Source organism: Castanea sativa, chromosome 6 (genome assembly GCF_040712315.1).
Source record: "Castanea sativa cultivar Marrone di Chiusa Pesio chromosome 6, ASM4071231v1".
In the NCBI taxonomy this organism is placed as follows: domain Eukaryota; kingdom Viridiplantae; phylum Streptophyta; class Magnoliopsida; order Fagales; family Fagaceae; genus Castanea; species Castanea sativa.
Genome location: NC_134018.1, coordinates 56,511,686 through 56,583,774, shown reverse-complemented (window position 1 = coordinate 56,583,774; position 72,089 = coordinate 56,511,686). Strand labels below are relative to the sequence as shown.

At 32.9% G+C, this 72,089-nt stretch overlaps 3 protein-coding genes and 3 pseudogenes across 3 annotated transcripts in view; 1 reads left to right on the top strand and 5 right to left on the bottom strand.

Annotated features, from left to right (window-relative positions):
• The window catches only part of LOC142638654 (FT-interacting protein 3-like), a 5,502-nt gene extending 1,050 nt beyond the window's left edge, over window positions 1-4,452 (bottom strand). The window contains exons 1-2 of the mRNA XM_075812704.1: window positions 4,117-4,452; window positions 1-2,337 (exon numbers count right to left, since the gene is read on the bottom strand). The exon at window positions 1-2,337 is cut by the window's left edge and continues 1,050 nt beyond it. Of these exons, the coding sequence (XP_075668819.1) occupies window positions 1-2,264 (2,264 nt within the window). The 5' untranslated portion in view covers window positions 2,265-2,337; window positions 4,117-4,452. The remainder of the gene's footprint in view (window positions 2,338-4,116) is intronic.
• Window positions 4,453-17,293: 12,841 nt separating this feature from the next.
• On the top strand, window positions 17,294-19,758 carry LOC142641195 (actin-depolymerizing factor 7-like; annotated as a pseudogene).
• A 2,563-nt stretch (window positions 19,759-22,321) lies between these two features.
• LOC142638048 (putative ribosome biogenesis protein RLP24) lies at window positions 22,322-25,179 on the bottom strand. Its single transcript, XM_075812040.1, has 5 exons — window positions 25,052-25,179; window positions 23,853-23,965; window positions 23,150-23,263; window positions 22,873-23,009; window positions 22,322-22,782 (listed from the first exon to the last, which is right to left on the bottom strand). The coding sequence occupies exons 2-5, from the start codon at window positions 23,931-23,933 to the stop codon at window positions 22,611-22,613; spliced, it is 504 nt and encodes a 167-aa protein (XP_075668155.1). The 5' UTR covers window positions 23,934-23,965; window positions 25,052-25,179; the 3' UTR covers window positions 22,322-22,610.
• A 3,463-nt stretch (window positions 25,180-28,642) lies between these two features.
• On the bottom strand, window positions 28,643-36,818 carry LOC142640529 (uncharacterized). The gene is made up of 6 exons (XM_075814661.1): window positions 36,652-36,818; window positions 33,121-33,677; window positions 32,341-32,533; window positions 30,602-30,666; window positions 30,247-30,460; window positions 28,643-29,172 (listed from the first exon to the last, which is right to left on the bottom strand). Exons 1-6 carry the CDS (start codon window positions 36,805-36,807, stop codon window positions 28,903-28,905), a joined length of 1,455 nt encoding a protein of 484 aa, XP_075670776.1. The 5' UTR covers window positions 36,808-36,818; the 3' UTR covers window positions 28,643-28,902.
• Window positions 36,819-37,459: 641 nt separating this feature from the next.
• Window positions 37,460-39,141, bottom strand: LOC142640236 (uncharacterized; annotated as a pseudogene).
• Window positions 39,142-48,328: 9,187 nt separating this feature from the next.
• Window positions 48,329-60,120, bottom strand: LOC142641347 (uncharacterized; annotated as a pseudogene).
• Between the last annotated feature and the right edge of the window lie 11,969 nt (window positions 60,121-72,089).

Genomic DNA, 72,089 nt, shown 5'->3' with positions numbered 1-72,089 from the left:
TAATGCATCTTTGGGAGAACAGGTCGAGTGTATATAAACATCATGTTCATCAGTGATGTGCACGAGAACCGTATTGCTAGATGTATTTCACCCATTTTTTTGACACCAGAGGGGTGAAGGACTAGCAATGGATACGAGTGAGTGTAGACTCGGCCAGTCTCAAGAGTAGAAATTCGAATTCGAACTTTGCCAATTTTCATATCTTTATTACCATTTGAACCACCAATCAGGCTGTTATCAAAAACTCCCACACTGAGAACCGTGGCTGGATCATGGACTTCCCAAGTGTACTGCTCATTGTACTTTGGGCTCAAGCTGTTGACTATTGTTCGAGTCCTGACCCACTTGTTCCCATACTTTGCTACACAATAAGTGTCTGATGTGCCCTTACCATCCCTTGTTTTCATAGGATGGAGCCCAACAGCATTCAGTATGCCAAGTTCCAAAACACCTATTGACTGCTTCCAAAGGGGCTTTGCTGAAGGTCGGAGGTCACTACTGTAGTGAGTAGGCTCATCCAGCACATGATACCCTCCATCAAGACAGACACTGACATGGAGTCTACTAAAGAACTTGTCTTTCTCTTTCTTTCCATGTTCTCCATCCATTGCTGCTGATATGGACTTCTCAATATTGACCCATCGGCTTTTGATCATTCGATTATCAGCACGCCTCTCGACATTGTTCAAAGGTATAACAACCTTCCCAATGGTCTCATCTTTGTTGGAACCTACACGATCGTCAATTGAAAGGATCAGATGATCTTCAAATGGTTCAGCAGCAACAAGCATGAATTCCTCATTCCAGATTGCATTCGAACCCCTAGCTTGAACCGCTTTTGTCTTCAATGACTGACCACCAATTTGTACCCTAACATATGCATCTGGAAAACGAGACTTTTCAGATACAACCAAGTCTTGTGCCTCAATTACATTTACACGAACATACCACAATCTTGGTGAATGGTAAACTTTAGAGCGGGTATGTGAGGAGAAGGCTGAAGAGCCATCAGGGGAAGTAATTGTATCTGAGTGCCAAGCATCAGGAAAAGCCTCATCAGCTTGTGTGCCATACCAGACAGCAAGCATCAGCTCCCCCGCTTTCTTCTTCTCCCCACTCTTATCTTCAAGTCTATACCATTCTGGAGCCAAAGGACTATCAGGTGGAACCCGTGTAGGAACTTCATTGAGATCAAACCTCAAACGCCCAACAAAATCATCTTTTATCATATCCTTGTCCTTCACTACAACATCCAGGCTAGACGACTGTATATTGTCCTTAGCAAAGGCAAACACCTCATTCCACTCAGGATTTTGTTTTTTCTCAAAGTGCTTTGTAATTCCTTTGAAGTTCCCAAGTTTTACTTCAACAAAAGGGTCGAGGCTCCCTGTCACATCCTTAGAAGGAAGATCACGAGCTTTCACAACACGTACAAAAAGGTAACGTATTGGTTCAACAAGATCATATGTGCTGGATGGCCTATTTGAACGTATTACTCGCCCCCCAACAACCCGACCCCCTCCAAGGTGAGGACTTGTCTCTTTAAGTGAATAATCGTCAGGTTGTGATGATGGACCCGAGTACATGCGAACAACTTTTGAAGCCTGCTGTTCAGATTTCATGGCTTGCACCCCATAGTCGAAACTTGGCTGGGTTGACATGGGGGGAATGTTAAGCTGCTGTGGCTGTGCAGGATTCGGATTAGGAAGGTGATGGAATGTGCGTCTTGACTCGGCTTTTTCATTGGAGAATGGATTTGGAACAAAACTAGGAACTTGTTCGTTAGGGCCTTGACCTTGGATTGGACGTGATCCCAAATTCCGAGAGGCTTCCATTGCAGGAAGTGGATTTGAAGATCGTATAGAAGGGTCATCAGTTACAAAGACTTTCAGACCAAGCTCTCCTTTTACACGTGACAAAAAGCTTTTTTTTTCCAGAGGGTAGTGCAAAACAACAGCATCAGAATATGGCACAAATGATGTCCCTGTGAGACGAACCCTTCCAAGAAAAGATCTGCTGTTGTTGGCCTTATTATGGCTATAAACATAAGCATCAAGGGTGAGGTTAGATAGGTTATTTGGATCAGAGACATTGAAGTAAAAGCTTTCATTCCAAACAGGATTCAGGTCGTTTTCTTTAGTAGTGGTACGAAATTTTTGTCCATCAAAGTGGAGCTCCACATAAGTATCAGATAAGCCTTGCCCATCCTTGGCTATAAGGTCATGCGCACCCACAACCTCAATCCCTAGTTTGAGATTACTCATGGGTTTTTCAATTAGAATTGACAAGAGACTGATAAATAAAATATTGCAGAATTTAGCAGGGGAGATGGAGAACCTGAAAAGGAAGGAGCAAACAGTTCAATATTGGTCAAAATAACCAATAAAAACAGCCAGGAGAAGAAGAAGAACCAAACAATTCACACAAATGGATTTGAATACTAAACAGTAGAACATGTTAAAATTTAAATATCAACCACACTAACAAAAGAGAAATTTGTTTTACCTAGTATACCTATCATAAATTGAGATTCAAGATGACAGTGATCCAATTCAATATCTTCGACAAGAAAAGTAAAGGGTACAGGTTGAAGAGATTTAAGTTAACCATGAAAACCATAGAATCTAAATGCAACTCAACTTAATGTAGTACATTTCCAACTATCTAGAGTCGTTACATTAATCCTGTTTGCCATTTTGCTCAACCAGGGTGCACATTTCCTGTTAATCCACAACCTATAGGTCTTCTAATACTGTCTCAGGTTCGTCATTGATTACCCCTAAACTAATGGGAAGTAAGAACTTAATTACTTAATCAAATCTAAAACCCCTGCTCACAGTGTGAGCCGCCCATACTCAACCTCAATGAGTAGGGCTAGCACCTGGAATTTTTTAACTTCGAATAGGAGGTAATAGAGTGACGATGCCATGATAAATTTCCATTTTTACCAAATTACTAGGCTGATGGGAAGCAGTAAATTTAAACATCCAATACTCTAACACCTTGTATCCATACAGTGTCATTTACTGATTCCCCAATTATCTAACCAGGAGACAGTGCATCAGGCATAAAGTGAAGGCAATAAATTTCATGACTCCTTAGCAAAGTTAATAAAATTCAAGACTACCTTGACCCCTTTTTTTGATGGAGCAAAAAAACATTTTAAGACTACTTATTAAAGGCATTAACTTCCACACATCATTATTATAAATTTAAAAATTATGCAGCAGAATATGGGGTTCGAACATAGAATGTTTTCTCTTACAATTGTTTCTTTTTATTTTCCTCATACTTTTCAGTAACCAAAAGTATCATATATTACCATGGAACTCCTAAGAAACATAAGAACAAAACAAAAACTGGTAAAAAAAAGGGGGTAATTTGAAAGATAATAATAATAAATCCATAGGTTCCTTTAAAAACATAAAGAGAGCAAAAAAATTATGTATCTTTCTCTTCAACAAAGTCCACAAAGAGCTTCAATATTCTCTAGCTTTCTAATAGAACCCACGGATTACAATAGAACAAATTTTCAAAAATGAACATAAAAAGGAATAAGCATCAAAAACCCCTTAACTTTTTCTTTAATTATTTTTAGATTCCAACTACAATAAAAAAAGGAAGACAGGATATACTGAGTCTTCAAAAAAGATCTCATTTTTCATCGGAACAGAACAGAATAGATTTTTTCCGATTCTCTCTCGTGAATCCGATCCTCCAAAAAAAATTTAAGAAATTAGTGAATACGCAGAAGGCAGAGAACCCAAAATCAATTTTCCGGGAAAAACTTTTTGCTGAAACAAACAGATGAACAGACAACTAGTCTAATCCATCCGGTTATTCAAAAATTCCAGGGAATACTAAAAACCCAGAAGCAAAAAGCTACCTTTTAAGGAAAACTTTATACCCAAAAACAAAATTTCTTAACTTTTCACAAATGGGTCAAAGAAACCATTTAGCTCAAAAGTCCAAACACAGCATATTACATATACCATAAAACAAGAACTATAAGCACACATAAATGCATACAAAATCATTTACAGCTGATTATATTCAAACCCCATGTGTAAAACAACGCTAACGACCATACCCAGAAAGAAGAAAAGGTAAACGCACCTTAATTAGAGCTACAGAGTTTCACCCAGAAGAGGAAGAGATAAGCTCAGAGAAGTTGACGTTAAGCTAAGCTGAGCATCAAAGACTCGAAGAGCCTTATCTGTATCAAAGAAAAGAAACAGAAATGGGAGCCCAGCAACTTTCTGAGATGGTTCGAAACGAAAAGAGAGAGAAAGAGAGAGAGAGAGAGTCGTCGAAAACGAGTAAAATGGTTCAAAACGAAAGAGATAAAGAGAGAATATTGATAATATGAACATAAAGGTCTACTTTGTGAATTGTGTGTGTGTATGTGTGATATTTGTCATTTTGTCTTTGTTCATTTGTACTTTTGTTTTTAGGCAGATTAAATGCACAAAACATATGGATATGTATTTCTAGGTAATGGTGAATGTACAGTGTGTACTGCTGTGCATGGACTCGCTGCACTAGTCAAACACGTGTTCGTGAGTCTCTCCACCAATAAAATTGTAAAGTTATAACTTCCTTGCTAAGGCTTAAATTCAGAGTCAATACCTTGTTCGGTTTTGCTAGATGCACCATTGACCAATAACACCATGGCACTTTCGCACATCGTGTGTTTAAAAGTGTGTAATACATTATTGGGAAAAAAAAATTAACACTGGTTACATATAAGAAAGCACAAACTACATTATTGGGTTCGTAAACTTTAGGCCATAAGTTTTTTTTATCTCCAAAAGCTTAAAGTGATCATTATCAATAATATTTGACAAAATTGGCCAAATTCCTTGTTACTACTTAATTACAATTGTCATTTACATGTTTTAAGTAGTAAGGGTTGGCAATAACCTATTTTTCTTCTTCATTTTTTTGATAATTCAATACTATAATGAGGTAAAGAAGAATTTGAACCTTGATCCTCATAATAAATAATTACAAGCTATACCATTCAAGGCTCTTAATGACAGTAATCGTTAGAACGAAAAATGTCTTAGTTTTGCATATGTTTATTAAATCCAAAAATATCTCCTTAGTTTTGAAATATTATATTTATCTAAGTTATATAATTCATTTTCTAGGACAAAATTACTTTACCTCCATTAACATGGGGTGGAGTACTATATCAAGTAAAAAAAATGATAATGTTATCACTAGAACTCAAAGAATTACACGTGATACGTAATTTTTACAATTATAAGAATATTTCACACTAAATGGGGCTACAAAATATCAAAGATTAAAAACCCAAAATGAAGAATTAAAAACCCAAAACTCAAAGAATTACACGTGATACGTAATGTTATCACTAGAACTCTAGGTTGTATTGTTGCTTGATCTTTGCCAAAAACTCACGAGAGGTACAAGTTATCATGTTGCTATTTTTAGTAATTCAATAATTATAATAGTGCCATATAAAAAAAAAATTATAATAGTGCTAAAACCTGAACAGATCTATTGAAAATATTAGATGCATCTTTTTTTTTTAATTGAAAAACAAGATATATGAGTTGAATTACAAAACTCCTGATATTATTGTAAATTAATTTTGTGCATAAATAGTAATAAATATCATAATAAATGCATGAAGGTCATCCTCACTCCGCAGTTCATATATATAATCTCTAAAAATATATATTTTTTTATTTTTTATGAACATTTATTTATTTATTTTGCTGATACACTCAGTTTATATATACAAATTATAAACACAAGCAATAAATGCACCTTCATTTATCTATTAAAAAAATAGTGGATTGGTGCTACTCACTCTACACTATGGCTGTTTAAAATAACACCTTAAGCGCCTCTGTGTGGCCTGATTTATTTAATATCGTATGTTTGGGATAACTAAAAAGTACAAACATCCTATTAGAGAACATTGTACTTGCAGTTGCCAACAAGCCAAGGCAAACCGAGTTAGATTTATAGGCCAAAACTCAAAAGTGAGAAGTAATTAAATTCTAAACCATTCGTAAGGTTGTCTTAATTTTTTTTCTTCTCTTTTTTTCTTAATGGAAAATACTAAATTTATTGTTAATTCTAATAAAAAAATTTATAAATTAACATAATAATAAATATGATTAATAGTCAACAAAATAGTGCAAATAAATTTTTAAATAACTGACCCATCAATTTTCAAAGGCTTGTGTATTTAATTTTATAATATTCCTAATTTCATTTTTCTAGAAACGAACTAATATAAGTTTAAGAGGGGCTATGGCCTCCTGTGAAATTTTAAATTTATTTAATATATATAAGATTTGAAAGCTTAGGTCCAAAAATTTATACTTGATCCCCTCAAAACTGAAACTGATCCAAAGAACCCAAAAATTATAATGATAAATTGTCTCATATTTGAAGCTTACCCCCTCCCAAAATAAAAAAGCAAAAATTTTCTTTTACTGACAAAATAAAAACAAACTCCTTATTTATTAGCACCCAAATTAAAAAGTCTCTTCCTATAACAAAAAAAAAAAAAAAAAAAAAGGTCTCTAAGCTAGTTACCACCCTGAGGACTTCCACCCTAATAACTCAACACGTAGGTTGGTATCCACGACTGTGAACTTTAAGAAATTATCAAAGTATTTGTGAATTGAGCTAATGGCTAGTAAAAACCATAAAATCAATCGTCTACAAACTTATTTATAGAGTGTTTGTACTTGTGTTACTTTTGAAGCTTAATGGAACTAAAATAAGCATTTTCAATTAGTAGTGTTCTTTGATTATTGTGGTCAGAGTTTTGAGATTTTTTCCCTCTACATTTATCTAGTTGGTTTATAAAATCTGGCTATCACATTGAGGGAGGGACAAAATCAAAAATGTATTTCAAACAAATCGTTTAATTTTGTACATTGAAAAAAATTTATAAATGATTTTTGATGATTTTTGGGACTTAAAGTTTCATTCGTCAAAAAATAAAATTTCATGTTGGTAAATCATAAAAGATTCAATTAAAAAGTATCGCGTCTGTTTATATTTCATTAATACATAGTAGAGTATAACTAATTATATTTTTCAAATAGTAATTTTGTTTTGAAATTTATTATTTTCTTCTTATTGAATGATCAAAATTTTGTAATCCATACTTTTGACCTTTCCTTCTTATTCTAAGAATTGGAAAGAAATTAAATGAATGTAATCCAACAGTGAGCGAGTGTTGGACATTCGTGTACCACTGCAAGTAAAATTATCAATACTGGCGTGCGATACCAATACCTGTTCAAAATCCAACAGAGAAGAATAGTTTTGTTTATTAGCAAAAGAACACATATTTCTGAGTCGTTGGAAAGTCAAAATCAACTCTCTGCCTACTGTTTTTATTTATTTATTTATTTTTTATTCTTTTTGGCATGTGGCTACTTCCTACTGGGTAGCAGCCCAGTTCACAGAATCATCAAAACCAAAAGAAAGCAAAGCCAAACAACATGGCCCCACTCATGCTAGGATGGAGATGCTGACCATAAATTTTCCAGTCTTGATGAAATGATTTGGGGTATTTTACAAAATTTATCATTGATCTTTTTGAATGAGAAAACATATAATTTTTATATACTAAACCTATTTACACAAATAAATTTTAGCCTTACACCAAGCTTTTTTACTATATGTTTAAAGTAATTTTTTATTTTTACCAAAAAAGAAAGTAATTTTTTTATTGTTAATTTCATTTATATTATTGAATTATATTTTAAATTTTTTATTAATCTGTGCATGGTATGTGTATAATGCTAGTCTATACAATATCTCAATAATTAAGAAACTTTTATATATATATAGAGAGAGAGAGAGGGAGATTCAATCTATAACGTTTGCTTCTAATAATTTTATTTTTTATCATCAAATCAAGACACCAATTAATTTTTTGTGTAGACTAAAATTAAATCTCGAATTTTTTATTCAACCATTAATATTTCAAGAGGCACATTCTTTACACCTCAACAAATATTTCAAGAAGTTAAGGATTAACAAACATGACAACAAGTTTCATTAGGCTCTCCTGTTATCTTTTTGGCAGTATCTAACCATAAAATACTAAACTAATATATAAAATAAAATTTGAAACTGATTTTTTTCCTTCAATTTTGAAACTTTTTACAATCTTTAGACAATTAATTTAATAACAAAACCTTACATGATCGGGTCCGTTTGGATAGAGCTTATTGCTGAAAACTGAAAACTGAAAACACTGTAGCAAAGTAATTTTTAAATATGTAAATAGTGCTGTGGGACCCATTTTTAATATTTTTTTTTTCTGAATAAAGTGCTTGTGAGTCCCATGAACAGTGCAGCTACAGTGTGTGAACAGTGAAATTGGTCTCCCGCACAGTGAAATAACGTGCATGAACAGTACAGGTTACTGTTCATGCGCGTTGGAAAAAAAAAAAAAAAAAAAAGCTACAAAACGCATAATCTCAAAACGTGGCCACAATAAGCTGAATCCAAACTCAGCTGATGTATAACACTTACGTCACAAACGCAGCGTGTTAGATATAAACTATAATATTAAATAAAAAATATAATAAATAATTAAAGGTTAATGTTAATGAATGTGTATAAGATATTTGTTAATAATCTATTTAAAAAAAGTTTTTATGAGAAATTAAAATAAGTAATTAATGTTTGGATCACATTAACAGGTGTCATTAGAGTAATTATTAATAAACTATTTTTAAAAACTTTTAAGAGCCACGTTAAAGTATGCATTTAGGATAATTGTTAATAAATTATAATAGAAAAGTTTCGACATTATTTTTATAGGAAATATATGAAAGTTGTCAATAATATTTATTATTATATCATTCTCCCAATAAAATGTTTTTAAAAATAGTTCCTAAACCAATGCCCTTAAGGCATTGGTTAACATTTCTCAAGTTTTAATAATATTTTGAGAATTACATTTTACCATCTTAAACTATGACATAGATTACACTTTACAGGCAAAATTTGCTAAATAGTAGTTTTTTAGAAAAAAATTTGGTACATAGCATGTGTTTTGAAACTATTTTGTAAGTTGGACTGTTTTTGGAACTCGAGTTTGGGCTGAAACTCGAGTTTGCCAAACTCTTCAGCCCAAACTCGAGTTCCAAGCACTATGCAGCAATATTGAATGGAATTCGAATTCTAAAAACAGTCTAACTTACAAAATAGTTTCGTCGGTCTGTTGGTTTCCTAAAATTTTTCTAAAATCATGCTATCTGGCAAATTTTGCCACACTTTACACACCCTAAACTTTTCAAATGCACATTTTACACCCTAAACTTTGACCATTTTTACACTTTGCATCTTGAACTTAAATTTATCATTAACTTGGATGAAAAAGTATGACATCATGTGAAAAAACCAAATTGCTACTCTTCTTAATCCTTTAAAAACAAAGAAGAAACTACCCTTTACCACTTAAATTATACTTTTGATTACATTTTGCACCCTAAACTTTGATTTTCATCTAAGTTAACAGCAAACTTAACATCGGGTACAAAGTGTAACAAAAGTCATAATTTAGGGTGCAAAATGTGTATTTGAAAAGTTTATGATGCAATATATAATTTGGGGTATAATTTAGATTGGTAAAGTGTCATTTCTTTTAATACTAAATAGAAAAAGTTGTCAAAACATTTTTTTTTTTTAATTTTCTCATAAAAACTTTCCTAAATTGGTAAATTAACAAAAACCTTTTGGGCATTCGTTAACTTTTCCCTTAATGTTTTGATAATTTTTTCTATTTCTCATAAATGTGATGTCAAATTTTTTTTAAAATAGTTCATTAACAATTGCTGTAAGAGTACTCATTAACATGACCCATAATTAAAATTAAATAACAGAAATATTTTAAATTCTTAAAAGCCTAAGCTCACTGTTATTTTATATTTGTTGGCACTCGTGAAAGACCACTAAGAGCATTAGTATTGGTGGTGCTAAAATTTTTTTTTTTTTAATTTTTATCACCACCAAATGCAAAAGTAAGGCTCCATTGGTGGAGTTATAGCAAAAAATTTTGGCTTCTTCGTTATAGTATACAACCAAAGATGGCTGTGCACTGTAGCTCATAGAAAAAAAAAATTTATTTCTGCATTCACACTACTTTAATTATTTTACGGATTTTTTTTTTAATTGTAGTTGATATATTATTTTATTACGTTGAAAGCTAAAATAAAACCACTAATATTGAATGTTTTGTAAAGTAAAATGATAAAATAGATAATATAACTTTTTATGGTGTTAAATAGCTAAAATTATAGCTCCACCAATTAGATGCTTTCATAAAACTAAAGAAATTTTTAGCAAGCTCACTGTTATTTTATATATAATTATATATAATATGACAATGACATGAGCTCAATAAAAATTTGGGTAGTGTTAACTGTTAAGAAATTATTTTAAATTAGATATTTTTTTATATCAAATTTTTGATCAGCTTTATAGTGTTGAACGAATAAAATAAATTTTTTTAAATTTTACCTATCATTTCAGTAATATTTTCAACCCATTTTGATATCAATTTATGTCAATTTGTTATTAACCGGACTTGGATAAGAATAAGGATAAAAGGATGCGGAGTGTAATGAGAAGTAAGCGATTTTTCAATGTCCTCTCTATATGGCTCGACTGACAACGTAGCGTAGGATAGGAAAACTGAGATTAGTGATTCTCAGTAGTCATTGTTAATTTGTTATTATAATATTATCATTATCCTTTTGAGTATCCATCAACGCCTCCATCAACGAGAAAGAGAACCCAGAAAAGGATATTCCCATCTGTAGGGGTCCCTTGGCACGTACAACGTAAGTTTTGAGCCATTTATAATTTATAGATAAGGTGGTTTATAGATAAAGTGGTGCAACAAATGCCACAACTCGTCCAGTAGTAAATTGTGGTCGGTAAAGGAGTGATGGTGCGTTTATATAAAGACACCCTTTCACCAATTATAACTCATCATATAGGTAAGTTGTGGCATTTATTGTGTCAATTTATGTGACAGAAGACTTGTTCTAATTAATATGTCCCTTTCTCCGGTACATTTTCACAGGACCAATCTTGACAACCTTTTCCTATATCCCCACCACACCCACTTTTTCTTGTTTTTTCTTTTTGATAATGCCGTTGTTAGTTAGTTCAAAAATTGAGTTAGAGGTTGAGTTCAGTTAGCTTACTGTTTACTTTTAAAAAAAAAATAGTGATATTTATCTTATATTAGTTGTGTGTATCTAGTGTCCGCTATTTATAACGTCAATCTACAATTACAAAGGTTAGACACTTTTGTAGTTATACTTTAGTTATGTAATGTATTATAGACCCGATTTAAAACACTATTATTATTTTCTTGTTTGTTTTAATAAGTATTACTGTTTATTGAAAAAAAAAAAATAGGGATGTTTATCTCACATTAATTGTGTGTGTCTAGTATTCACCACTTATAACTGCAGTTTACAACTACAAAAATTAGACCATTTTGTAGTTGTACTCTAGTTATGTAATGTATTATAAACCCGGTTTAAAACACTATTATTATTTTTCTGTGTGTTCTACTTAGTAAAAAATTATTATTATTATTATAATTTATAATATGTATAAAAAAATTAGGATGAACAACCCTCGTAATAAGTGGCTTAATTTTATGTTTACAGTTTGGGAAAAAGACTTTATAAAAAAAATAAATAAACAATGGGAAAACGAGTATAGAAGTTTTTTAACAACATTACACACATTTTTACACACATTTTCACCCACACCTATATAAAAAACACCCAAATAAAATAACTCAAACTACTCTACCAAACACCCCCTATATGTTTTTGTCGTACGTTCTGACCACAAGTATTAGACCGATCTTGGTGTGATAGGGGAGGAAGAAATTAAGCAAATAATTGAAGTTTGAAAGAATCAATATTGTATGGAAAATTAGAAATCATATTTGCTGGAAATCCCTAACCATGTCGGATTACAATTCATTTCTAGCTTAAACACCCGCAAGATTTTTAGGAATTCAAGTGCTAAGAAGTATGTGTGCATGGTACTTGAGATTAGATATTAAAAATCTTGTCTTTTTGGTTATGTTGGCTTAAATTTTGAAATAAAATAATTTAACTTTATGGAACAATACTCAGTTTATTTAGCTAAAAAAAAAAGTTTAGTTCCAATTGGAGCTATTTTCCTCTCACCACTTAGCAATTGAAGAGACTAGGGCTGTCCACGGGTCGGTTTTGGACCCAACCCGGATTGGACCTGCCGGCGTCGGGTGGAGGGTGGTGGAACCCGAAATCAACCGTTGGAAAAATCGGTCGAGTCAGTTTCGGGTGAGGGTGAGGGTGAGGGTCGGTTGCCGGAATACAAAGAGGCATCGAAATCTTAAAAAAAAGGTTGCCAGAAACTGGAAAACTTGCTGCATTTTTTGCCGAAAACTGCATATTCTTCGCTGAAATTTGCATTTTTTCGCTAAAAATTGCTGGAATTTGGCCAGATCTGGCTTGTTTTTGCAGGATTTGGCCGAATTTTTTTATAGCTTCGGTTGGGTTCGAGTTACTTGGGTTTTAAAGATGCAAACCCGCCACTCGACCCACCAATGTCAGTTTTTGAGAATGGAAACCTGCCGCTGACCGACTGAACCTTTGGTTCGAGCTTGAATCGGGTCGGTGTCGGGTGGTTTGGCTGGGTTGTCGGGCTCCGGTCGGGTCTAGACAGCCCTAAAAGAGACTGCTCATTTGTAGTTTTAGTCACGTAACTTTTTTAATGAGTTTTATAAATTGTCACAAAATAGGATAAATGGTGTGTTTTAAATCAGTTTGATACTAAACTTTTTGTCCCAAGAAAATCTACCATATTTTCGTTGCATGCTTTCTCTTCCTCACATGAGGGTGGACCCTACAAGCCCTTACATGAGGGTGGACCTCACACATGTGGGGTCCATCCAGGGGCGGAGCTGTGTTGAAGGTGGCCCCCCCAAAATTTTGAAAAATTTTAAATTATATATATAATTATTTTAGTATTTTCAAAGTTTAGTCTATAAAAATAAGAGTTGGCTCTCCCAAATATTTGAATTAGTCCAATGATGCTCTTTAAAAAAAAAAAATTGGTCTAATAGTTATAGAGAAATAACTTTATTTTTCGCAATTCTATTTTTTTTTATTGTAAAATGCACTCTTACATCTGTTAAATATTTGATAAAATTTGTCATCAAACATATTTGAATTTATCTTTTTTAACCCGTTATGCGACGATTAATAAGTCATCGACTCATTAAAAAAATCTTGTCACTAAAACTACACATGAAATGTGTCTTTAGTTGACACATAATAAGTTAGAGCAAAATAGCTTTAAATATGTTTGGAGCCTAACTTATTTTAATGTCTTTAGTTGCATGTTTTTGAAATTTTCATTAGTTCAATTGAAAGATTTTTTACTTTAATATAAAATTTGATAATTTGTATTTAAAATGAAACTTTTTAAGAATTTCACTATGAAAATGGAAAAAATGAATTTTATTTTATAAAGATCGTCATCAAACATAATTTTGATTGAAAATACTAATTTTTTTTTTTTTGTTGGGTCAGTGTATATATGTAACTTATCAAATAAAAAAGTGTGTATATGTGTGTATATATAATAAAAAACGTGTGTGTATATATATATATATATATATATATGTATATGAGGGTTGTTTTGATAAATATATTAGTGCCACAACTTAGCCCCCAAACAAAAATTCCTAGCTCCGTCCTGGATCTATCCTCATTTGAAGGAGAGGAAACATACAACAGAAACACAGTATACTCTCTCCTTTCCGTCCTTTGTCCCAAACATGATAGTAAAATTTTTAAATGAGTTATTCCCACAACCTTATGATAAAAAATTACGTAACAATTTCCTCATCTTTAAATAACATGAAAGCCAAGGATTATTGCACACGAAATGGCCAAAAAGTCGACCTACAAACTTTAAGACAAAAGAAATCGATTAAGCCCTAGTAGCACAATGTTTTTAACGTGCAAATGACGTTTTTTTTTTTTTTTTTTTCCCGAGATCCAACTTTCGCACGCTTCTACAATCTACAGTTATGCCCAGAAAAAGTCATGCCCTCAATCGATTAGAATCTCGTAGGGTGAGATATTCTTTTCACTAACAAACGTGTTTCCCAACAAAAGCTAATTGAATAGTTTAATCTAATGAACCTAATTTTTAATTAATTGTACAGTTTTTTTAGGGGGCGACAAACGAAAGAGAAGACTTTAAAACATGGACCAATGTATGTTAATAAAGTGTATATATACCATACAACGTGACCTACTTTATTATGGGGTCCTTTTCGGTTTCCTAATCTTGGAGGCATTAATCATGTTCATAGAATCTTGGCCCACATTGTGAGTGGCTCTCATGGAGAGTATGCTTTTTTTCCTATCAGTATTTTTCATAGAAATTGGTACCATTAAATGGTATTATCAATTTATTTATCATTAATGACCAAAAAAAATTGTTGGATTATTATTTTTTTTTAGAAAACAGTAATACTTATTAAAATACACAAACACGAAAGTAATATATAGATTTTTATAATCAGTTTTATAATACATTACATAACTAAAGTACCACTACAAAATTAAAATTATTTATTATGTAACTTTTACATTACTTAGTAACATTTTATTTTCAATTCAAAGATAGTGTCGCTACCCGTCCATGGTGGATGGGTTTTTGCTAGTTCAAAACAATGTATTTTTAACAAATAATTATTTTAAAAAAATATTTTTTCTCAAAAATCTCCCCTTTTAGCCCATTTCATAAACTTTTCAACTGAAAAATGTAATGTTGATCTCAATTTACAAGTTTTTTGAACTTTTAAAACAATACATAAAACATGATTTTTTAATCGAATCCTAAATAAAACTTGATTAAAGCGAAATTTAACATGCATTTTAAGAATATAAAAAACGTGTAATATAACAGTGAAATTTTAAGAAGATTATTCCTATAAAAAGATTTTGTGTGACACAATATTGAGTGAGATTTGTGTTAAATATTAGAAACATATATATATATATATATTTAAAATATTGATAGCAACTGCAAAATTCTTTTCCAGTGAAGAAAGAAAGAGGTGGAAATTTGTAGATTAGATATTCAAAAATTGGAGAATGAGGATAGTGAGTATAAAGAAATCAAATATGTTTATTTTAGGTAAATAGTGAGAAAGGAGAGGTGGAGTTTGAATCACAAACATGAAAATTGGAGAGAATATTATTACTATTAGACTATCATTTAGACCTCAAAAAATCATATAGTTGATGAAACATTTTTGCAGTGCTTTTGGTTTACAACAAAAAAAATAAGAAAAATAAGTGAAAGATGGGTCACTTCACTTGGAGGAGAAAAGTGAGGAAAGAAAGGGGAAAAAAATGATGAGTCTTAATGTTTTCTTTTTCCTCTTCTTTTAAAGGTTGAACGATAGCTTTTTTTACCATCATGAACGAAAACATCATATCGAAAACGTTTACAAAGTTGGTAAATGAAATTGATAAAATTAAAATTTTAGATATTAAATTAAAAAAGTTTCCTAAATTTAACAGGGTCAACCTGAAATCTCTAAAATATTGGGTAAAGAATATCTCCACCTATTACAAATATAGAATGTGAGGTGACAACAGCCTGGTTAGGAGGGTCTACAACCAAAGATGAATTTTTAGTTGCAGATGCCTTGTCATGTTCGGTGGAACATCACTGTCCCTTAGGTTCCAAATTTTGAACTTTGTGTATCCTTTTCTTGATTCATCATTACAAATTCCCAACTTTTAACTATTTATCAGCAACTTCTCTCAGTCTTCAGGCTCACGAGAAGGTATTAGGTGCCATTACTCCCTAAGCCCCTAATCCAACCCAGTTGGACCAAGGGTAACTCTATAAGAGTAGGAATTTTATACATGTCCTTGATAGATTTAAGTAGGACAAGCTAAGTCAAGATACTAAATTAGATATTCAAACATGGTTTATTTTCTTGTCGGTAAACTCAAGTTTGTTTACGAATTATTTGATTAAATTTTTTTTTTTTTATGTATACTATACATGATTTGAGTTAACTAGAGAAAGTGATTTAAAAAAAATAAAATTATAAAAATTAGATTCACCAAATTTGTATTATTAAAAAATATATATATTTTAGTATAAAATGGACTATTTACATTAGCTCTAAATTACAAATAATAATTTGATATCTTTTAAACTTATTTGCATAATTCAATATAAAAAAGTCTATATAAGCATATCTTTATTCATGCATGGTATAATATATAATATTATATATACTTTAATCGAGTCTCAAACACACGAATATTATAATGTTTGAACTTCTCTCAGTTTCAGTTTGACTCATTTACTAAATAAACGAATATAAATAAATTTGTTATTGAGTCGAATCCTAGTTATTCAATACAACTCAGTTTATTTATGACCCTAGACGAGAGAGGGAGCATGAATTGTTGATAAGTTTAAAAAAACAAATTAACTACTGTTCTTTATTCGCTGGATATAAAGATATTAATTAGAAACTCAAAAACAACTTGCCTATTACAATAGCCTCCAAACAAACAGGGCATCATCAGGGCCCATTTTGCTAATTCATGTGGAGCAGAGCAATTTTTGCTGTTCTACGCACCCAACTAAACAGACCAGAGAAACCAGATTTTTTTTTATTTTTTTTATTTTTTTATAATAAATTAAGTACTGCTTGTGTAACATGAGCTATGGCTTTATTTATTTTATTTCTCAAATAAAGTTAGGATTAGAGGGTCTCAAGCACAAAAAGGCATCATCTTTACCCATTTAATTGAATTCTATATTATGCAATCAAATCTCCGTGTATGGCCCATAATTTCCATGCCTAAACAGCTTATTAAAATAAGTCAAAATGGCAGATTAGGATGAAAGCTATGACTCAGATAACACAAATTTATAACCTCCAAAGATGCTTTACAACCCCTGATTAGATGTGTATAGCAAAGGTTTGATTAGCTGGATCTGGTCATATCATGTCTAAAAATGAAAAAAAAAAAAGGAGTGATTGAGAGTGGGGTTTATATATGATTATCCTACTCATAGGCCTTTGGTAACTATTTGAGCTTCAGGCCCAAAATCAAAACAAACGCTATAAAAACAAACTTCTAGTTTTTCTTGTGTATTTCGGTTTCTAAATGCATAGATACAAATGATCCTATCCAAATGGACCAAATTCCAAACTTGTTCTAGTAACTTGCTCAAGTTGTAACAGTGTAACTAAATTGCGAAGTTGATGGGAAACCAAGGTTTGAGAATCTTAAAAAAGGGTGGAAACACATGGTCAAAATGGCAATAGCTAAGTAAATCCAAAAATTGGCACAAACAAATCACAATATTGACCAAAAATGGCAAAACAAAATTGTACCGAAATGAACCCACAACGTGGCAGCATGAATGTTTGTTGTGGAATTGATCAGCCCAATAAAGAAAGGGCTAACAGAGATGCCATGCCATGCCAACTCTTAAGTTTTCTCCCACAAAAATCTCTCATCCCCCACCTCTATTTTTTCCAATTCCTCAATACAATACAATTCTCATACCCCTATCAAACTAGGGGGGTCTCCTTCTGTCTCTTCTCTTTGTTCCGGATCACTCAGTCCCTCTATCTCTCTTTTTGTTTGCTTTTCCTTGCCACATTCTCAAAGGTTCATCTCTTATTGGAGGATAACATGGTATGATCTTAAACCTCTCTTGCTTGACAGATATTTCATTGTTTTTTTGCAAATTTTGTAATGGGTGAAGCTAAAGTGAGGATTATAGGATTGAAAAGGTATGCATTTCCAATAAAATGGTTCAATGTTGAATTATTATTGTGGTAGGGTTAAACTTGGAAATCGTGACTTTAATTACTTTTGGGGATGTGTGTAAAATTGTGTATAACAGTTTGTGTGTAATAAACATTGCTCATTATGGTACATGCTATGGAATAATTCATTGTAATTAAATTTCACTATTATAACTGTCGATCTACATTCTATTGAGTATTGAGTGGGTTTTTTTTATTTTTTTTTAATATAAAAAAAACCTTCCAATGATGCGCAATGGAACTATTTCAATTGTCATGTGATGTAGAAACGTGCCTGAATCTGTGCAATTGGACTTTACATCATCATTTCCTGGCATTTTAGGATCAAACTTGGAAGATTATTCTTCCGAATACATTCTATTCATGTAGGATAATCACACCACGGCCTAATGGCACAAATATGTCTCCACAATTTTCACATGGCCGGCATTAGTTAAAAAACATTCTTCATTTCATCATTGGCTTTGAAACAATTACGATTTGCCATTAACAAGTTAAGTAGAATTGGATCATTTATATGGGTCCAAATTAGCCTAACTAGTAATATTTCTTGTGCTAAAAAAAATGGTATATTAATCTAATGATGACGTAATATAAAGAATTGGATCCTTTAATTTTTTTTTTTGTCCAAGTATTATTTATTAAATTATAGTAAAGAACAATAGTTATTATGGATAAAAATTGATGCCTTTGTTTCTTTTCTTTCTTTTTTTCCCGCAATACATAGGCAAATGCAGCGTCTGGAATGGCTGTGCATGATGACTGCAAGCTCAGGTTCTTGGAACTAAAAGCTAAGCGAAACTATCGGTTCATCGTGTTTAAGATTGAAGAGAAGATCCAACAGGTGATAGTAGAGAAGCTTGGGGGTCCTGAAGAAACCTACGATGATTTCTCTGCGTCTATGCCAGCCAATGAGTGCCGTTATGCTGTCTTTGATTTTGATTTCACTACCGACGAGAATTGTCAGAAAAGCAAAATTTTCTTCATTTCATGGTAAGTTTACTTAAGAGCCAAGAGTTTTGTAGTTCAACTGGTACTTAATTTTTATAGTTTTCAATAGAGACATCTAAGGTTTAAATTCTCCCTCTTCCAGCTATCAAATTATTAAAATAAAAAATTAATTAAAAACTTGTGTGAGAGCTTATTAGTGGCATCAATGTTTATTTTTCCCCCTAATGATATTCATGATTAATAGATGGTATCAGGCATAGTAATTCATTAAGGCATAGTAATTCATTATGGTCATTGTTGGTGATGTGTGTTAATCCTATACTGCTATATATACAATATATAACATTAGGAAATGACCCAATAGCAAATTTGACCTCTAAAAGAAAAATTAAGTGCATCTTAGTGAAAAGTTATATAAATAATTATGTCATAGAGGTTTTAACAGTGAGACATAAGTTTATGTGTATAATTTCAATATTGGTTTGGTTTTACTCATCTATTTATATTTTCATATCACATTGTCTATGTAGGTCACCTGACACATCCAGGGTGAGGAGCAAGATGCTTTATGCAAGCTCGAAGGACAGATTCAGGAGAGAATTGGATGGTGTTCAAGTTGAGTTGCAAGCAACAGATCCTAGCGAGATGAGCTTAGATATCATTAAAGGCAGAGCTCTCTAATTGTTAGAAAGCACTACTTTATCTTCACAACAGACTTTGATTTGAGGAGGTTTCCTTATTGTTTATTAATTAGTGAGCTATTCCTCTTTTCCGTTTTTGATTTTTTTCTTTTCTTGTTTTGAAGTTAATCTTTGTTTGGAACCTCGGATTTAAATCTGAATGATGAAAGATAATTCATGTTATACATATTTCTGTTAAAATTTGGCACATGCATCACAAGTGGTGTGCCTTAATTTAATTTTTCATTGTCTCTAGTTTTCTTTTTCCATAGTAACATGTTGACCTCCTGGTCATTTTCTTCTCCATAATCACTAATCTTGCAATTATTGCATTAATGTGTTTTTTAAAGTAATTTGACTTACTTTTCGAAGGCATTATTTAGCACAGAATTGCTGAATTGCAACCAAAAAAGAAAAAAAAGAAAAAAAAAAGACAACTACTAGTAGTAGATCGAATATTAGAAATATTTATATTTGAGAATTTTAGTATCTCAATTTTTTTTTTTTTTGGTGTTGTGTTGTATTCCCTTCTCTTACCGTGCACATTTTGAGTATCCCAAAGCCCCCACAATCATATTCCTCTTCCTTCTTAGACTAGCTTTAGTGTGAAAATTATTGTATTGTGATCCCCTTCTCAAAGCCAATTGATTCTTGATCTTTGCTTCTACATTATTTCCTCTCTATCTATTAATTCATTCACCCTACTCTTTAGTGCCCTAACTCATACTAGCCCCTCTTTGTCATGATCCATACTTTCCAATTTTGTAAAACTTCATTTTCCTTTGACAAATACATCTTTTTTGGTCTCTATATTTTGGGAACATTTTTATTTTGGTTCTTATGTTTTGAAAAGTTTCAATTTGGTCATTGATTTTTTCAATAACTTTTCCTTTTAGTCTTTGTTGTTATCTCAATTTGGTCATAGCATGCTTATTAATTAAGTATTTCATCAGCCATGTTAGAGTTTTTTTTTTTTGGTCACTAAGATGATAACAAGGATCGAAATGAAATTTTTTTACAAAATTAAGGACCAAATTAAATTTTTTGAAAAGATTAAAGACCAAAATAAAAATAACCTCAAAATATAAGGGAAAAACAAAGGGTTTTGCCTCTTTCTTTTTTAACATCCTTTGTATTTTATGAAACACCCCTTTATTCCGCCTACTCAACACAGCACTGTCAGCACCACATTCTTAATTTTGTCATAAATGTTTTAGCCATCCACCACCCGCATTCAAACATCTCATATTATCTCACACTGTCCTCGTGCCCATGCCTTCTCAAACCAAAACTATTGTGGTTCATGTCTCCTCCTTTCTTGCGTGTTCAATTTTAACAAGATTGGTCTATGATCCGACGCTAGAGCCATAAGATTATGAATTCGAGCTACCGGAAATAGCATCTCCCATTCACAAGTTGCAACAACCCGATCAAGTCTCTCTCGCACATTGGTTTCTTCCTCCCTTGAATTATCCTATGTGTACATTGGTCCCCAAATACCTAAATCCTTCAGCTTTTTCTGTCAAAGTGAAGTTCCCCCAACTTTCCTCCAGCACTCAAGTCATCCTCATAGCATTTACATAGCTAATTCAAGCCCTCAAAAGAGTCCCACCTTATTGGGGTTTGTTTAGGCTTGTACACTCACAAGTATAGAGGCTTCCACAGAAACTTTAAGATCCCATTTGGTTAGAGTTATTTTTAGGGGATGGAAAATAAGGAGAGAAGTAGAGAGAAAATGATTTTTTTGGGTGTTTAGTTGGGGTGATTTTAGGAGAGGAAACTGGTAAAGTCTAGATTTTTTCGAACCAAATCGGGGAGAAAATGAGGAGAGGAAAATGGAACACAAAAAACTCCTGCATGTTGGACCAAAAGGCCCCTGAGTAACATTCAAATGGGTTTGTTATTTTCTTCTTCCTTTTTTATTTTTTTTTATTTCCTTGGGTTTTAGGGTTTTGTCTTTTTTGGTACTTCCTATTCCCCCCCTCCCCCTTTTTCTTTTCCTCTTTTTTTAACCTAATAGGAGTACGAGAGTAAATTTATACAAAATACATTTTTCATTTTCACATTTTTCTTCTCAGCTAAATAAAAGAGTTTTACATTTCTTTATTTTTAAACACACCATAGTCCATGAGGTAAAACTAAAATCTATTATAGATGAGCTTATTTCCTTCAGCTTATTTAGTTTTTAGCTTTTTTTTTTAGTATTATTTATGAATCCCATTACACTTTCTAGTACTATTCATAAGTCATCTTGTATTATTATTTAGCTAACTTCTAACTTTTTTTTTCCCCTACTCTTTTAACAAAAAAATTTCAGTCCACTTTTTCATCGCTTTCCAATTGTCTATCCTCACTTTTGCACCAAAGGTGTTACGAAGCTACACATTAGGAAAGCTACATTTTAATGAAGTTCAAATCTTTCCAAAATTTTTTTATCAATTAAAATAATTGACATTTCATTCTCTATGCATATTATTTAATATTAATATAAATTCTAAAATTTTCTAATTTATTTAAAGTTTAAACGAGCCACATATGAATCGAATATTACACAATTTAGGACTAGACTGAATGAATGAATGACACACCTAATATCTTGTAATGGAGTAATGATATTGCCTGATCAAGAGAAATCAAGGCATGAAGCTCACTTGCTAAGGGAATGGGCTGCTTCATTGGCTTCTCTAGAGGCCCAACTAAAAGGCAGTGAGTGAATCTCTTGTTAATGGAGTTTAATTATATAATGCACGTAGTAGTCCCCTAGCATGGCTTCATTCAAAGACCAATGGGAAAATCAAGTTTCATTCTTCTCCTTTCTGGTAGGCATAGGACGGTAACAATACAGTTCAAAATAGTTAGTACCAACAAATTGCAAAAACAAATCATATTTGAAAGGTGTAATTCATCACCTCCTATGATCAGAAACAAAAACAAAACCACAACAAAAATATTTTGATATGCATGTTGTCTTATGGACAAAACTTTTGCTTCCACGCAACTATAGCGTGCAGCATATTGGAGGATTATATCTGAGCACGGCAACATGAAGATTACTGCATTCATTCTTCCATGGGTTGATTCTTTGCCTCTGCTTGAGATACCTTGACCTTGATCTTTGGAAGAGTGTAAGATTTATCCTCCTCGAGAACAGATGGGGCTTTCACCAAGCTGATGCTTTGCTCCAGCTCCTTTACTGCCTCTCTCATCAGCTGGGCCTTCTTTCCCTTCTTTCTGCAAGTTGTTTTCAATTACATGTCAAATGATATTCATCATCCTACCTATATATATATTTACGAACAAACGATGAGAAGAACAAATTACCTTGTCTCAATATGTTTGGCCTCCCTCCTTGATCTGACTTTATCAATTGTCTTAATGGCCTTCAGAGTGTTTTCTGTGAGATTCCTGTCATATCTCTCTGGCCTATTACGCTTCCTCTCAAACTCAAAAGTAGAATCCTGCAATATATGGAAGCAGGAAATAGAAAAATTGATAAATACTCAATCTTTTCTTATCCAATCAATAGTGGTCCTGTCACTGTCGTCATGAGAAATACAATGAAGTTTAATAGAAGATCAAGCAAACCAATCATATTTACTTGTGTCATGTCCTTTCCATGCAACCGCCTATAGGCCTTGGTCCATTTCACCTTACGAGGATTCCTCTTCATCTTGAAGTTCTTGTGGCATTTGGATCTACAGAAGCGAAAAATCTGCAGAAAGATCACCCGTCAGAAACTAGAGACAAAGCATAATTGTATGACAAATGGATAATATGCTACCAAATGATTGACTACAGACATTTTAGAAGGCATGCAATCTAGCTTTAACAAAAACAATAAATAATTTCAATATAAAAAAAAAATATATATATTTTTGGGTAAGCAATTTAAAGTTTGCATTTACACATAATTTTTGTGAAGCAGCATATAAACTTAGACATTGGAAAACAAGAAAAATTTGATTGCTATTCTAGACTTATACATCTAGCAAAATATCACGACTGACACAAACCCATCAACTTGAAGAATTTCAAATTGGTAGTGACTCCAACAGATGGAACTTATTTATCTTAGTTCGGTTTTTTTAGTAAGTTGATTGGTAAGCTCTACATGCCCCCGGTCAATCTCACAAAATTGATTATGATATTTGAAACTAAATAGTTGGTAAAACCAGAAGCTAAAATAAATGGAAAATATGGTATGACACAACTAAATAAAGATCAAATTGGATAAAAAAGCTTAAGAAGGGCAAAGGAATAAATAAAGAACAGCGAATTCCCATAACAAAATAACAACTCACCTTTGCATCATTGCGGACAAACTGTATACCATGCCCTGGATATACAGCCGAGGAACAGAACCAACACTTTTCTATCCTCATGTTATTCTCAGGTCAACAAAAAATCCAAGTTCCTGGAAAAAAAAAAAAAGGTCATGAAGTTAAACTACAAACAATAAGAATAGGTCAACATATCATTCTCCACCTAAGCTAATGAATAAGGGAGGAACCCCCAAATCCAAGAAAGTTCCATAGTACACACTTATTAGTGCTCAAGGCCACCAACGTTATCAGAATACAGATCCTACATGTGATTAGAGGGAATTTGCGGTTGGATCAACAATAATTATAATAACATAACATTAATAATTATTATATACGTCGAATAATTATACCGCAATTTTTACAGCATCACGGCTACATCTCTACAACATAAAGAAATGTACTTTTCTTTTCTAGCACAAATAACCCAAAAGTTTAGTAGTTATCCACCATGTACCAAACCTACCAAACATTAGCAACTGAAAATGTTTTCCAAGTTCCAAATCAACACCACAATAAGTTAATAAATAAAATAGCTTAAATTAATTACACAACTGCTTTAAAAATAAACAAGAAAAGGTGAAAAAATACACTATTGGTCCCTAAAATTTTCAGGTTCTACTTCAGTTCATGAAATTTGAAAAGTTAACTACATGTAGAAAAGCAGTCATGAAGCTTCAGCCACCATAGTAATGCAGAAGACAACATGCAGTTAACCCGAGTTTTGCAAAAAGCGCGATAAACTGAAAGTTATTCCTGTCATTCTCTAGCTCAATTAGAAAGCAATTATAACCCTATAAAAACTAAGTCCAATTTTTTTTTTTTGTTTAATAATAAATTTGATAATGCACCCAATGACTTGAACCCACAACTTCAATCTTCACCTAAAATTATAACAATATATCAGAGCAAACCCAATTGGACACAAAAATCCAATTTTTATTCAAATTTTCTAAGAAACCAAAGCTACAAATGAACAAACCCAACAAAACTCTAAAACCCATTTTCATTTTCTATCAAATTTTACTAAGAAACGAACAGCTACTCATGAACAAACCCAACAAAAACTCTAAAACCCATTTTCGTTTTCGATCAAATTTTCTCAGAAAGCTAACCATGAACTAACAAAAAACGAGGAAAACATTCATAGATTGACACCGGAACCAGAAAATACTCACCGAGAAAGGAGTCGAATTCCTCAATCAGAGTCGCGGAGGACACGGCTGTCTTCCTTACTCGGCGTCGCACGACACGACACGACACGGCGAGTCTCTCTGTATCGAGAAAATTTCAGACTAGGGCTTTGATTTTGGGGGAGATTTTAAATGACATTTTAAAGTTTTTAATGGGCTGGGCCGGTCAAAACATGTATCATACCATGACCCATTTTATCAGATTGGGCTCGAAGCTAGAGGCCCAATAATAAAAAAAAAAAACCCTTGTAATGCTGTGCAGTAAGATCTGCTGAATGTGATCCTATGATTCGGAGCGTGATTCCAACACAATTTCACTTTCTATATCTGAATCAATTTCAAGGGGTAGGATCGTAGGATCTGCGTCCTAGGAGCGCAATTTTGATAACCATGAGAAATATGATATGCCAATTGAAGATGCATGAAAATCGTCAGTGAGTTGATGGCTCTTGATCACGCTGATAGGTACCTGAAGTGAAATGAGGTGGAGTTAAGAAATGAGGAGAGCTGTCACTTATATAGTGGTGGGGAAGAGCCCTAGATCCTGAGAACAGGGGGATTTTCCTTATGGGGAGAAGGTGGAGTTAATGCTACGAGATCTTGCGGATACTCTCTATTTTGGGAGGTGACAATCGTGCGATAGGGTCTATGTGCGTGATATACAAGATGTTTCCATATATGAGTATGTGTGTAGATCAAGTAAGGCCACGTAAGACCTGTCGACATGCCTCTCCGTTAGTTAAGGGTCCTCCATCAGCCAGACATCCTTCGTCGGTCAGTCCGAAGGGATGCACCTGTCAACTTTGTCGCTGAATGGCTGTCGGCTTCCTAAGGAAACCGACAATCTCTATGGAGTCAACAGTTCCATAGGGACCGTCAGCCTTTTCACTAATGGGTTTTGTTTCCTTATATGTCCCAATTTTCTTTACCAAAAAGACCCTTATCACCAACCAAAGCCTTTTTTTTGGGAAAATTATTTTGTAAGAGTTTTTATTGTGTTTCATTTAAACCTTAAACATTCAATGTTTCATTTAAACCTTAGAGTTTCTGGTACGTTTCCTTTAACCCTAAAAGTTTGTAATAAATTTCATTTAAACCAACTGAATACATGATAATGATATTTAACAAGATTAACAAAAAATTAGAACACATCATACAAGAAATGTTTTATGCAACATGTGTGTGTGTACTATAGGATCAGAAAGTGAGAATGATCAAAATTTATGAGTAAATTAAAAAAAAAAATGTATATATTAACCCATGTATATAGGTAAGTGTTCTGATCATCTTTATTTCAGATATTGCACTTCAAAAGGTCTTTTCTAGTTAGAGACACTTGGATTCCCTCTCCAATAGGGTACCATGTCCTTCCATTTGACTATTGTATTGTCTTGTTTTATGTCATTTGACACACTTCTCCACGGCTTTATATTGGTCTAAAAATCCCCCCCCCCACCCTAATTGACAATCTCTCTCTCTAGCACTCAGTATATTATTAAATTTCAGAAATAACAGTTTCAACCAAGAAATGGATAAAATCATATTCCCCTTTTAGAAGTTTGGTTTTAATTCAAAGGTTGGCCAATGATTTTGAATTCTACTTTGGCCAAAATTTGGCACTCTTAATTCAAAGGTTGGCCAATGATAAGGTCTACGAAATTGGAGATAGCTTTAGGATCAAGATCGGAGGATGGATAGTTGATATTTCTTGTTCTTTTTCAATAGCCAATTCTTCTTAACACCATGATGCCCTTAAGAAGTTCTAGCTTATACCAAGATATATAAGGTTCCAAAGCTCAGAAACCAAGCCCAGTTCTTCTTACATACCCACTTCTCTCATTATATTCTTTTTTCTTTGAGAAATGGCTTGTTAGGAGCCTAGAGGTTCCTAATGGGGATGGGTATGAATTGTAGGGGGATTGGTTGGAATTGTAGGGAAATTGACTTAATTCGAAATAGTCACCCTCCATAGAGAAATAGAGAGATTAAAAGAGAGAGAGAGAGAGATGCACTAATGCACTAAGAAATTGGTTTGTTCTTCATTTGATATCTAATGTTGAATTACAATCATGTATTTATAGGAGACTAGTTCTAATCTTATTAGCCCACATGACCTTATCCTATTGATTCTATTATTCCTCATGTGCATTAATAATTTCAACATGTGCGAAATGTGATTAACATGCTTGGAATTGTAACTAACTAACTAACTAACTAAATCTCAATACAACAATTATTATCCATATGCTTATAGCATTTCTAACATTTCCCTCCCCTTGAAAACACCTTGCCCACAAGGTGTTGTAATCTTCACGGGGGGTGATCGGCCACTACACCAATACCTTAAGGCATCTTGACCGTTGAACACGCCAACAACTCCAAAGCAATCAATCACAGCCCAAAATTTGAGTAAACAAGTTTCATTTCGAATTAGACCAGCAAACTGAATTAGACTAGCAAATGAAAACTCCTAGCAGAACCTTGATCTTTGATTTGTTGGATGATTAAAGCCATGCACAACAACCCCAACAAGAAAGTTTACTAGTACACCATCACATATGAGAGTGTGTCCCTCTAGACCAATAAGGTCGAATTCTATCGTTCTTTGTTGTCCGTAGTATACATCATCTTCTTTTTTTGCGTAGACCATAGCCAAAGCACCAAGGAACTCAAAACATTTTATACCTTTCCACATAGCCAATATTTCCTTGTCCTTTGAAACAAATTCACTACTCCATTTTGTAATTACAAAAGCCAACTTCTTAGAAACTTCATACCCACACATCATTCTCAATGCCAAGGGGTTTTCAAATGAATGGTTGGTGAATGGGAAGTACATATCAATCCAAAACATTTCTATTGTACCAACTATATCACAAGGTTTAGAATTTCTCACCTTTGGACAAATCTCCTTCCCATGCAATGGACCATAAGCACCCGGTGTGATTTTGATCTCTAAGTGATCCGCATTGACGAAGAATGTTGGAGTTATACCAAAATGATAACCCACGAAGGAACTATTATTCAATTTTCTTTGTTCACTAAATGCAGTCGGTTTACTATTCTCAAGAACCATTGTTTGTTCTTTGAGCTTCTCAGGACTTTTGCTTAATGAACAACAAAGATTATCACTTGGATCTTCAACATCATGGGCAAGTTCAGTTGATTCACGAAGCTTTAACTTGTTGCTTGTACCTTCAAGAAGTTGTATCTCTTCTTCGACCATATTCTCAAGATTCTCTTGCACTCTTGAAAGTTCTTCCTTCATGGCCATGTTAGATTCATCCAAGGCCTTCATCTTCTTTGAAATATCCTTGACTTCTTCTAAGGCTTTGTTCAACAATTTCTCTATTTCTTTCAAAGTTTCCTTTGATCACAATTACTCGTCTCTGGATCAACAGCTCTGATACCACTTGTTAGGAACCTAGAGGTTCCTAAAGGGAATGGGTATGAATGGTAGGGGGATTGGTTGGAATTGTAGGGAAATTGACTTAATTCGAGGTAGTCACCCTCTATAGAGAAATAGAGAGATTAAAAGAGAGAGAAATACACTAATGCACTAAGAAATTGGTTTGTTCTTCATTTGATATCTAATGTTGAATTACAATCATATATTTATAGGAGACTAGCTCTAATCTTATTGGCCCACATGACCTTATCCTATTGATTCAATTATTTCCCATGTGCATTAATAATTCCAACATGTGCTAAATATGATTAACATGCTTGAAATTGTAACTAACTAACTAACTAACTAACTAAATCTCAATACAACAATTATTATCCGTATGCTTATAGCATTCCTAACATGGCTTCAATAGCTGGAACTTGGAAGATCATGAAGGAGGAGGCATTGTACATGGAAGTGTATCCCTAGGGGTTTTCACCATGGACTTCTCCATGAACTTCTTAATCTTCCATAATTTGTCATCCTTTAGACATGCCATTGTTTCTGAACAGGCTTCAAGCGTTCCTGGAGGAATTGTAGGTTTAAATTTCAAGAGCTTTGCATATTCACTTAACAAGTGAAACATGTAGTCGTAAACAAAGTCCATTTTAAGGTTCTCTTGAACAAATTTGCTTCCTGCCTCTCCAATTTTCTGTGCCTGAAATATAAGTGTTGGAGGAGATAGAATTGTGAACAAAAACAATTAAATAAAGAAAGAAATAAATTTGAAGCATGTCTAGCACCAAATAAGAAACATAGTGCATGTTAGGTCCCATTGTTGACTGTCACAGTGCTTATAAACTGACGTATCAATGAATGTAATTTACACACTCTAATAACACAATAAATAAATGTGATGTTAGAGATATATACTACAAATTTAACTCTATAAGCTTTAAAAATTAATGAGTTATCAATCGCAAAAAAATAGAAATTGAGACATTTATTTGGGTTAAATTACTAATATGATCATCCAATTACGCATAAAGTTTTATTTGGTCCCTTAAGTGTTAGTTGTGTCAATTTAATCCCCCTCACTGTTAGTTGAATCAACTTAGTCCTTTAAGTTGCAATATCAAGTAAATATCATTATGAATCTTCTCTTCTTTTAAATCTTAATGAAATTGACAAAATTAGTTAATATAGCAAATAGAACATAAGTTAAAAGGTTATACTAGAAAGTATGAAAATTCTAAAGCTAAATCAACTTTCAACTATTAATTCTCTTAAAATTAAATGGGAGACTTAAGGATGATATTGTGACTTGATTTTGAAAGATGAATTATTACATTGACACAATTAATAGTTGAGGGATCAATAGTTGAAGGATTAGTAAAGTTGATAGTAGTTATAGTATTTTTCAATTAGTTTTTTGTGATTGATGATACAGTAATAATTTGTAAGGTTTATTTAGTAAATTTTGTAGTATCTTTATCATTACTCTTTCCAAAATGAAGCACTAGTCTACTACGTATATTATTACAAGCATTCGATGAGAAAATCAGAAAAATCTTGTTGTTTCTTTAAGGAAAAATCGAAAATTAACAAAAACCATTAACACAATTTTGAGAAGGCTTTTAAACAGTACATTTCTATATATGTGTTCTGCATTGGTTTTTGTTTTTCATAATTCAAGAAAAGAGAACTGTTTTAGGAAAACAAAGCCACCACATGCATGTCCACAGACTAAATTTTGTTGTGCCAATAGGGGAAGAGAGAAAGAGAGGTTTACTTTGTCGGTGTGATTATTGCCCCATTCGACAGCAAGCTTAAGATCTCTGCATATATTATTAGTTATTTTGATGGGCCAGTAGTGCTGCATGGGCACTAAGCTTCTTGTGAAAAAGTCATGGTACTGAGGCATCACTAGCAAGGTCATGGAATTGCAAGCTAGAATGTACTTTTCACTCACTGACCATGTATTTCCTTCTATGTAAATTTTATATCTTCAGATGAAAAAGCCAAACAAAACAGAAAATAATGTCAATAATAACACTATGAATGTATTATGACATATTTCAAAGGAAATTATGAGAAAAATGAAAAAAAATAAATTGTTGAGAAAATTAAAGAAGTGTAATATTTACCTATGGGTGCATTGATCTTCTAGTTTTGAGTTCTTGAATCCTTTTTTAGATTCTTTTATCCAATCCTGAAATCAAATAAAATAGTTGTAGTAAATATGTTCCAAATTTCTCCCGAAAGCCTGTCTGCCAAGTTCTTTTTTCCTATATGTTTCTTTTACTCTCTCTCTTCCAAAGAGGGGGAAAAAAAAACCATTTCTACTTCCAAAATAGGACCAAACAAGATCTTTACAGAATTGCCACATATGAAATTAAGCACAATTTCACAAAAAAATAGCCTACTTGTTTCTCGATAAGAGATAGATGCATGCTCATTGTTATTTGATTGAATAGTTGACCCGTCAACTACTTATTATTTGAAGAAACCTTCCACTTAAATGGGTATTTTTTTTTTCATGAAAAGCAAAGATAAGATAACTAATCTAGTCTTTCATTAAGATAATTACATGTTTTTTTCACAATTTTGACAACCAAACATGTCAATGATGTCAGGGCTGGCCCATCGGCCTAAGACCTAGGCCCCCCTACTAGAGAAAGGCCCCCCAAAAGAGGGGTGGGGGGGGGGAGGCATAAGGGTTTTTTTATATCATTTTTTCCCCTCTATTTTTAAAAATGCTTGAGAAATTTAGTGATGCTATAAATATTACATATTTTATTTCAAAGATCTTACAAATTTTAGTGTTACCATCACAAGAAGTAATCCAAATATTCATTTATTATCTTGTTGAAGTGCAACCAATCACATTCTCTTTTACATTAGTTTGTGAGATTTTTGTAGTAAAGTCTATGATAGCATTAGCATTCCCCCCCCCCCCCCCCCCCCCAAAAAAATAGATATATAAATCCAACCAAATCACCATTAAGTTAATAGAAAATGCTAAACTACCACAAGTTTTATTACAAAAAACTTATAAATTGATATGGCAAGGGGGGGGGGGGGGGGGCATAAGGGTTTTTTTATATCACTTTTTTTTCCCTCCATTTTTAAAAATGCTTGAGAAATTTAGTGATGCTATAAATATTACATATTTTATTTCAAAGATCTTACAAATTTTAGTGTTACCATCACAAGAAGTAATCCAAATATTCATTTATTATCTTGTTGAAGTGCAACCAATCACATTCTCTTTTACATTAGTTTGTAAGATTTTTGTAGTAAAGTCTATGACAGCATTAGCATTCCCCCCCCCCCCCCCCCCAAAATAGATATATAAATCCAACCAAATCACCATTAAGTGAATAGAAAATGCTAAACTACCACAAGTTTTATTACAAAAAACTTACAAACTGATATGGCAAGAATACGATTGATGTTACTTAAATAATATAGTAAAAGAATTTGAATTAATTAATTTTTTTAATTGATGACATGTTATTTTGTAAGGCTTATGTGGTAAAATTTATAATATCCCAAACATAGCTCATGTGAATTAATCATACTAAAAGTAAGAATAATGAGTTGTTAATAAAAATTTGTAATATAAAACATTTACTAAATTGATGGTTAATAAACTATATATTATTTAAGTGATACTTAAATATGAAAGGACCCATTTAAAATTTTGCTTTTAAGCCTGAAATTGTATTAAGCCAACCTTGTTTGATGTACAAGTATTTAATGTCTTTTCTTTTATTAAATATTCTTAGCAAGAAGTTCTGGATAACTAAACTCGACCACTCATACTAGAATTGTATGAATATTCCTTAAAATAAAGATCAAGGAATTTGATAAAGAAATTCACCTGGATATAGAAACGAACATTCCAATCCTTTTTGTTAGGGACATTGCACTTTAAAAGCTCTACTCTTCTTTTAGAAACATATGGATTCCCTTTCCAGAAAGCATAGGGTTTTCTATCTTTCCATTTGATCCTCTTATTGCCTTCTTTTAGGGCCTCCAACGTAGTCGTCCATGGCTTTATATCGAGCTCAGCCCTAATAAAGGAAAAGTTTTGTTAATTATTTTTTTGAAACCAAAAAAAAATTAGTAATTATGAATCACACGAGAAAACAAAGGAGTGCAACCCCTGTTATAATTATTATTATTTTATAATAACCACTTTTAGAAGCTGAATCATATTGAAAAAAAAAAAAAAACAAAGAAGTATAACCTTTTTTACAGGTTTACTTAATTAGATCAGTAAAGCTATTATTATAACGTCGGACCATCTTGCAAAACTATTATGGGGGTGAGTTTACTGTTTACGAGTACCTCATCTTATATATAGACATACATGATACAATATTAAGTATGTGAAATTTACAGGTGTATGTGTGTTTAATATACATGCAAAGGGAGTGTTGTATACACCTATTTTTGGAGGAAGTATTTTCTATTGAGGTTCACTTGTGAGAAACCTACTACATATAGCGAGCTACTATATCATATATCTGATATATGTAAACTACCTTCGGGGATGGATACATGGTATCGTTTTTTGCATTAAGCAAAAACACCTATGCCCCAAGCCTCCAAGTAACTTTTTGCAATCAAATTGTAATTAAATTTGAAGGATACTTACCAACCCCAGAAAGTCCAGTCAGGGAAGACAATGTCTAGTGATTCATCATCGTTACAATAATGGAATAGCGGTGGCACCGACTTGGCTTTAAGCCCTTGGTGGTCACGTTTTTTAATCCTGGTCGAGTCTCCACACCAAAACATTAGCTCCAAATCTGGTATCTTCCCAGGGTACAATCTCAGAAGCTGCAAAATTCCCCATATTGTAAACACATCCCTAGTTTGAAATGCCTTACTATATCTCTCAACATAAGCCTTTCCCTTCACAATCACAAGTCTAAAATTTGCATGAACTCTTCCTCTTTCCACCATGTCCCTCGTGATTCCGGTACTCTTCCATGGCTGAAGATCTTCGTGGATCCACCGGGTGTAAGCCGGACATGCCACAAGGGATGATTCCTCTTTCTCAATTGTCACCGGGTGAGTGGTTGGGCTTGGATATGTTAATGTTAAGTTCAAATTGGAGTGATTGTGTGAGAACTCAACATGAGCAGGGGACTTTTTAGGACTTAAAGTGGTTGCAATTGTCCTAAAGAAGTTGTCGTCTGTTATGGCAGACTTAAAAAGAAGAAGAAATTATATAAGAAAAATATATGCATGTATTCTAGTTGGAAATGCAAAACGGAGAAAATTAAAGATTAGACTTGTTTTCTTTAAGCGAAAAAGAAAGCACAAATTATTAGGGTTCGTTTAGTACACGTATTTAAATACATGTTTTCAGTTTTTAAACAACATTAAACGTATTTTTATAAACTTTTTCATCCACGCGTATTTTCAAAAAAACTGAAAACTGTTGTTTAAACACACATACCAAATGGGCCTCTAGTTTCAATTAGTTATGACTGTTAAATTGTCAATAGATAGTTCTTTAAATTGAATTGAATAAATTTATTATATTTCACACTACAATTTACGTTGGAAGCTATCAAATTTACTTATCACTCCCTTTCAAATTATGGTTTGAAAACATTATTTTAGTTTAAACCATGAGAGCGTGGAGTGGAGTGCAGTGTGTAGGAAAGAGAAATAATATGTCCACAATATTTTTATAATAAATCTTATGTGGCAGGTTATTACTGGTTGTTATTGTTGAGGTAAAAAAGTAATATTAGTGTTAGGTTCAAATTTGAACCAATAACAACCAACCACTTATGATTTATTGTGAAAATGTTGTAAAAAATTGTGAACGTAACATCTCTCAGGTAAGAAAAGTGCAACAAAAAGTGTGTAACAAGATTTGCGCGAATTGAGTGGGGACCAATGTATTAATTTTTTTTTTCTCATAGAGTTTCAATGTATTAAAAATTTCAAACCAAGCTTTCTGCCACAAGATCCACGGATCACGATATTGAAAGTCTTGTAAACATAGGAGAATATTCCTCGAATAATTACTAGGTTAGCCAATGGCGTGTAGCTTATGAGTCATAGTCTTGATTATTCAATGTATTAAAAATTTCAAACCAAGGTTTCTCCCACAAGATCCACGGACCACGATATTGAAAGTCTTGTAAACATAGGAGAATATTCCTCGAATAATTACTAGGTTAGCCAATGGCGTGTAGCTAATTAGCCAAACGGAATAAAAATATTCTTTTAAGTAAAAGGTGCACTAGTCTACAGAATAGCACTAATTTCTCCTTAGTTCAAGATGCCACTCAATTACAAAGACTATTAAATAAAAATTTATTATGTAATTGATGCTGTGGATTGGAATCTAAAAGCAATACATACTTAAAAATATATCATGACAAATCGACTGTTACACCTAGTGTAATTCACTCTAAATATTGTTATATTACTCAATATTTTTTAATTGAATGCAAATTTTAACAAATTCACCATTAGTTTACATTATTTTTATATAATCTTCATGTTTGCAAAAATTCAAGTAACATCCAATTGACATGAAAATTGGCATGAATATTATGAATATATAGAACTTGTAATTTAACAGTGAGATTTTCAAGACATGAATTTTATAACAAATTATTGTATCGTGTAATATTATTTAGAGTTACACTAGGTATAATTTAAACCCAACTCTCGATATATATATATATATATATATATATATATATGATAATTTTATATAAAAGAAGTTAGTGTAAATAATTTGCATTTTATAAGAGGTGGGTTTCTTATTTTAAACTTAAAAAAAAAAAAGCAACGTATGATAATGGAAAACCTCAGTGGAAATTAGTGTAATTTTCCTTTATTTTTCTAGTCAAATCACTGCATGTCACACATTAAAATCATATTGCATCCCACTAGTTTCCACTCAGCAAATGGATAAAGATTATCAGAGAGTTATATATTCTTATACTCTACTATTTTCATTTTAATTCTTTGTTTTGATTTATTTTTTCGTGGAGGTTTTCTTAAAAATGGTGAGAGGGTGCTGTAAATGCCTTCCTCTTCTCTTTTCTTCCATTTTTTTAAGCTTTGGCTTGAAATCGCAAGAACTGCCTACGGTTTTCAAAACCGGGCAGTTTAACCGCGATTCATACGGTTCACTGACTTTTTTTTTTTGGGATACAAGATATAATTTTTACTTTAGACTAATCTAAGTGTATATGTGTGTGAAGCTCCCTCCTAAAAATTTGAATCCCAATTCTTGTCTCCCACACCCCACAAGCACTTATACTTGTAGAGTGACCACCGCACCAAGGGTGCGCGGTGGTTTTTACTGACTTTTTAATATAAAATGGTTTGGAGTGTTAAAAGAGCTGTCTTAATGAACGGTTTTCGGTTAACCGGGTTAGACCGTACAGTCCGGTTTGAATTTCAAAACCATGGTTCTCAATATATGCTTAGTCTTAATGGAATTTAATAGATAGATTCAAATAGTCATTAGTCATTATAAAAAATAGTCATGACTCATTACCCTGGTACCTTTTAACCATTTTTTTTATTAATAATTTGTAGTTTCTTCCTCTCTTTCTACCCCAAAAACCCAAGGTCTCTTTCTCTTTCTCTCTACTCTTGCCAAAGCAATAGTTGACTTCGGTCGTTGTAGTCATCGTGCTTGGCCGATATGGGTGTTCGGTGGCCAAACGGCCCAAACTTGCCAAAGGGCAGGGTAAAAGTTGATGTTTTTATTCTCATGAAGAAAACAAAAAAACTAATAGTGAATATTTAACAGAACAACTTTAAAAAAAAAAAAAAAAAAAAATTGAGAAGAGGATATAGGATATAGGATATATTTTAAAAAGTTGATAGTTAAAAATAAAATAGAGAAAAAGTAGATTTTTGGTTTATATATAAAGATGAGATGTGAGTGATTTAGGACATGACTATCAAGACTCAAGAGTGGGATTGATCAATATAGACCACAATAATCATACAGGCTTTTGGTTTATGACTTCAGAAAATGAGAAAACTCTGGACACTGTAATGAAGGCTATGGTCAACAACCACGTTAAACACCTCTATAACTTTTAAAAAGAAAAAAGAGATTGTTATTAACTATGTTAATAAGCAAAGAAAAACAAACAAACTTGGGAGGATAATAGCTAGCCTGGGTGGGACTTACCTTATCAATCCAATAGACGAAGCTGATAACAAAGATGAAGACGAAAATAGTTGTGGAGGCCCATCTCTTCCCAGGAGACTTCCAAAAATAACCGCACAACGGAGCTCCTTGTGACCAAAACCAGAAAACCGAATGAACACTAGTTCCCCTTTCCATATTAAAAACCACCTCAATTTCTATTTCCTTGACTTGAAATGGTGATAATGGTTTATTATAAGAATCACTTCTTTGTCCAGATTCATCTTTTTTACTTTTCTTTTAAAATCTGTGGCCACTAGACTTTCTAACAAGGCTGTCCATTTGGCTTTGAATTTTGATGTATGGCGTAATTACCACGGCATAATATCTTATTTTTTGATTGAATCTTTTAATTTTCTCTCATTTTATTTAAACGTAAGATACATAGCATTTTAAAAAAAATATCATGCGTTGTGTTTCACATCTAACTAAAAATGGAAGGAAATTGAAGGAAATTGCAAGATTCCTATTTTGTCTCTTGTGATTAATAGCTTTGGATTTTTTTATTTCTTTTTTTAAAAGGTGAGAGACATTTAAGTGCTCATGCAAAATAACGGGCTAATATAATATAATATCTTTAATCTATTGTAGCGTCTATAATCATAATCTATAATAACATACACACATATATATATATATATATATATATATATATATATATATATATATATAATTGAAGACATTTGACTTTTGATTTGTTTCATAATATTTTGCTACATAAGATTTTGTGACATTATTTGTCTAAGTTTTTTTTTTTTTTTTTTTTTGAGAAAAAGATAAAGGCACTTTATTACGGAAAATCAAACTGAAAAACATTATCCAAGTCTGGTAGTAGTTCTTCTAATCACACATCAGTATCTGCAGTTGAAACTGCTCTTCGAATGAGGGCATGAGCTAATCTATTACCCTTGCGCTTAACATGTAAAAAACTACAAGAAACAGCAGAGGACAAAAATCTAATGTCATCTATAACATGATTGTACATAGTTCGTACTGGTCTAGTCCCATTTATTGCCTGAATAACTCGCAATAAATCACCTTCAATCACCATTTGTTGAATCCTGATTTCGTTGGCAAAACTAATTGCTCTACGCGCAGCTAAGGCCTCCACCAAATCCATAGAGCCCGGATACCTCACTTTCTGACTCAAGGCAGCGATGATCTATCCCTCCCAATCTCAAATGACCACACCAATTCCTGCACTAACCTGATCAGCAAACATAGCACCATCAAAATTAATTTTATAAAGACCCGGATCAGGCGGTTTCCACCGTAAATCCTCGCTTTGATCAGCTATCTGACGAGTTTACATTTGCACATCCCGAAATTCATGAAGGAGCTCTGAAGCTCGCTGGACAACTTCATCAACCTGCCATGTGGTTTGCCCCACACGCTGTTGACACCCTATTTTACAACCCACATTTAACCTCACATGGAGGGTAAAAGGGTAATTTTGCCTTGGAAATATGCATCTTGATTCTGGTCATTATATCCTTAATCTAATTTCACCAAAATGATCTTGATGTTGTAACGATCAAATCGACTGGTTATAAGCCCTAATCGGACCACCAGATTGAAAGTTATCATCAAATCAAGTTTTAATGGCTGAGATGTACTATCACAAATTGAGTCCGACTATATGTGATTATGAACAATTGATTTGAATTGGTTATAAGTATAATCAATTTGAGATCAATAATGTGTCATAATTTGATTGGTTAGGACTACATTTTATGGTAGGGTTGCACACACCTAATTAATTAGATAGTTAGACATTAATTATTCAATGAGTAATTTGTGCAATTATCTTTTAATTAGGGTAAATTTAGAACTAATTTGGTTTGAAATGGGAGTGATTGGAGCCTATTAATGTTAATTGGAAACTAATTTGGGACCTATTAATGATAATTGTGTTGAAACCATTTTCTAACAAATGACTTCTGCTCACTATTTCATCGATATCTCTTAGAATATTTTGAATCTATGAATGGGGTTAATTTTCCCAGAAACTAGACATCTGGGGCTTCAATTTGAGCACAAGAACAAGACAATTCCAATCAGAATTGAGCCAGATATGATTTTTCGAAGTTGGCTTTACAGGCTGTTACAGCAGCTACGGAAAAACCGAATTTTGGCTTGCTCCTCACTCCCACCAATCTCTACATTTAATGCACCAGATTTTCCCAAAGGCTAAAATGAGGTTTAGGTTCATGATTCTTTCCCAACCCTCATTAAATGGCCTTTCATTCATATTTTCTCAACCACTACTATATAAACCCCCCCTCTCCTCCATTCTATGACACACAAAAAACCCTTTCTCTTCTCCTCTCTTGAGTTCTAGGAAGTTGAATAGTTTTGTCATATCTTGGTCTTCTTGAGACTTAAGGTATTGAGTGAGACTCACTCTTCCTCTCCTAACTCTTCTTTTCCTCCACCCTTAGGACCTCCCTTAAGAGTCTCTTCATTCACCATATGGATCTTGTATGAAGGTATAATCCTTTTCTCTAATTGTTTTTTTGTGTTGCCATGATGAGAGTTTAAGATTAAAGCATGATAGTAATCATTTAAATTCTCTTGAATGTTGGCCACCATAGTCTAGAAGACCGGTTTCACCGGGCAAAGTGGGTGCCTAATACCTTCCCACCTTGTAACTTAGCTTCCGAACTTAGATCAAGGGTTAGTAGATCAAATACTTATCCATGTAATTTTCAATTTTTAGATTGTAACTAGGAAACAAAGCCATGTACTTTATCTTAGAGTATATCTAGGACCAAAGCCATGTACTTTTCCTATGATCAATGTAAATTCAATTGAAAATTAATAAAATGAGGAATTTTTCAATTTTGGTTTTCTTATTTTTTCAATAATTAAATAAGTGGCGACTCCATTGTAAAACCCTTAATCTAAAAGGGAAAATATAACTAGTCGAACCTCCATTTTGAGAGGCAATAATACGACTCCACCCATTCACGTGGGTTTGGCCCAACACATATAAAACGGGCCGAGGGCCTGGTCTCTCACAGATGCATCTTGTTATGCCGATCCCAGATGCTCCATGCAACGATAGCAAACCGAGCAAACAAATCAGAAGAATCATGTAAACAGAGGAATTGAACAATGTCTGCAAAGGTAGAAAACTTATTAGTTTGAAGAAAATCAAAACGCACATCAGTTTGCCAGATAGCCCGTGCAATCTCACAATACCACAAGGCATGAATACTATCTTCAAGGCGAACACTACATACATCACATCAACCTTCAGACACCACCTAGCGCTTATGCAGATTGAGTTTTCTGGGCAAGGAATTTCGAACTGCTCTCCACATGAAATGCCTAACTTTATTAGGTACCCCGAGCTTCCAAATGCCATTCCATAGCCTCTTCCCTACCTCCATATCCGATAGGCTAGCTTGCTCTTGTCGCTGAAACATAGATAGCATCTGATAAGCACTTTTAACCGTATGCTCCCCATCAGGTGACAGAGGCCAAATCAGAGCACCAGCAACTCCAAACGGGCTAACAGGGACACTTTTAATAGCAGCAACTTCCCACGGATAAAAATGCTGATCAATAAGATTCTCTTTCCAAATTGTAGAACCTGGGAGGAACAAATCACTAACCATTTGCAATGAAAGATCCTGCTGCGGTGAAATAACTCTACCACCTCCTTTAGAAGGCAGCCAACTATGCCGCCATATATCAATATTCCGCCCATCGCCCACTCTCCACCGTGCACCCCTCAAGACCCCCTCTCTAGCTTGTAAAATACTTTTCCAAGCAAAGGAGCAACGAGGAGTTACCTTCGCATCAAAGATATTGCCTGAGGGAAAATATTTAGCCCGTAAAACCTTAAAAGCTAGAGAATATCTCACATGAAAAAGTTTCCAAACTTGCTTACCCAACATAGCATCATTGAACACTTTCAAGTCTTGAAAACCCATACCACCCACCGATTTTTAAGAGCAAAGCGTTTCCCATTTAACCCAATGGATTTTATTGGAATACTACAAACAACCCCACCAAAATTTTTGAATCATCGCTTCTATATCCTTAAGAAGGCCAATGGGAAGCTGAAAAACACTCATAGAATACGTCGGGATAGATTGAATTACAGCTTTAATCATCACTTCCTTGCCCGCTTGGGAAAGTAATTTCTCCTTCCAACCTTGCATCTTAGACCAAATACGCTTCTTAATCCAGATAAAACAAGCTTTCTTTTGTCACCCCACAAAAGAAGGAAGCCCCAAATATTTTTCATAAATTCTAATAACTGGTACTCCCAACAAAACTTGTAACTCACCTTGTATCTCTTCAGAAGTATTATGACTAAAGAAAACCATAGTTTATTAGAATTAACTTGTTGCCCCGAAGCCGCTTCATACCAAGCAAGGATATTTTGAATTTTTTCACAGTCAGAAGAGGTTGCTCTACAAAACAACAAACAGTCGTCGGCAAAAAAGAGATGGGTTATTTTTGGCCCTGACCTACAAATAGAATAACCACGAATATCCCCAGCTCTAGCAGCTTGAGTCAGAAGAGCATTCAAACCTTCCGCACAAAATAGAAACAGAAAAGGAGATAGAGGATCCCCTTGCCGTAAACCCCTTGAAGGATGGATAAGGCCCTTAGGCTCACCATTCACCATAATCGAGTAGGATACTGTTGTAATGCATTACATAATCATAGCCACCCAAGTATCCTGAAAGCCCATTTTCAATAAAATTTTCTCCAAAAAAATCCATTCCATCCTATCATAAGCCTTACTCATATCAAGCTTTAAGGCCATAAAACCTGTATTACCTGAACACTGAGTTTTCATATAATGAAGGGATTTAAAAGCAATCAAAATATTATCAGTAATAACTTTGTCAGCCACAAAAGCACTTTGAGCCTCCAATATAATAGAATTCAAAATAGGCTTAAGCCTATTCACAATGACTTTACTCAAGATTTTATAGATAACATTACATAGACTGATAGGCCTAAACTGAGCAACGGTTTCAGGATTTTTAACCTTAGGAATCAAAGTAATAAATATATGATTTATTGACTTTAAAATTGTACCTGAGTTAAGACCAGAAAGCACTACTTCGAACACCTCCATTCCAATATCAGGCCAAAATGTTTGAAAGAAGAGAGGAGGCATTCCATTCGGACCTGGGGCTTTCAAAGGAGCAATTTGTTTAATTGCCACATCAACCTCTTCTTGAACATACGGCTTTGTAAGATCAGCATTCATAGTTTCATTGACCACAGGTTGAACTCCCTCCAAGACTCTTTCTAATTCTGATGGACATGAAGTAGTAAACAATTAAGTGAGGGAAAAGTGAGAGAAAGAGAGAGAGAGATAGAGTTTAAAAGATAAATAGTGTTTATGTGGGATTTTGGGTCTACGAGGGAGAGTGAAAGAGTTGGGATTTTGGGTCTCTGAAGAGTTAGAGAGAGATATAGTGAATGAGATAGAGAGATATCTTTTGGCAAAAATGAAAAGGTGCTAAAATGAAAAGCAAAAAAAAAAAAAAAAAAAAAAAATAGAGGGAAGAGGCGGGGAGTTAGAAGGCCTATAGCGGTGGTCCAACCCGCCGTCATGACTAAGAAAAAACGCCTCAAAAAGGAGTCCCTATTGCAGTGGTCATACAAATGCCGCTACAGCTCTCATATTGCGGCGTTTTTCTCCACTACCGCTATAGTATATGCGCAAAATGGTATATTTATTGCGGCTGATTTTTGGAGCACCACTATATCTAAGTTACCGTCGCTAAAACATATATATTGCGGGGGTTTTATGTCCTGCCGCTGTAGGACACCGCAAAAGACTATACTTATAACGACGGTTCCAAAAAACGCCGCAATAGACCATATGTACAGTGGTGGTCCCAAAAAACGCCACAATAGGCTACATATAGTGGTGGTTTTTGCACCCGCTGCAAAAAAACCGCTGCAATAGTTCATATTTCTTGTAGTGATGTGTGTCTATATATGTATATGTAATGCTTTTTTTTACGTTTATTTTTATGTTATTCAAACATGTACATTATTATCATGTCCAGTGCATGTGAAATAAATAAATAAATATATGTGTGTGTGTTTGTGTGTGTGCATAATGTGTATGCGAATTTTTTCATGTCCATTTCATAAATATCTAGTTCATGCTAAAATCAAATGCTATGTTTAAGGAAAATTATCAAATTATGTTATCAATAATATTGAATATAATCAAATGTTTAAATTATCAATAATTAACATATTAAATTATCAATCAAATGTTTAAATTCCAAAACTGAGAGAAGAGATAGAAAGGAGGTTTTAATATGCTTCAATCTACCATCCATGGCGGCACTTTGTGGTTTTGGACTGGCCGGGTGGTATAGGGGTGTAGTCTTTTGTGCTTAGAATGGTTTTGATTGATTGATTTAAAAAAAAAAAAAAAAAACATTTTCCAGAATATGGTGGTGATGGAGAAAGTGAAAATTTTTGTTTGGAGCGTTTGGAAGAAAATAAAGATATATGAATAGTGTATTTGGCAGACGCCATCAATTCTTCTAATCTCTATAACGGCTTCAATTAGCAGTATTAAAATAAGTTTTGATGGAGGTTTGCACCTTCTTATGATTAATGATTGAATGAATATAGTTATAATAAGTATTTTAATAAGATAGTTACGTCAAATCCAATTGTAGTCTCCACCATGTCACAAGCTAAAATTTTGTTGGGTCATTTTTTTTGTCACATTCAATGGTATATTGTGTAACTTTAATTAGTAACTCTATAAATTTATCATTTATTTTACTTTATTTTTAATCTCAAGACTATAATAGCATCCTGATGGAAGGTTATGCGAAATTTGATTGTATGCCTGCATGCTAACTTATTTAATGTGAGATTGTGATTGGGTTAGATAAGTATGTTATGTTTTTGTCCATGGATCTTGAAAATGTCAAGGAGGATCAACATGATAACTGATGTCAACGTAGGGAAGTGGAGAAACGTTGATAATTAATGTTTATGTATAACAATATAAGTTATTATTATTTTTTAAAATAGCATGAACCTATGCTATAAACTATTATTAATTTGTATTTTAAAGTTCTAAACATATGTTTCTTGTTTCAATTATGTGTTCATAATATAGTCATATTTAGTAGTTGGATTGTGGATTTTGTTTTGGCTCCTAGTGTCCAAAACAAGAAAACTGAATGAACATAAGTTCCCATACCATATACATTAACAACCACCTCAAATTTTATCTTCTTGATTAAAAAGAGTGATAATGGTTTATTAAGAATCACTTATTTGTCCAATTCATTTTTTATTTTTATTTTTATTTTTTGCTAAGGTTTGTGCCCAATAGACTTTCTAATTAAAAAAATGCAAAAGGAACTATAAGTTTTGTTATATAAAACTTACAAACTAATATGATAATAAATTTAAAGTTGTTTATTTAATGTGGCAATAAATGTAAAACCGTCCATTTGGCTTGAACTTTTTATCATAGATTTCAAAAAAATTCCTATTTCATCTGATGTGATTAAAAGCTTTGATTGTTTTTACTTTTTAAGCTGAAGACATTTAGAGCTCAAGCAAAACAAATGAGTAATCTAATATAATATCTATAATCTACCATCTAATATATATATATATATATATATATATATAAATCGAAGCCTATGAAGCTTCCACAATTTTTCATGTCAGCACAATATTTAAATAAAATTATCATTTTATTTAAATAAAATTATTTTTGTTTAGTCAAAACTTAACAAAGAGTGAAGCTCTATCGTTCTAACAAGTCCAACTTAAACTTAAACTCAAACTCATCATTATCATTAATATTTAAATAAAATTATCTTTTTATTTAAATAAAATTATTTTTGTTTAGTTCAAACTTAATAAAGAGTGAAACTCTATCTCTCTAACAAGTTCAACTTAAATTCAAATTCAAACTCATCATCATCATTTTTTTTTTTAAATTATTTTTGTTTAATCTAAACTTAACAAGGAGTGAAACTCTATCTCTCTAACAAGTTCAACTTAAACTCAAATTCAAACTTAAACCAAAGCCTTTGACTTTTTGTTGACCTCTCCAGAACTTGCCATATCATTATTATTTTTTTAAAACAAAATTATTTGAAATTTTTACACCTCATTATAATTTATTTTATTGTTTAATTTCTTCAACTGGGTTGGAAAAAAAAAATAACAACTTAAAAATACAAACATAAATTGTATCAATCCAAAGTAAAGTTCTAAAGAACACAAAATTTCATCAAAAAAAGAAAAATACACCAACTAACCGTGTATATATGTGTACATTCTCCACTTAAAAGGAGTCCAAGTAAAAAATCAAATACCTTAAAATTCTTGAACTCTACATTAATACCGTGTATGTATCAAACATTTTTTTTTTTGGAGGGGGGATATATACAAATGAAGAGTGTATATAATCAGGTTTTTTACTAAAGATGTAATTAAAAATTGGATGCTACTTCAAAAACCACTTTTTTTAAACCCTAAGATTGAAAGGGTAAAAACAAACCAACTTCAAAATCTGAATCTTATCATTAAACAAATTGGAAGAGTTTAAAAAAAAAAAATTATGTATATATAATAATTGAACTTTTCGAATACTAAAAGATCATAATATATTAGAACTTTGGGAGACTAATTGCTTGGTGGAGAAATTATTGGCACTAGCATAGACGGCTCTTAGTGGTGACAACTTGATTGGTGAGGAAGAAAAAGAAGTCGCATTATATATATAATTTCGATCACAAGTCTTAACAACAAGCTATTATCCTAGGGTAAACTTGGCGCTAGGTTCAACCCACTAGTAGATTGTTTCATCTAAAGAATTCCATTTTTTTTAACTGCTGACTTTTTGATTAATTTTTTGTAACATTTAATTTTCTTGTAGATTTTAACAATTATAGCAATGGATTATTGTTTTGAGGGTGGAATATCTTTCTTTTATATTTCTCTATGTGTAGTTACATATTTTTTATATATATTTTGTTTCAATAATTTGTAGGCACCGAATTTTCTAATTCTTTAGTTTCATCTGAATTTTTGGGTTTATTTTTTGCATTATATGAAATTGTCTAGCATATTTCAACGGCATCTTTCTAATAAATTTCTCTTATGTGTGTAATGACTATAGTCATATATATTTTTTCCATTGTTTCAATAATTCTAGGTTTAGAATCTTCTAAATTTTTAAAATTATTTTTTTGGCATTTTAGAAGTTTTAATATCTGACTTTTTCCATTAGTTTTAGCAATATCTGAACATGTTTGGTAGATTTGAACAACTATACCATGGGTAATTCTTTTGAAGATAACTAATATTTTTCTATTGTGTAGCCATATATATTTTGTTTTGTTTCAATAATTCCAAGGCAATGAAACTTCTGATTCATGAATTTTTTAAGTTTTGATTTCTTCATCAAATTGTAACACAAATTCAAGTCAGATAAGAGCAATTTATGCAATTGTATAGTTTCATAATCAATTTAAATTCCCTTGCATTACACAAGTTAGCGGCTAGTTATCTATAATATATATATATATATATATATATATATATATATATATATATATATATATATATATAATAGGGTCATGTTAACAGATAGGGGTGGCAATTCGTGTTCGCGTGTCGGGTTCATGTCGTGTCAAGTCATAAGTATTCGACTGCATAGGTCAACACTAACCCGACATGTTTATTAAACGGGTCAAGATTCCTCAACTCTAACACGACCCATTTATTAAACGGGTCAGTCGTGTCGACCTATTTATCAGATTTTATCAAAATGAAAAATAAAAATTAATGAAAAAACAAACAAATAAATATTTTTAATATAAAATTCAGAACTAACGAGTAACTGCATCACAAATAATCATTCAAAATTAAAGCATATCCCAATATCACAAATAATCAATCACAATATGTCAAAGAATATAAATCACAACAACTAATAGGTTTATATACCTAGAGTTTGAAGGGTATATTGGTAAAATATCATTTAATTATACGGGTCAGACAGGTCAAACGGGTTCTATGTGTTCAACATTAACCCAACCCATTTATTAAACGGGTTAGTCGTGTCAACCCGAATATAACACGAACCCGTTAAGCCTCAACCCATAACCTGCTAATTTCGTGTCGTGTCGTGTTGGGTTCGCGGGTCGTGTCAAATTTTGCCACCCTTATTAACAGATGCCCTTAGAGCAATTATAAATAAACCATTTTAGAAAAGTTTTTTTTATCACTTATGGAAAATTGAAAAGGCTGTCAAAATATTAATTGCTTTTTCTCTTTTCTCATAAAAAATTTTCCTAAAATAATTCACTAATAAATGTTCTTAGGGCATTCATTAATATTTCCTAATATAAAATAGAAAACATTTGACTTTTGATTGATTTGATAATAATTTACCACATAAATCTTTGCACATTATATTTCATTCAATATTTAAATCCTTCATTAGAAACTTTACCCATCATATTTTATTTTGATGGTAACTATTCAGTATATAGTTATAATAAATTCCTAATTGTAGAGTATTTAATTCCATTTTCAACCACAATTATAATAAATCCAAAATAATGACTATCATAATTATCAAAATTTATATTTAGACAAAATAAAAAATTATATTATATTAAATATTTCTTGTACATTGCACTGATTGTAGACTAGTATATATTATAAAAGTTGGATATCAAAACTGATGGTTGCACAAAATAATGACAAGTGTCCATTTGTACTATATATAACATTGAACAAAGTTTTGCTCCCAACCTTGGGCTCCAACCACCAATAGAAAGATGATATTTGTCATTATCATGTACATTGCACATGACATGGTACATGTTATTTTCCTACTAGTGGTTGGAGGCTTGGAGCCCAAAGCTTCAAATATGTTTGGGGCCAAACCTTATACAGTTATACTATAACAATAACATGTGCCATCTTTTGTAAAAGTAAAGTAAAGATGCATACATGAGTAAGATTAAAATGACTTCTCTAACCTTCATTAACTACACTTAGTCATTATCCATTAATTCCCCTTTAAAAATACTTACAAAATTTATATGGTGTCATAAACTCCTAAATAAACATGCATTTAAATGTCCACTACCATAAAAGTTTTTACTATTCATTTGGGTTACTACTTTAGAGTAATTTTACAATTTAACTATATTTTTCTCCCTATTTGTTACTTTTTGTATTTTAGGTAACCACTTTCCTTTTCACCAACATCAAATTTCCTATCCCCAAATATAGGTCACCATTGTAGCTTAAATGGGTATGAGTATGAGTATGTTGATGGGTATATTGATGTGGAAGGTTTTGGGGTGTTTGGTTACCTATTATAGATAATCTACTACCAATACTCTAAAAAGCATGAATGCATAAAAATGAACATAGAGATTTTTGTTTTTGGAGGAAACATAGAGATATATAATTAGGAACATTAAGATGTGAGTTTAATAAGGTTTTAATTCTCATATAAATCATTAATGAGTGAACATTTATGGTAAAAAAATTAACCTACATAATTAATGTGGAAATAAATTACAAATACTATTCCTTTTTGCTTTTACTTTATTAAAATAATCTTAACATTTAATGAAAGTTGAAACACAAAAAAATGCATTTATTGCTTTTTGTTTAGATTTTTCCAATACTTATTTTCCCACATTTCCACTTGCTTTATGGATTTATACTTTCTCTCAAGAAAACCTTGTAGTGACTAAGGATCATAAGGAGGAGGCAAGGTGCATGGGGTTAAATCACTGGGAGACTTAACCATGAATTTCTCCCATGTACCCTTTAGCTAGGCAAGCCATCATTTCTGAACGTAGCTCAACCGCTCTTCGAGGTACAGATGGTTTGAATTTCAAGAGCTTTGCGTATTCATTTAACAAATGAAACATGTAGTCATATACGTAGTCCATCTTTAGATCCTCCTATATGAAGTTACTTGCTGCTTCTCCTATGGCTTGAGCCTGCTAAGTTTACAAAAATCATAACAGTTGAAAATATAATAAATGATTTTGTTAAAATGAATTTAAATTAGTGAAAAAAGCAAAAGCATTTTCAAAAAACTTAAAAGGTAAAAATAGGGGTATACAAATCCTCTGTACCATTTTTTGTATTCCACTAATCTAACTTGTCATGTATTTGATTTTTTTCCCCACAGTAAGCTTCGACTGTTTTATAAGGAAGATAAGCAAATGCATAACAAGTTGTGCTTGATAGAATATAAATTGAAACACAAAAAGTAGTATCGAGAATTTGTATTCATTATAGAACTTTATATTCTTTCATTAGGAATTTATTGCATTTGTATACAGAATTACATATTAATATAATGTAGTAAGATTAATAAAAGGTTTAAACATGAAATAAAAATAAATTTCTATTAAAAACATATACATTTGTCCTCAAAAAAATCATATTATATATAATAAAAGTTGGGATTATACGCCATGGTTGCGCCAAGTGGCGGTACCAAATTGCAGAAACTAATTTTTCTTAGATTTTTAGATTTTAAGAAAAAATATATAAGTTTTCTTCAACTATAATTTCTAAGTGGATATCATTTTTCTTCAACTATAATTTCTAAGTGGATAAAAATCTCAATTTGATTAAGATAAGGAAGGATAAAGTTCTATTTAATTAATATTGCTTGACAGGATAAAATTCAATTCAATTAATATTGCTTCACATGGTGCTAAAAATCGTGCTTAATTTGTTCTTTTCTTTAGTTTATTTTGTCTAAGGTTGCAACGTAGTGTTTAGAATTTTAAAACAAATTGGACAAATCTTAATCATGTGAATAGCACCATCTTGTAATCAAATTTCACATAGTGTTAGGACATATGTGATTGGATGTTAAGAACATATGTCAACATTTTATGTATTGGCTAATCTTTTAACAAAACACACTTTACTTGTAATTGGGTAGATCTAGGATGTGTTTAATACTTCAAGGAATAAGAGTTCAAGTCCAAGTATTGAAACTATGCAAATCTGTCCAAGAATCAAGTAATGAAGTGCTGGATTTTAAAACTCGACAGCTAGTATCTATCGAGGTTTAAAAGCTGTTGAAGCTCGTGGCTCGACAGCTAGCTCGATAGATGGCTATCTATCGAGGTTTATGAAACTCAGTTTTTTTGGACTGTTTTTCATCCAATCCATGAGTATGTGTTTGAGCTTTCTTTTCTCACAACTCTAAATGTATATAAGTTTATTTTAAGGGCATATCAGGTTGTACAGCCAAGAGCACAATTGCACAAGAGCATAATTCCTCAAGTATAACTGTAAACCTAGTTTGCCTTAGTTCTTGAGAAGCTGCCGTGTTTGTACACTGTAGAGTTTTGTGACCAAGCAACTTTGTGATCTTCATCAGTTGATGAATAGAAAAACTTTGCAGCCAACCTCCTTCTCAAGTTGGTGATCAAGTCGCATACTGGGATCCGTGCATCTTTTGGTTAGTCACGTACTGGGAGTTGTGCAATAGAAGGAGAGATTGTCACTACAGAACAAGTCCAATTGGGTATTGGGGAAATAGTTCAATTGTAGGTTGGTATAAGGTATTAGGATTCCTTTACTTGTAACCGCTTGTTTTGATAATAGTGGATTCTCGGGAGTGGTGACGTTAAAATCACCCGGTAGGGTTTTTGCCGTGTAAGTTTTCCTCATTCGTAAACAAATCACTGTGTCGAATTTAATTTTCGCTACATTTAGTTATTTGGTGATTTATTTGTGCTGCCATGCTCATTGCATGTAATTGAACCTAATTAATTCACTTGGCTAATTAATTGGTTAATTAATCATAAGGGGTCAATACATTTTTGGCCTATCAAGTTGTATCAGAGCAGGCACACTCTGATTAGGGTTTAATTTTTGCTGTGAGATCCATTGACCCCTGTTTATCATGGATAGAGGGCAGTCACTTATTGTACCTCATTTATTTGATAGAACTAACTATGCATACTGGAAAGTACGCATGAGAGCTTTCTTGCAATCCTTAGATGAGAAGGTGTGGCAAGCTGTGGAGATAGGCTAGACCAAGCCAAAGGAAGCACCAACCAAATGGGATGATGCAAAGATCAAGGCGGCTAACTTCAACAGTAGAGCATTGAATGCCTTATTCAGTGCGGTCACTAATGAGGAGTTCAAGAAGATCTCCTCCACTGAAACTGCAAAGGAGGCGTGAACCATTCTCTAGACAACCTATGAAGGAACCAATGCTGTCAAGGATTCGAAGCTTCAGAGGCTCACAAATAGTTTCCAAGAAATCAAGGTGGAAGAGGATGAGTCATTTGATAAGTTCTATGCCAGGCTCAAGGACATAGTGAACTCAACATTTAATCTTGGAGAAACCATTCTAGAACCCAAGATTGTGAGAAAAGTGCTCTGATCTCCGCCCGAGAGATTTCATGCCAAGATCATCGCTTTGACAGAAATTGTTGGAAATCTACAAACCTGTGAGTTGGGTTTGTCTAGGCTCGGGAAGTCAAGCAAGAGCAAGAGCATGGCACTAAAGGCAAGAGCAGTGACACTGATGGGTCTTCTGATAATGAAGATTCTAAAATGAATTCTTACATCACTCGGCAGTTCAAAAAGTTCATAAAGAATGTCAATGCAAAGGGTTTCGACAAGGACCGTAGGCAATCAATTTCTAAAATCCATTGAATTCCTTATTAGTGAGGAGTTCAATGGCCTCTCATCAATGGATTTTAGAAATGCTTTCATCTTGACTTTCTAGTAGGCATAGTTGTTCCCATCAAAGTGAGGTGGGATCACAAGAGAGTGACCGTGTTCCATGACAACAGGGGTCAAGGATCAACTCTTAGATCAAAAGATCTAAACACTAGAGCTAACCTGCTCTGATACCACTTGTACGTTTTTAGACCCTTTAAAACACCAGTTGTTTAACTTAGTTTTTTTAGCCAAGTGATTACTTAGATAAATTATTCAAATCTAGGTTAACACATTCAAATTATATCATTTAAAGAGTGCGGAAAAGTAAATAACGCACGATATGATAACCTAGGAAAACAAAACCGGTAAAAAACTTGGGGAGGATTTAACCTAACTATCTTCAAGGTAAAACAGATCCACTATGAAAGAATTGAAGTTTTACAAAAGGTCTTAGATCACTAACATTCTAATGCTACCTCGAGTAGAAACTTACTACTACGACCACGTGACAGCTTCGAGTCTACGGACTACTTCTTTCGCAGATCCACAGCATCCACAAGTACACCCACTTGTATTTTTCTTTAAGCTTTTGAAATAGTAACTGGAGAGATCACCAAGTTCTCGATATCAATCTTGATCTTGATAACCCTAAGTATGTATGAAGGTAAACACCTCTAAATCTCACAAGTGATTCACACATACAACATAACAACAACCTTTAAAACGTGGCTAGAGTTTTTCTTTTTATATGAGACATAAAACCTAAAGCCCTACACATCAAACGGGCTTGGACTGAGTTGGAAAATTCTGCAGAAAAACAATCTGCACAAGCTTCGATCGATCGAGTCTAATTTTCGATCGATCGAGCCTTGCAGATTTAGTCCAATAAATCCTGCAGTACACTCAATTCCAACTTTACAATAAACACACTTTGAGCAGCCTAAAACTAGACTCTAAGTTTTGATCATGGTTTGCCAACATTACACATTAAAGTTCTAATACATTTAGATCCTAAATTCTTAGAACCTAACAGTATGTATTTGTATACTATGGTTTTTTTTTTATTATAATCAAATTGAATAGGTTTTTGTTTAATTATTATAACATTTTTTTACTTCTCAATTCTTATCATATCTCAATGCTAATGATGTTATTTATTTCTCAATTCTCATCATATCTTGAAAGTTATTTTCAATTATCAATGCAAACTTATTCCCAAGGTTTTAACTTTTAGTTTTTTTATTAAAAAAAATGTTGAAGGTTTTGTGTATATATAAATCCTCTTGTTTCTTTTGTAGGGTGAAACTCGCCCAAGTTTTGGTGTCTCTTCCCTATCTTTCAAAGACAAAAATTAAATTATTATGTGAGTTTCTCCACTTTCAATTTTCAAAGTTTAGTAATTTGGATTTTTTTTACTATTGAATTAAGGTTACCACCTAAATATGCTTTCAATTATATTTTTGGATTGTTTATAATTATTGAATTCAAGATTTTTGCATTTACATATGCAATGGTGAGAACTTAACCTTTAAAGCTTAAACTCCCTGAACACTTTTTTTTTCCCTCAGAAAAAGAAAAGAAAAAGAGTTATATAGTTATTTTTCATCTTCCATTACTAGACTTATATTTGATTTTTTTAATATTATATATAAACCTTAGTCTTACACAATATGCATTCATTAAGAAAAGAAAAGAAAAAGAGTTATATAGTTATCTATCATCTTCCATTACTAGACTTATATTTGATATTTTTATTATTATATAAAATCCTTAGTTATACACAATATGCATTCATTATATAACCCAGTGTAAAAGATTACTTTATTTTCATTATTTAATTTTAATTAAATTAATAAAAAATTTCATCAGTCTACATATTATTCTTGATTAAGCCGTACATCGCACAAGCATAATTTTAGTTATATATATTAGAAAAATAATGTCAAAAATTGTTAGGTTTTAAAAGCTAATTTGACATAATATTATCAGATTAATCAAAAGTCAAATGATTTTGATAGTATATCATCATAGATTTTTCAATCTAACCAACTTGCTGGAGTTGAGAAATCTCAACCCAAGGATGATAGATTTAAAACCAACCCAACCAACTTGTAAGAATTCAAATTGGGTTGTGTGTTGTTGAGTTTGCATCATTTCGTTGAGCCTAATTAAAAAAATAATGTTTCATTCAACTATGCAACTCCATTATTTAATAAATAATTGTACCTTGTATACTTATGACTAATATTCCAATGTCATCAAACAAAGTCCCAAAATAGCAAAATAAATTAAAGTAATCAATTTAGCCTAAGTCTCATAATTCACAATAAATCAAACGAGCAATTTTAAATTACATATTTATATTTAAAAATAAAATCTAATAGTGTAGGCTGGGTAAGTTACTTAGATTGAAAATTTTATCAACATGATTCCCGCACAACTCGAGTTCGGAAAAAGAAAAAGAAAACAAATCAAGTTATCAACCCATGTAAAAAAAATCAGATCGTTGGGTTAGATCGGTCCATTGGAATGGTGGATGCACAACCCTTAGTGAAAACATTTTTGAAAATGAGAGAGAGAGAGAGAGAGAGAGAGAGAGACCTTTTGTGTGTGATTGTTGCCCCATATTTCACAACGAACTTTAGAGAGGTGCACTTGATATTGTCCCTAATGGGCCAGTAGTGCTCCAATGACACCATTCCTCTAATGAAGAAATCATAATAAAGAGGCCTTATGAGCAATGCCATTGAGTCACATGCTAAAATATACTTATCACTTACAAACCATGCCCATCCCTCTCATAAATCTTATATCTGACACAAAACACACTTTTCTCAATTAAAAAGAGGAAAAAAGAGAATAGTTGAAATGGAAATAAAATAGCTCTTTGTTTTTGTTTTTATAACTACCTGTGAGTGCATTGATCTTCTAAATTTGATTGTTTGTAACCTTGTTCAGATTCTTGCACCCAGTCCTGAAATCAGAGTGCATCAAGTATTTTTTGCAACATATATTTGTAGGAGAAGATCAACATCTGTGAGTAAACAAGAAGAATGTATATTAACTTGTGTACATATATATAGGTGAATGTTCCAGTCATCTTTGACTGAGACATTGCACTTCAAAAAAGTCATATCTAGTTGGAGCCACACTTGGATTCCCTCTCCAATAAGCATAGGCTACTCTATCCTTCCATTTGGTTCTTGTGTTGCCTTGTTTTATGCCATCCAACACACTTTTCCATGGCTTTATATTTATCTCAGCCCTAACAAAATTAAGTCATACCTATGTAAAATTTCTCCCCAAAAATTGCCCTCTTAAATTATCTCATTCTCTTTACCACTTGGTATATTATTAGGTTCAAGAAATAACATTTAAACCATGAAATGAAGATGATCATACTTCAAACTCGACTATTGGCAATCGAAAGGTAAGCACGATTGATTAACGTACCAGCCCCAAAAAGACCAATCAGGAAACACAATATCCAAACTCGACCAATCCGAACAGTAACGAAAGTTGTTAGATGGGACAACAGGTCGATCATCACAATCAAACATGAGTTCCAAGTCAGGCAATCTCCCCGGGTACAACCTTAGCAGCTGCAAAACTAAGCTGAACATGTGTCTTGTCTGTATCGACTCCCTATATTTCTCTACGCAGGCCTTACCTTTCTTTATTCCTGGGTGCTTCCAGGGCCGTAGATCTTCGTGGATCCAACGGAAGTACGATGGGCATGTTCTGTTTGATGATGATTGATAGTGACGTTATTACAAGGTGACGGCACATTAAGAAGCTGACGGAAGTTCACCTGTTACATACTGAATGCACGTTAAGAAGCTGACGGCGATACGCTATCCGTCAACTACTGTCATTGACACCCCTTTAGCATTCATGGCCATGCCCCTTACGCAGCAACATTAAGCTGACGGATCACGTGGACGAGTCAGGGGTGACGACCTTGGCTGTAAGGTCTTTGGCTGATGTCCTTGGCTGACGGACCACGTTGGCGTACGTAAGCTGACGACAGTATAGGAGTTACACGTGGGCTGACGACCTTGGCAGGTGAAGGCTGAAGGAATAACCCAACTTTCATTTTTAGCCTATCTTGACCTCTGCTTATGTGAGCATAAGGAAAGTTCTTGCGCTACGCGTTCGACTTAGTTAATAAGATTCCTATAAGGAAAGGGCTCAATACAATAGGCAAAGATCCGCGAATTGCTCTCTTAAAAAGGAAAGTGCTTCTTCACCAAGGCGCATATTTCGGCCACACACCACTATATATACCCCAAGACCCTCATGACCCAAAGGTACGCACAATTACCTCAACTCTGGCACTCTAGGGTTGTTTAAAGATTCTAACTTGATCGTCGGAGGGTCTTTGGCCGGCACCACACCGGTGCTCTCTGCCAACCACCTACTTTTTTTTCTTCGCAGGTGTTGCTTCAAATCGGTGAAGTACTAGCAGCTTACTGGTGATCTTTTGGGCATCATCAATGATGATATTGGATGGTCAGGATTGTGTGTTGTTGCGGGGTAGTAGATTTTTTGGGCAGGTCTGTTTTTTGTTTCCTTTTGTGCATTTCAGTTGGAATTCCTGCTCTTTTGGTGATTTTTCTGTTGATGATCTTTGGATTGTTTTGTCGCTGTAAGTAGTACCTGAAAATATAGACTGCAAAGCACATATAAATATGATGATAATTTTATTATTAAAATCTTATAAACTGTGGTAACAATGAATATGATTAATACGAGATCAACAATATAAATATATTAATGAATTATTATTACTATTTCTATTAGTTGTGCTATTATTCCTGATCTAAACTCTTTCTTTAAGGCAGGTGTAATGTGAAATACTAGTATTAAAATGAGTCTTGTAACTGAAATAATTAGGAGGTGTTTGGTAAGGAATTTTAAACAACGGTTTTCAGTATTTAAATAACATTATACATATTTCTACATATTTTTTCACTCACATATTTTCAAAAAATATAAATAACATTACTAAACACCTCCTTAGTATCTTCTGGGTTTTTAATAGATATGTCCGGCTTTCAATCCCTTTCTCCTCTAAACTATAAAATTATCAAATAGTGATAGAAATCATGACCCTCACCTACCGATTTGATAATGATCTACAAAAAAATCAATCAGTGCTAAGATGGCAACTGACAGGGATGAGAACGTATAGCACACGAAGGACAATTGGGCCGTGGTCTAAGGGTTGGAAATTTTTGAATTTAATGCAAGGGGCGCATATCACTTTTAAATGTTGACAATGCAAGCCCGTTGAATAGGCTTGAACCCAATAAAGAAGATGACCTCGTTAGAGAACAAGTTTCATGATGTAGAGTAAGTCTTCTTCCACAACAATTTTCACAATTTTGACCACAATTTGTTTATGTAGCGAGATGTAAGTGGTGGAAAAAATGGTGAGTCCACAATTTCATCACTTACAAGTCGCTATGTGGACAAGTGGCAAAATTGTGGAAATAGTTGTGACACTAGACTTATTTCTTGGCACATAATATGTTATATATCTCATATTATATCATATAATAAAACTTAAGTTTTAAAAGTCATGGTTCTCTATCCATGAATTACCCCCATAAACATCATAAATAAATATTTGAAATGCCTTTTTGTGATTGATGACGCATTAATTTGTAAGCTCAATGTAGAAAAACTTGTAGTACTCGAAGCACTACTCGATTGAAATTCTATTCCAACTAAAACTCTAGTAGCAAAAATTTCAAGAAATTTAAAATAAAATTTTTATTTATTTGTGTGGGGAGTAAAAGGACCCAAGTGGGCATTTGGGCCTTTGGGCTCTAGCAAGGAGGGCCGATCTGTTCTTGAGCTTAGGATTTGTTAGCACTGCGAATCGGCCCATACGCCGAGGGTCCGAGGACACATCCGAGGGTGAGTTTCTCCTCGGACAGACCCAAGAGAACACGGAGATTCACTACGAAGGTCAAGGCAGAATTCCGGAAAGACTGTTGGTTAAAAGGGGGAAACCCTGAACCTTCTAGATACACCGGTGTTAGAAAAATATCAAGAGCAAAGGCTGCCACCTCCACATTAAAGACTCTGCACCTACCTCCCTAGCCGCATTAATGGGGAAGTGACCCCTGAACAGTAGAACTGAAACTTCTGGTCACTATTCAAATGCACTAAGAGAAGAAATATCTAGAGGGGAGGGGGTTTGAGTAACACGTGGATAAAGCATCAGAAAAAGAAGTATTTAAGGAGGGTCTGTAACTAAGAAAAGAAAGAAAGAATTGTAATCTTTAAGAAAGAAAGAGAAATAATATAACAGTAGTCCTCGGCTCACGTCCGAGGAGTTCCATCTGCAATTATCATTCATTATTTACAAGTGTTTGCACACCATAACCTGTTATTAAGTTCTCAGTACTTCTAATCTAGATTTCAAGCCCATACTCTACAAATTTCATTGTTTAAGGCTCATTGGGCCTGAGCCCATAATAATCTTTGGGTCCAGGTGCAATTGTGCACTTACAATTTGATAATTGATCTTATGTGTAGTAACAATAAATATGATTAATACAGGATCAACAATATAAAAAATAATAATGAACTAAACTAAGAATTTATAAATTATTATTATCATTACTACTAGTTATGCTATTATTAATGATCTAAACTCTTTCTTTCTTTCTTCAGAGGATCTAAACTCTTTCTTTAGGCAGGTGTATTGTGTACCTACACAATTCGTTATTAATTAAAGTGAAATATTAGTATTAAAAATCATGCGAAGATTCAATAGGTTAATTTTCCGGTGGGTTGTTGTTGTGGATTAGTTTGACTCTTTTGGCAGTATAAATTGAAATTGGTGCAAAAAGAGTTGTGCTTGGTTGGGTTAATGAAGAGTATAATAGTAATATATAACATGCTTATCTTATAATGGACTGCAGGACTCTTATCAACTAAATTCCTCAAGTAAAGATGAGTCATTATTTTCATGAAGCTAACAAGTGTACTGATGCTATGGCCAGAAGAGGTGGTGGTTCTGATCAGGACTTTATGCTTTTTGATAGCTCACCTGTGAACTTATGTATATTGTTGTATTATGATAACTTGGGGTTGTACTATGAAAGGATTATCCTCTGAATTTTGATGTCTTTGTTTCTGTTTAGTTTATGAAAGTTCGATGTTTACCAAAAAAAAAAGTATTTTTTGGTGTTTCCAATGGAACAATCCAAAGTTCAAATCTCTCTCTCCTAAACTATATAATTATCAAAAAGTAATAGAAATCATGAACCACTCCCTCGCGGCCTCACCTACTATCTTGATTTTGATCTTAAAAAAAATCACAGTACTGCTAAGATGACAAGGATGAGAACGTATAGCACACGAAGGGCTATTGGGCCATGGTCTAGGAGTTAGAAAATTCTGAATGCGACGCAAGGGGAGCATATCACTTTCAAATTTTGACAATGCAAGCCCATTGAATAGGCTTAAAGCCCAAGAAAATGACCTAAATTAGGGAACAAGTTTCCTAACGCATGATATGCTATATATCTCATATAATAATAATAGAATTTGAGTTTTAGAAGTCATGGTTCTCTCTACCCATGAAATACCCCTAAACCTCATCATTTAAGAATGTGATAGTTTTTTCAAGTTCCTATAAATTGAAATGGAAAATGATAAAAGTATGACAAGCTTTACTATATAAAACTTATAAACTAATGTGATAATAAATGTAATTAGTGGGCTCCAATCATCTCATAAATGGATATACACCACTATTAGTTTCTTTAAGACCTTTTCCACTCTCCTCGTGTGTGTTTTAAAAATATTTTATTAGTATTTAAAAAAAAAAATTGCCTCTTTATGATTGATGATGCATTAGTTTTTAAGCTCAATGTAGTAAAACTTGTAGTACTTCAAGGCACTGCTTGATTGAAATTTATTCCAACTATAACTCTAGCACCAAAAATTTCAAAATTGTAAAATTAAAAATTTTATTTATTTGATAATCAGTCTTATCATATTAGAACTTAGACACTAAATTCAATAATAATAGTAAAATGCTTTATTTCTTTTACATATATATTTTCAATAAATCCATGCATGAAACGAGAATACTTTAGTTAATCTAAAATCTTAGTAGACGAAATCATAGCAAAAAAAAAAAACTAAATTTGAGAAAATAAAATCCAACTTCAAGATTAATTTCTTTTTAAAAAAAATTATTTGCCTAAGTTCGAAGGTTGGATTCAAAGCTTTTGTGGGAATAGTCTCAAATAAAAATTTTAGGGATCTTAGAATTTGGAAACTTTAATGGAATTGTTTTTAAGATGAAGAAAATAAGCACAAGGATCGTAGTCTTGCTCGTAAGCAATACAGGATAAAAATACCCCTAAAAAACAAAAACAAGAAGAAAAAGCAATATTGTAGGCTTGTTTAACTTTTTCGTAATTCCATTGCAAGTTTTTTTGTTACCCAAATAGAATGGTATTGGTAGGTCGACTGTGTAGTCTGTGTGTAAGTTCAGTTGCTATATGGCTGATTACAAAATACTAAGGATTAAAGAATATATAAGAACAAAGACTTACAATATCAATCCAGCCTAGAAATACCAAAGCACTGACAAGGAGAAAGAAGAAGAAGACCAGGCTAGCTGTTGCAACTTTCTTCTTCACTGGTAGCCAACAAGTACCACTGTGATAGAACATATTGAGTTCGTTTCTCATTATTTCTTTTCATGGTGCTTTTGTTGGCTATGCATGTTACCTATTGGTATAGTTGGTCTGCTGGACTTGTGGAATTTTCTTTCTTGAAAAAGACTTTCGGAAATTTTCCAGCCTACTACTTCACCATATACAGTCTAATCTAATCTAATCTAATCCAAAATTATTGTTGACAAAACAGGGGATGAAAATTATTGAAGCATCCAGAGATTTTTCATCCAAAAAAGCTAGTCCACAGAACTGACCTTCAATTGTTAGTCTCTTTCTTATACCCACTTGTTATGTGTGATTTGTGTATGAAATCGAAACTCCTCTCTAGCTATGTCTTGTAGTACCCCTTGCAAGTTTCCATCAATATAAGAACTCTTTTTGGGCTTCAGCCTAAGTGAGGACAAGATTGGCAAGTCTAGTACACTCCATTTAATGTGTTCATATCACTTGCTAGTCCAAAATTATCCCTCACAGCTCATTAAGTAGTTGACTATTCTTACGCAGTCTAGTCTTTTTTGGTGTTAAGTTGCCCCTAATTGAAGGGCCGAAATCAATGTTATTTTACTTTTCAACAAACAAGCCAATTACTCTCCCCAACACCACAACTATGGGTGTGTTTGGATATTATTTATTGCTGAAAACTAAAAACTGAAAACATTGTAACAAAATAATTTTTAAATGTGTGAATAGTACCGTGAGACCTAGTTTTGAAATTGTTTTAAAGGAAAAGGGTACTTGTGGATCCCGTGAACAGTGCACGGGACCCACTGAAAAATGAAACGCAGACGCATGGAATGCGCAAAACGCGCTATCGAAATATGCACTATGACTGAAGTAGCAATCATATGTAAAAAGGTCAATTCCAATAGGGCTGGTGCATTGGGTATTTGATAAAAGGGTGATTACAGTAAACTTACTTGTAATTTAACTGAATTCCCGTTACATATATGTGATTTGAAAGTTGATACTTTACTTACCTAAGGATTCCCATGTAACCCACATTTGTTAAAAATTTGGCTATAAACTTGGTTTTGGCATTGGCTATAACTTCAACTAAAAAATTAACAGGACTACTTATTTTGAAAATTCAATCGTCGGATTGTAAGTTCTTTATATCCTTAAAACGCATGTTGAAATTCATGTCAATCAAATGCTATTTACTATTCAATCTATATACTTATATTTTATATATAATTTTAGACTACCAAAAATTGAAATTGAAATATTTGATTGGTAACATAATTATTAATCATTTATATTCTAGAAATTTTGCAAGCATGAAGGATAGAAAAAGAAAATGTAATCCAATAGTAAATTTGTTAAAATTCACGTCCAATAAAAATATATGGGTTAGAGTTGTAGCCTTAGGTTATAACCAATTTTGTAGCCAAATTATTTCATTTCTTCTTATATACTTCATGTTTGCAAAATTTCTAAAACATCAAAAATTAATAACTATGTCACAGTCAAATGTTTAGATTTTAATTTTTTGTAGTCTAAAATTATATATAAAACATAAATTTATGAATTGAATAATAAATATTAAATAACATCCGATTAACAAGAAATTTTATATGTGTTTTAACAACATAAAAAACATGTAATCAAATAGTTAGATTTTCAAAATATATAACCATGTTAATTTTTTATTGGGATTTGTAACCTTAGGCTACAACTAAATTTGAAGTCAGACTTTGTCTAAAAAAAAAAATTATAATCCGATAATAAATTTATCAAAATTCACGTCTAATAACAAATATTGACTTGAGCCATTAGCTACAACCAATAAATGACTTTCCTAGTGAGTTGGCAAAAGTACTTTATGAATGTTAGTGGCCAATAATTTAATTATTCAATTATATATCATTGGTTTTAAACGTTACCTCAATTGGCTGAAGTTATTGTTATTAAAACAAATTTGAACACTAAACCAGTTATGATATTTCCATTTACATAATTCAATGCATTTGTCATAGCATTTATCTGTCCATCAACCATATACCTTTATCCATTAAATTAAGAATCCGAATTTGATAAGAATGAGGTGTAAAATTCATGTTTTACACCATTAAATAAGAGATTGTCACATCAGCTTTTTACTTAAAACTTAATACATCCTATCACATACAGTAACATCTTTATATAAACTCATAGTTGAGTTGAATTTTCAAATGAGTATTAGAATTGATTTGGTGTGATTGTATCACATATAATAACATCTTTATAAACTCATAGCTGAGTTGAATTCTCAAATGAGTATTAGAATTGATTGGGTGTGATTGTATCTATTTTTTAATATATAATATAATGATGTAATATAATGTTGGGATTAGAGGGTGTAAAATTTAGGTTTTACATCACATTCTTATAGAATTTAATCTCTTTGTCACTAGCCTCTATGTAGATAAATAGATTATTCCCATTTAAAGAAAAAGATATATAGATTATAGACCTCCATAAGCGGCTAATGTGGCGTGTACATTTAGATGTTTGAAAGAAACATTAGAGAACATGGAAATCCATACAAATTAATCTAGAAATCTATTTTACCTTTTTTTTATAAGCATATTTACAATTGTCTTGTCCTTGCCTTCAACCCAAAACTACCACTAAAAAATTATTGGGTATACACATAGTCATAGAAGTGCAAGTTCCACGAAAAATTTGGGTAAATGGCAAATTTCACCTCTAAAATTTGAGGGTATTTGGATTTTACATTCTAAAATTTTAGAATTTGGATTTCACCCCCTAAGTTTTAGGGGTGTTTGAATTTTACTCCTTAAAGTTTGGAAGTGTTTGGATTTTAAATCCTAAAGTTTCAGAAGTTGGGGGTGTAAAATCTAAACACTTTCAAACTTTAGAGAGTAAAATCCAAATTTTGAAACGTTATGGTGTAAAATCCAAACATCCTAAATTTCGGGAAGTAAAATCGAAATTCTAAAATTTTAGGGTGTAAAATCCAAACACCTTTAAACTTTAGGGGTATAATTTGCAATCAATCCAAAAATAAATAAATAAAGAAGTTGAGAATATTTTTTTTAATAGATATGATTGTTAGGTTCTAAAAGTTTAGAACAATTGACAAATCGTGAACACAAACTTGTCTAAATATAGATCCTAGAGTCTATAGGTATTATTAGAAAATGCTCAAAATGATTCAAGTCAAGATTCCAGAACATACATATTGAAGAAAGAAGAATTCAGAATCTGCCTAGTTCGATTGATCGAAAGACAGGCTCGATTGATCAAGAGTCGTATTTGCAAAATTTTAATTAAGTCCAAACAGCAGTTCAAGCCCATTAAGGATTAGGGTTTCAGGTTTACTTCTTCTAGTATATAAAGGAAACCCTAAACATTTTTTTACAAGACTTTTTAGAGAGATTAGAGTGCATCTTGTGCCTCTTTTGTAGATCTAAGGTTTTGTACCCAAAAGCTCTCTAGAGTCTTTGTCAAGTTGTGTGATGAATCTTTTGTGAGATTTGAGAGGTGTTTACCTTCATACACACACATAGAGCTATCAAGATCAAAATTCACATTAAGAACTTGATGGTTGTTTTAGTTGCTGCATAAAGAACATTCAAGAAGATCAAGATTCACAAGTAGGAGAACTTGTGGTTGCTGTAGATCAAAGAAAGAAGTAGTCTGTGGACTCGGAGCTATCATGGGGTTGTGGTAGTAAGTTTTCTACTCGAGGTAGCAATAGAATGTTAGTGGTCTAAGTTCTATGGTACAAACTTCAATTCTTTCATAGTGGATCTATTTTACCTTGAGGATATAGTTAGGTCAAATCCTCCCCAGGTTTTTTACCGGTTTGGTTTTCTTGAGTCATCAGATCTTTGTATTCTTTATATTCCGCTGCTTTAATATTTGTGATTTTTTGTTTTAACCTAGATCTGAATAATAAACCTAAGTATTCACTTGGTTAATCAATTAGGTTAAACAATCTAATTTTTATAGGGATCTAAAACTTAACAATGATAGGATTTTAATAAATAATGTTGGCTTTATAAAAATTACTTCCATCATCATGCCAAGATATCCATCGGTTTACTCTTTCTAGATTGTCACCCCCTTTAGTCTATTTAGATAATCTGCTACCAATGCACTAAAGTCTAAACAAATTTTTTTTAAAAAGTTTCAACTTTTGGCATCTGCTCCTGATGATAGTTCTTTATCATCAAACCAAGACACCAATCAGTTTTTAGTGTAGGCGAGGATTGAACTCTAGATCTCTTATATAACCATCAGAGACTTTACCAATTAAACAACATGAATGCATGAAAAAAACATAGAGATTTATAAGTAGAAACAACCATATGTAAGTTTAATAAGGTTTTAATTCTCAAATATAATTCATTAATGAGTTAACATTTATGGTAAATTTTTTTCCCTTTGATAATTAATGGAGAAATACAATATAAATATAATTATGATTAGGGATGGCAATGGGGTGGGGCAGGGCCGAAGGATGAGATCTTCGCCCCCGCCCCGTATAGATTTTTCTTGCCCCATCCCCGCCCCTTAAGACCCCGCGAAGACCCGCCCTACACCATAAAACTTTATTTCTTGTTAATTTTCCCTATAACTATTACCATTTTTTCAAATAAAATGACATGTTTCAATATTAAAAATATAATTAAAATTATAAATAAATTTATCCTATCAAATCAAACTAATTTTTAGCAAAAACTAAATAATATTATCTAAATGTTTAACAAGACAATGTCACAACAAAAATCTCATAGTATGACACAAAAATCTCATATTATGTTAATGATGAAAAGTAAGTTGAGAAAGACATATGAATCATGAATGAAAAGACAAAAAAAAAGAAGTTAAAATTGGTACCTTATTTCCAACTTTGTTTGAGAGAAAAGAGAGGTAGAACCATGTTAGGTAGAATAAAATAAGCTGATGATATTTTTGTTTAAATAGTAGGATTTTAGAATATGAAAAAATTACAACTTAATTCTTATTAACGAGGGGTGGGGCGGGGAGGGGTGGGTCTAAAAAGTGTAAACCCATCCCCGCCCCGCCCCGTGGTGCGGGTCTAAAATCTCGCCCTATCCCCGCCCATCACCTTTGCGGGGTGGGGAAAATCTGCACGGGGCAAAGCGGGGAAGGGCGGGTCAAGCGGGGTGGCGAAAAATTACCATCCCTAATTATGATAACTAAACCTAGCCTCATTACAAATTTAGAAAATTTTTTTTATGGGAAAATATTTAGAATTGATTTTACTCAAATAATTGATAGGCACATTATAAATTGTATTTTGATATAATCTCAAACTCTCAAAAAAAAAAAAAAACCACCAAAATGTATCAACTAATTTGGATGGATTATAAAATGTGGGCTCGGAAAAATTTGTCTAGATTGACACTACAAAAACTTGATATGTTTTGACTCACGTTTTTTTGAAGGTTTACAAAACACCCTGGAAATAAACGCTAAATTAGGCCTGTCCACCCAGACCCGGACCCGATCCAACCGACCAGACCCGGCAGCAATCGACCAACCCGTGACCGACCCGTGAGCTCCGGCGGTCGGCGGCGGGTTGCGAATCCCAAAAACCAAGTCCGGCGGGTCGGTTGGCGGGTTCTCTCCTCTAAAACCCGCCTCAACCGACCCGACCGGAGAGCTTACAAAATCCGGCGATTCAACGATTTTTCGGTGTGTTTTTGGTCATATTACTCTAGATCCAACGAGATTTATGCCGGATTTGGGGAGATCTCAACCAGATCTGGTGGAAATCTCACCGGATCTAGCGAGATCTCACCAGATCCGGTGAGATCTCTGCCGGATCTGGCGAATTTTTGCCTGAAAAAATCAATTTCGACGGACTTTTCCACTGTGGACGACTCGACCGGAACCGACCGCTTTCCGATGCCTATCCGATCGCTTTGATCCGACAGGCTCGCCGGTCGGCGGCAGGTCTGAACGTTCTTCACCCGATTCTGTCGGGTCGGTCGCGGGCTGGGCACAAACCCGACCCGGACCGACCTGTGTACACCTCTACGCTAAATGATGAACACGCTTGTTATAAAACAACCTTATTTCATGGGTCACAATTTTTCAAAAGAATCGTCAAAATAAATTTCTCCGTACAACCACTATTTTAAAAAATAAAGATAAACATAAAGGTAAAACAATTGTTTCAAGGTTGCATAGGTGTTGAAATTTCTGTTTTGAGGGTAATGTAGGCTGTGAAAATTTCTTTTTCGTGGGAATTTGTTTCAAATGTTATCAAGGGTCATCTAGAGCCTCAAAATAATATTTTTTGAGGGCTTTTCATACTTTTCCCAAGGGTTTTGGCCCTCAAAATTTTTGTAGTGAGAAGAATGACAGTTAGGTTCTAAGATTTTAGGGACTAATGTATTAGAACTTCAATGTGTAATGTGTTGGCAAACCATGATCAAAACATAAAGTCTAGGTTTAAGCTTGCTCAAAGTATGTTTTTGTTGTAAAGTTAGAATTGAGTGAATGCAGAAGTAAGTGGGCAAATTCTGCAAGGCTCGATCGATCGAAAATTAGATTCGATCGATCGAGAATCGTGCAAATTGTTTTTTTTGCAAAATTTCCAACCCAGCCCAAGCCCGTTTGACGTGTAGGGTTTTATGTTTTACTTTTCATATAAAAAAGAAAAACCCTAGCTACGTTTTAGAGGCTTTTGATGTGCTGTGTGTTTGAATCTCTTGTGAGATCTAAAGGTGTTTACCTTCATACATATTTAGGGTTATCATGATTGATGTCAAGAGTTTGGTGATCGCTTTAGTTGCTGCATAAAGAATTTAACGAAGATTTGAATCTTTGAGTAGAGTCTCAAAGTCACAAGTAGGAGAACTTGTGGTTGCTGTGGATCAAGAGAAAGAAGTAGTCCGTGGACTCGGAGCTGTCACATGGTCGTGGTAGTAAGTTTTCTTCTCGAGATAGCAATAGGATGTTAGTGGTCTAAGTTCTATTGTATAAACTTCAATTCTTTCATAGTGTATCTATTTTACCTTAAGGATAGCTAGGTTAAATCATCCCCAGGTTTTTTACAGGCTTGGTTTTCCTGGGTCATCAAATCTTTGTATTTTTTTATATTTTTCGCATTATATTTGTTTTACACTATTTGGTTTAACCTAGTGTTAATTAACAAACTTGTTAAATAACTTGGCTTAATATTAAGTTAATCATACTGTGTTAAGGGGTCTAAAACTTTACAATGACAATATACGGTGTGGATTTCATGAAAACAAGTATTACCGGGCATTCTTTTTCAACATACCTTTTTAATTTTTAGAATCCATTTTCAACATAGGTAACAAATAAGAACTTTATTAATAAACTAATAATTTTATGGGAAGAACTCCAAGCCAACTGAATCTACTCATTCCTACTAATGAAAGGGAATTAGAGGGAATCCTCTTACGTAAATTATATTATGATTGCTATCAGTGGTGTATGTACACAATTCGTTAATAATTAAAGGGAAAATACTTGTACTAGCTAGAAATCTTGACCTACTATATCAACTACTATCTTTATCATGATGTTGTTGATTAAAAAATCAAAAACATTCAGTCAGAGCTAAGATGACAAGAATGAGAACGTGTGGCAGCACATGAAGGGCTATTGGGCCGTGGTCTGCGTAAAATTTGAACTTGAAGCAAAGGGAGCAAATCACTTTCAAATTTTGACAAGGCAAGCCCATCGAATGGGCTTGAACCCGAATAAGGTGACGAAATTAGGGAACAAGTTTGATGAAGTTTTTTGCTAAACAGTTTGATGAGGTTTATGTATGTAATACTATCATATATCATATCACATACTTAGGATAGTTTATTATTGATAAAAACTTTATAGTTTAAGTTGCAAGAAATATCATGGTTTTCTATTAGTAGTGTTAAACGAGAAGCTAATTGTGTGGCTCATTCGTTAGCTCGCTATGCGAGACATATTCAGGAGGATGTTTTTTGGATTGAGGATTCTCCTCCCCCTGCTTTAGAAGCTTTGTATTTTGATCTTGGTCATATTCATTAATAAAGTTTGGTTTCCATTTCAAAAAAAAAAAAAAAAAGTTGCCAGAAATTTAGTATTTATTTTGATTTTTATTATAATTTTGCGTTTTAACATAATATAACTTACCCATTACATTCGATAATATCAGTAAAGTATTTTCTTTCTTACACATATATATATTTTTAATTAATCCAGACAAGGATATTATTACTAGTTAATATAAAATTTTATAATTTTATTTAAACCTTAGAGTTTCTAGTAAGTTTCCTTTAAACCTAAAAGTTTGAAATAAATTTCATGTAAACCAATTGAACAAATGATGTTTAATGGGATTAACCAAAAATTAGAACACATTATACAAGAATTATTATATGCAACATGTGTACTATAGGATCAGAAAGAGAGAATGATCAACATTTGTGAGTAAATGAGAAGAATGTGTATTAACTAATGTATATAGGCAAGTGTTCCAGTTATCTTTGTTTGAGACATTGCACTTCAATTTTCAAATGGTTTTTTTTTTCCCTCTAATTTGAGCCATTCACTCTCCAATAGGGTACCGTGTCCTTACATTTGATTCTTGTGTTGCCTTGTTTTTTGTCCTTCAACACACTTCTTCGCAGCTTTATATTGGTCTCAGGCTCTCAGCCCTAACAAAATTAAGTGAAGCCTATGTAAAATTCCCCGAAACCGCCTCAAATTGATGGTCGTAAATTTATCTCTTTCTCTCTAACACTATATATTATTAAATCCAAGAAATAATAGTTTCATCCATGAAAGGGAGAAAATCATATTCCCCTTTAAGTTTGGTCCTCTTAATTCAAAATTTGGCCAAAATTTGGCATTCTTAATTCTACTTTCAAGAATTCTTATGTTCATGACATTTGGACTATTTGCCATTTGGATGCATAAATTTCTTCAAAAAGTATGAAAACAATTTATTTTACAAAAGGATAAGGTCTACGAAGATGGAGGTATCAATACTTCAATAGGATGAGGATCGGAGGATGGGGAGTTGATGTTTTTTGTTCTACTTCAATAGCCAATTCTTCTTAGCACTAGGCTTGTTCGAGATTCGACCAATACTAATGAAACCGGTTGGCATTGAACCAATCTGATCCGACTAATACAAAGCTCCATTGTAAGTGTTCGATGTGATGGTTGGTAGAGATTTAGGCAAATTGAAGGTGGCCGGTGGGCAATCAGTGGCTATTTTGAATTCCAATGAGAAACTGCACCACACCAGTGTCTATATATATTTATTTGCTATAATTTAACATATGTATAATTTATATATAGAATTACTATAGGTTTCAGTAGAGAGAAGGTGTGAAAGTGCGAGTTTGAGAGAGGCAAGGAAGAAAAAGGAGCAATGGTGTTAGAGAGATATAGGTTATTAGGAAACGTTAGGGTTTTTAAAAATTTTAGATCTAATACCAAAACAATGCTGTTTGAACTTGATATTAATTTTAATATTAGTTCCAAAAAATGTCGTTTTGGTATGAGATTTTAAAAAATAAAAAACCTGAAACTACATTTCAATTACAAACCCTAAACATATCTAGATCCCCATTTTAGTTCCCCTCTCTCTCTCTCTCTCTCTCTCTCTCTCTCTCTAATATTTCTTGCCCAAGCTCCTAGCAACGTCTTCGCCTCTCCTCACTCTCTCCCCCTACTTATCAACCTCATCCACTTGCTCCTAGCAGGCTTTGACTTTTGATGCTCCCCTTGCAATGTTCTATCAAGTTTGTTTAAGTATTTTTTTTTTTTTTTTTTTTTTGTGTTTTCAATAGTTTTGTTTTATCTTTTATGACTTAGGTTTAATCTTTTTTTTTTTTTTTTTGATTTGAAGAAGACATTTTTTAAGAGAGATTGTTAATTTGTTTGTTTTATTTTGTTTTTATCTTTTGATGGTTTTTTTTTTCTTTCTCTAGTCTTTTCTTTCATTTTTAAGGCAAACTAACAGCCCTTTGATTTCTTTTTTTTTTTCTCAGCAAACAAAGAAACGTTTGATTAACCTTGAGGATGAACTGGTAAAAAAAGGGAAAAAAAAAAGATCTGTATCTAATGGATTTGTTTCAATTTGTCAAATAATCAAGCGTTTGCTTTCTTAACCTTGGGTAAATTAACCAATTAATTAGTAAGTAAATTAATTAAGTTAATTTTACATGCAATAAGCATGGGAGCACAAACAAATCACCAATTAAGTTAATATGCAGCGAAAAATAAAGTTAATACAGTGATTTATTTACGAATGGAGAAAACTTCCAAAGCAAAAACCCCACCGAGTGATTTTAAGGTTACCACTCCTGAGAATCCATTATTATCACAACAAGCGATTACAAGTAAAGGAATCCCAGTACCTTATACCAACCTATAATTGAACCCTTACCCCAATACACAATTGGACTTGTTCTGTAGTGACAATCTCTCATTTTCAATGCACGGCTCCTAGTACGTGACAAACCAATAGATGCGTGGATCCCAATACGCGACTTAATCACCAACTTAAGAAAGATGTTGGCTACAAAGTTCTTCAATTCATCAACACGATGAAGATCACGAAGCTCCTTGGTCACAAAACCCAACGACGCATAAACGCAGTAGCTTCTTCAAGAGAAAGATGAACTAGGGCAAATTCTATCTCCGGTCACAATTTGCATAAATCAAGACTTTGCTTGACACTTGTGCAACCGTGCAACCTTTGATGGCCCTTAAAATAATCCTTATATATGTTTAAGGTTGTGAGAAAAGAAAACCTAAACATGTACACACAGATTGGAGTGAAATCAGATTTGAAAAACTGATTTTCATAAAGCTCGATAGATAGGGTATCTATCGAGCAGCTGTCGAGCATAAGGATAAAGCAGCCTTTTAAACCTTGATAGATGCTATCTGTCGAGCTAGCTATCGAGCTAGCTATCGAGCTTTAAAATCCAGCACTTCTTCACTTGTTTATTAGACAGATTTGCATTGCTTTAACACTTGGACTTGAAACATTGTTCATTGAAATATTAAACACATCCTGGATCTACCCAATTACAAGTAAAGTGCGTTTTGTCAAAGGATTAGCCAATTCTAAATGACATATGTTTCTAACATCATTCACATATGTCCTAATATTAGTGACATTAATTTGTTTCAATTTTTCTCTATGTCCATTTAATCTTTAGAGTTCGTAATGATCATTAGCATGATTTCGTTAGATTGATTTTATTTGCACTTGGGTTTTGTGTTTTGGGTTTATTATTCCAAACATGAATCTCATATCTATACTTGGTCTTTAGCGGTTAAATGGAACTTACTGGTTGAAAAGTTAGATAATACACATGCTTGATCTTTTTTATTTTTATTTTTTATAAAGTAAACAGTAATACTTATTAGAACACACACGAAAATAGTAATATTAGTGTTTTAAACTGGGTTTATAATACATTACATAACCATAATACAACTACAAAAGGGTCTAACCTTTTGTTTTGAGTTAGGTAATGGAAATTGTTATTTTCAATGCTTTAGTTTTTTTTTTTTTGGCTTGCAATCATTAATTTTTTTGAGTTAGATAATTGAAAATTTTATTTTCAATGCTTTAGTTTGTGTGTGTGTGTGTTTTGTTTTTTAATGCTTCGACCGTTTGATAATAAACGGCAATCTAACAGATGACTCTATTTGGCACTAGTGCAAAGTTTAAGGACAAAATTGGCTAAATTAAAAGTTTAGGGGTGTAATGACTGTAAAGACATAATTTAAGCCCAAACCCAATAGTGAGAAGGGAATAGACCCAAAAGCCCAATACAATGAAATTTGTAGAGAGTGGGCTTGAAATCTAGGTTTTAGTGATGTTGGATAACTAGAATGATGCGCTCGATTACAACATTGCACACAAGGAACTGTTTATATGAAAGAAATTTGTCCTCAAACACAAGCCGAGGATGATTTATCTTATTACTTTTCAAAGATAGAGTACCACTAAGGGTGATGATGTATACAGTG

Excerpts from the sequence above, each read along its gene's own strand:
- LOC142638048 (XM_075812040.1), bottom strand. The coding sequence starts at position 23,933 with ATGAGGATAGAAAAGTGTTGGTTCTGTTCCTCGGCTGTATATCCAGGG. Across the intron at positions 23,264-23,852 it reads TTGTCCGCAATGATGCAAAG|ATTTTTCGCTTCTGTAGATC; the intron begins GTGAGTTGTTAT and ends ATCTTTCTGCAG. Across the intron at positions 22,783-22,872 it reads GCCAAACATATTGAGACAAG|AAAGAAGGGAAAGAAGGCCC; the intron begins GTAATTTGTTCT and ends AACAACTTGCAG.
- LOC142640529 (XM_075814661.1), bottom strand. The coding sequence starts at position 36,807 with ATGGAAAGGGGAACTAGTGTTCATTCGGTTTTCTGGTTTTGGTCACAA. Across the intron at positions 30,667-32,340 it reads ATGTTCGTTTCTATATCCAG|GATTGGATAAAAGAATCTAA; the intron begins GTGAATTTCTTT and ends ATTTGATTTCAG. Across the intron at positions 29,173-30,246 it reads GCAATAATCACACCGACAAA|GCACAGAAAATTGGAGAGGC; the intron begins GTAAACCTCTCT and ends CTTATATTTCAG.